At 58.4% G+C, this 51686-nt stretch overlaps 4 protein-coding genes across 5 annotated transcripts; 2 read left to right on the top strand and 2 right to left on the bottom strand.

Moving 5' to 3' along the window:
* The first annotated feature begins 392 nt into the window (after positions 1-392).
* On the top strand, positions 393-2978 carry CTSK (cathepsin K). 2 transcript variants are annotated; one of them, XM_082298480.1, is made up of 8 exons: positions 393-496; positions 1097-1241; positions 1372-1494; positions 1574-1729; positions 1801-2019; positions 2102-2267; positions 2363-2468; positions 2551-2978. In XM_082298480.1, the coding sequence occupies exons 2-8, from the start codon at positions 1116-1118 to the stop codon at positions 2648-2650; spliced, it is 996 nt and encodes a 331-aa protein (XP_082154606.1). In that variant the 5' UTR covers positions 393-496; positions 1097-1115; the 3' UTR covers positions 2651-2978. The 2 variants fall into 2 exon arrangements, with proteins under 2 accessions (XP_082154606.1, XP_082154605.1); XM_082298479.1 differs by lacking the exon at positions 393-496 and having other exon boundaries at positions 1056-1241.
* Positions 2979-3601: 623 nt separating this feature from the next.
* On the bottom strand, positions 3602-9622 carry ECM1 (extracellular matrix protein 1). The gene is made up of 7 exons (XM_082298529.1): positions 9556-9622; positions 7439-7501; positions 6760-7052; positions 5771-6136; positions 4183-4403; positions 3871-3958; positions 3602-3784 (listed from the first exon to the last, which is right to left on the bottom strand). Exons 1-7 carry the CDS (start codon positions 9593-9595, stop codon positions 3611-3613), a joined length of 1245 nt encoding a protein of 414 aa, XP_082154655.1. The 5' UTR covers positions 9596-9622; the 3' UTR covers positions 3602-3610.
* A 3279-nt stretch (positions 9623-12901) lies between these two features.
* PSMB4 (proteasome 20S subunit beta 4) lies at positions 12902-28658 on the top strand. The gene is made up of 7 exons (XM_082298926.1): positions 12902-13028; positions 14939-15145; positions 17300-17446; positions 21186-21267; positions 26440-26556; positions 28330-28418; positions 28524-28658. Exons 1-7 carry the CDS (start codon positions 12913-12915, stop codon positions 28534-28536), a joined length of 771 nt encoding a protein of 256 aa, XP_082155052.1. The 5' UTR covers positions 12902-12912; the 3' UTR covers positions 28537-28658.
* A 6266-nt stretch (positions 28659-34924) lies between these two features.
* CELF3 (CUGBP Elav-like family member 3) lies at positions 34925-51321 on the bottom strand (the record flags this gene model as incomplete). The annotated part of the gene is made up of 10 exons (XM_082298617.1): positions 34925-35160; positions 35950-36082; positions 38397-38540; positions 42668-42766; positions 44281-44346; positions 44423-44572; positions 46149-46287; positions 48258-48401; positions 50358-50437; positions 50577-51321. 9 exons carry the CDS (start codon positions 51319-51321, stop codon positions 35955-35957), a joined length of 1695 nt encoding a protein of 564 aa, XP_082154743.1. The 3' UTR covers positions 34925-35160; positions 35950-35954.
* Positions 51322-51686: the final 365 nt, after the last annotated feature.

Genomic DNA, 51686 nt, shown 5'->3' with positions numbered 1-51686 from the left:
CCGGGACCAGGAGAACGACCCGGGGCCAGGAGAATGTCCCGGGGCCAGGAGAACCTTCCAGGGACAGGAGAAAGTCCTGGGGCCAGGAGAACGACCCAAGGACAGGAGAACCTTCCAGGGCCAGGAGAAAGTCCTGGGGCCAGGAGAACCTTCCTGGGACAGGAGAACCTTCCTGGGACAGGAGAACGTCCCGGGGCCAGGAGAACCTTCCAGGGCCAGGAGAACGTCCCGGGGCCAGGAGGATGTCCCGGGCAGGACCCGCCGCCAGCCCCGCGCCGGGGCTGACTCAGCTCGTCCCACAGCACCACGTGAAGCCGGGGGCAGCCCCCGCGTCCCCCCTCCCCGTCCCCTCCTTCCCTCCAGCCCATCCAAACCCGATGCCTGCCAAAATTTTCCGGCTGCCTCCAAACTTCCTCAATCCAGCAGCATAAAAGCGCAGCGGCCGCGGCTCCCGCAGGCCCCGTCCCGGCGCTCCCACCGACGGCTCCGTGCTGGGGTAAGCGGCGGGGAGGGGTCCCCGGGAGAGCCAGGGGGGCGGCGGGCGGCTGAAACCCCAGGGAAATCGATCCCAGTGGGAATGAGAGGGAATCGGGTCCCGTGGAGGCGGGGGGGGACCCTCGGAGGCACAAAAAAGGGAAACTGAGGCACTCGACGTCCAGTGGACCTGGGGGTCCCCGGCTGGGGGAAGTGTCCGAGTTCCGCCACGGGGAGCTGGGGGCCGCTGGGTGAAGCCAGCGAGGGGCAGGATGGCTCGGACTCCCCCCGCTGCCTGCACCCTCTGCATCCCAAAAATCCCCCCCTGGCTTCGGGCTGCCGGAAAGACGCCGCAGCGGTAACGGGAACCAGCTGTCCCGGCTCATGTGATGCCGGCACCCGGCCAGCGCTGCCCGCGGGGGTGTCCTGGCCCCAAATCGGGGCAGGGAGGGGTCCCAAACCCCAGCCACGGTTGGCAGGGGGTGCTGGCCCCAAGGCAGGGTGGGTAGGGGGGGTCCTAACCCCGTAGGAGGGTCCCAGTCTCCCCCAGCCTGCTGTGGTGGTGGGCACAGGGTCCTGCCCCCACCCAGGCCCCCCGGCTCAGTGTCTGCCCGGTCCCCAGTGTTCAGCTGGTCCCCAGGATGTGGTGGCCCGTGCTGCTGGCCCTGCTGGTCCCTGCGGCGCTGGCCCAGTTGCAGCCGGAGCGGGAACTGGACACGCAGTGGGAGCTGTGGAAGAAAACCCACCGCAAGCAGTACAACGGGCAGGTACGGGGGGGGTCTGGTGCTTGGGACCCCCGGTGACGTCCCCAGGGTTGGATGCCAGGGCACAAGGCTGTCCCCAGGGTGGGGCACAGGCAGGACCCCTGTCCCAGCAGCGTCTCGTCCCACGGTGCAGGCGGACGAGGTGAGGCGGAGGCTGATTTGGGAGAAGAACCTCAAATACATCAACACCCACAACCTGGAGCACGCCCTGGGCGTGCACACCTTCGAGCTGGCCATGAACCACCTGGGTGACATGGTGGGTATCCCTGGAAGGGGAGAGAGTTGGGGGTTGACCACCCGTGGGTGCTCCCACCCACCCAGGGCTCCTTTCCCAGACCAGCGAGGAGGTGGTGAGGACAATGACAGGGCTGAAGGTGCCCCGCGGTCACCAACGCCACAACGAGACGCTCTTTGTCCCCGACTGGACCGAGAGAGCCCCGGCTACCATGGACTGGCGCAAGAAAGGCTACGTGACCCCTGTGAAGAACCAGGTAAGACGGGTGTGCCTGGAGCAGGGCGTCACCCCGGCGTCACCCCGGTGTCACCCGGTGTGTCCCCGCAGGGCCAGTGTGGCTCGTGCTGGGCTTTCAGCTCGGTGGGTGCCCTGGAGGGACAACTGAAGAGGAAAACGGGCAAACTGCTGCCGCTCAGCCCCCAAAACCTGGTGGACTGCGTGGCCAACAACGACGGCTGCGGGGGCGGGTACATGACCAACGCCTTCGAGTACGTCCGGCAGAACCGCGGCATCGACTCCGAGGCCTCCTATCCCTACATCGGCCAGGTGTGAGGGGGGACAGCCCCAAATCCCCCTCCCTCCCTGCCACCCCCATCTCACCAGGACCTTCCCGGCCCCACTGCTGCAGGACGAGAGCTGCATGTACAGCCCCACCGGGAAAGCGGCCAAGTGCCGCGGCTACCGTGAGATTCCCGAGGGGAATGAGAAGGCTTTGAAGAGGGCGGTGGCCCGGATTGGTCCCATCTCCGTGGGTATCGACGCCAGCCTGCCCTCCTTCCAGTTCTACAGCCGGGGTGAGGGGCTGGGGGCAGATTGGGGGTCGTGGGGGCAGATTGGGGGGGTCGTGAGGACCTGGGGCGCGCCAGGTGACACCGGCTGTGTCCCCAAGGTGTGTACTACGACGAGAGCTGCAACGCCGAGAACATCAACCACGCCGTGCTGGCCGTGGGCTACGGGGCACAGAAGGGCACCAAGCACTGGATCATCAAGAACAGGTACGGTGGGATGGGGATTGGGAATTGCAGGTGGCTGGGGGGGCTCTTCCAGAGGCTCAGGCTCTGCTTTTCCACCCTCCAGCTGGGGCGAGGAATGGGGCAACAAGGGCTACGTCCTCCTCGCCCGCAACATGAACAACGCCTGCGGTGTGGCCAACCTGGCCAGCTTCCCCAAGATGTGACGAGCCTGCCCGGCCCTTCCCTTCCCTACCCACTTCCCTGCCCTCCAGCTCAGCCTCTTCCCTCCCAGCCTCAGAGGTGACGGTGCTCCCGGGGGGAATTCTTCGTGGCCCTGGGAAAGGGAGAGACGCCCCCCGTTCCACCTGAGGGAATGGGGGATGAGCTCCCCTCAGCTCTGCTTTCCTCACTTTGCCCTCCCATGGACTGTGCTTGGCCGGATCCATGACAGCCAATCCGTTCCACACCAACCTCTGCCTCCAGGAATCCCGGGGTGGAGGGGGAATATTCCCAACGGAGAGCGTGGATCCCTCTCCGTCCACCCTGGAGCCCAGTGGAGGCTGCTGAGAAGGATATGACTTTATTTTTCAACTAAAATTGGGACTGAAGGCTGGGACTGGTTTGCTTTGTGCTGGGAAAAGGGCCACGGGGATGGGAAAAATTCTTCCTTTTCCCAAAGGAGCCCCGTGTGGGGCAGGACAGGGAGAGAAGGAGCTGCTGGGGAGTTTTGGGATGGACGGAGTATCTGGGGAAGGGCGGCTCCTAGGGAAGATAAAAGGACTCGGGGACCCCCTGGGATCACAGCAATGGGGGGGAGGGGTGACAGTGACACTGTGGGGCCACAAGAATCCCAGCCAAGAGGGACACAAGAGACCCCTGGGGGGCACGAGGCCACCACGGGGGTGAGCGCGGCGAGCACAGCACACCCCAAAACCAAACACAGCAATCACAGCAGGCCTGACACACCCCGACTGTGCAAACACCCCAACATCCACACCCCGGCACACCCCGGAACGAGGCCCCGTGGGGACACTGAGGCCCGGGGGGGGCCCCCCCTGAAACAATGGAGACACTGAGGCATAAGGGCCCCCCCCCCCCCTCCAAACCAAACAACGGGGACACTCAGAGGTGACACTGCAGCATCTTTATTGTTCCCCTCATGCTGTCACGGGGGGGGGCGGGGGTCACTCCTCGTGGCCGGGGGGTGGAGGGGCCACGGCGGCCCCCAGGGTCACCTGGCTCAGGTAGGCGTTGTCGAAGCAGCGGCGCCGCTCGGGTTCCTCCCACGAGCAGCAGCCCTGGGGGTCCCTCCAGGCATCCCCGGGGGTGGCACAGAGCGTGGCGATGCCCTGGGACAGCTGTGGGCAAACGGGGTCAGGGCGGCTGGTTGGGGAGGGGGGGGGAGGTGTCCCCCAGCACCCCTCGTCCCCCATGGGTCACTCACCTGCTCCCGGGCACAGGCGCTGCGTTCCTGGGGGGGCAGTGGGCAGCATGCGGCCGTCATGGCCCCCAGCAGCTCCGGCACCGGCCGCCTGCGGACACGGACACGGGTGTGAGCGTGGGGGTCACCTCAGGGAGGGTTAAAGTGGGGGGGAATGGATTGCTGGACCCCCCCCCGGGAAAGGGGTTCTTGAGCAATGGAGAGTCGCCAGATGGGTGGGATGGGGATGAGGAGTCCCGGAAAGCTGCGTGCCCTCCAACAGGAGAGGGGGACCGTGGTGTCCCCCGGGGGTGTCCTGGGGTGTCCCCCACCCACCTCTGCGTGAAGAGCCGCGTGGGGCCGCAGAGGGAGCGCAGCAGAGCGGGGCCGGGCCGGGCCAGGCTCACGTTGTGCAGCTCCCGGTCGTATTCGGGGTGGGGGGCGGCGTCAGCGAAGCAGCGGCCCCTGGCCCGGGGACCCCCCCGCTGGCAGCACCGGTGCTGCCCCGTCTTCACCGCTGATTCCTCCCGGCAGAACCGAGTCAGCCCCTTCAGCCACTGCGGAGGGGAAATCGGGCTCAGGGACACTGTGTCCCCCCCTCCTCCAGCAACCCCCGAACACCTGCGTCATCCCCGGGACACTTCCGTCCCCTCCCTGGATACCGGGGTCCCTCCCTGACACCTTTGTCACCTTCCCGGAGCCCTGGGTGCTTTCCCAGCCTCCGAGCGTCTGGGTCACGCTCCGGGCACAGGGGTCATTCCCGGGACATGCCCGAGGCGCTCCCAAACACACGGCTCCTCTCCCCGGGTACCTGGGTGCCAGCCCAGACACCTCGGTCCTTTTCCCGGTGCCTCCCCAGTCCTTCGACACCTGAGAGCCTCCCAAACGCCGGGGCTAAGCCGGGTCCTTCCACACCGCGACCCTCCCTCCCAGCCGTGTCCCCCTCCCAGCCCCGTGTCCCCTTCCCAGCCCCGTGTCCCCCCTCCCAGCCCCGTGTCCCCCCTCCCAGCCCCGTGTCCCCCTTCCCAGCCCCGTGTCCCCACTCCCAGCCCCGTGTCCCCGCTCTCCAGCCCCGTGTCCCCCTTCCCAGCCCCGTGTCCCCACTCCCAGCCCCGTGTCCCCTCTCCCAGCCCCGTGTCCCCCTCTCCCAGCCCCGTGTCCCCACTCCCAGCCCCGTGTCCCCTTCCCAGCCCCGTGTCCCCTTCCCAGCCCCGTGTCCCCTTCCCAGCCCCGTGTCCCCACTCCCAGCCCCGTGTCCCCTCTCCCAGCCCCGTGTCCCCTTCCCAGCCCCGTGTCCCCGCTCTCCAGCCCCGTGTCCCTTCCCAGCCCCGTGTCCCCCTTCCCAGCCCCGTGTCCCCTTCCCAGCCCCGTGTCCCCCTTCCCAGCCCCGTGTCCCCGCTCTCCAGCCCCGTGTCCCTCTCCCAGCCCCGTGTCCCTCTCCCAGCCCCGTGTCCCCTCTCCCAGCCCCGTGTCCCCACTCCCAGCCCCGTGTCCCCCTTCCCAGCCCCGTGTCCCCGCTCTCCAGCCCCGTGTCCCCTCTCCCAGCCCCCTGTCCCCTTCCCAGCCCCGTGTCCCCACTCCCAGCCCCGTGTCCCCCTTCCCAGCCCCGTGTCCCCGCTCTCCAGCCCCGTGTCCCCGCTCTCCAGCCCCGTGTCCCTCTCCCAGCCCCGTGTCCCCACTCCCAGCCCCGTGTCCCCCTTCCCAGCCCCGTGTCCCCACTCCCAGCCCCGTGTCCCCGCTCTCCAGCCCCGTGTCCCCTTCCCAGCCCCGTGTCCCCCTTCCCAGCCCCGTGTCCCCGCTCTCCAGCCCCGTGTCCCCTTCCCAGCCCCGTGTCCCCCTTCCCAGCCCCGTGTCCCCGCTCCCAGCCCCGTGTCCCCGCTCTCCAGCCCCGTGTCCCCCCTCCCAGCCCCGTGTCCCCACTCACGGCGCTGTGGGCGCAGCTCAGGCTCTCGTTGCGGCAGCACCGGCCGTACTCTCGCTCCAGCCGGACGCGCAGCCGGACGCGGGGCCCGGAGCGGGCACCGGGCCCGGGAGGACCGGGGCGCAGCTCCCGTAGCCCGCAGATGTTGCCCAGGTTGGCGGCCGTGGGCTCGCCGGGGGGAAAGGGGGGCTCGGTGACCAGGTCCCAGGCGACGTTGGTGTCCCAGGTGGGGACGGGCTCCCAGGTGGAGGCCGGGGTCTCCTGGGAGAAGCAGCGGCGCCGAGCGGCCCCGTGCCGGCGGCAGCAGTGGAACTGCCGCGTCTTCACCCCGAACTCATCCGTGCAGAACCCGTCCAGCACGTCCGTCCACTGCGGGGCAGCGGGGGCAGAGCCCCCTCGGTGTCACCCCGTGTCCTTCCCCCCACAGTGTCCTCTCCTTCTCCGCCCCCCCGCCGACCGCGCTGTCCCCACTTCACCCCTGCCCCAGCGCTCTCCCCAGTGCCTCCCCTTCCAGCGGTGTCCCCGTGTCCCTCCTCCTCCTCCTCCTCCTCCTCACAGCGTCTCCTTGCTCCACAGTGTCGCCACATCCCCTTCCCCGTGATGTTCCTGCTCCCCGCGGTGTCCCCCTGTACTGCTCCCCGCAGTGTCACCGCGGTGTCCCCCTGTCCCCGCTTCCCGTGGTGTCCCCGCGGTGTCCCTCTGTCCCCTCTCCCCATGGTGTCCCCATATCCCCCTCCCCACGGTGTCCCCCTGTCTCTGCTCCCCGCGGTGTCCCCACATCCCTCTTCCCGTGGTGTCCCCCCTGTCCCCGCGGTGTCCCCCTGTCCCCGCTCCTCGTGGTGTCCCCCCTATCCCCGTGGTGTCCCCCCCTATCTCTGCGATGTCCCCCCCTATCCCCGCGGTGTCCCCCCGTCCTCGTGGTGTCCCCCCTATCCCGGCGGTGTCCCCCCCGTCCCCGCGGTGTCCCCCCCGTCCCCCTGTCCCCGGCTCACGGCGCGGCGGGCGCAGGGCAGCGGGCTGTGGTGCCGGCAGCAGTCGTTCAGCCGCGGTCGCAGCGCGTCCAGCGCAGCCGCCTGCCGGCGCAGGTGAGCGAAGGCGGTCGGGGGCAGCAGCGGCGGCGGCGGCACCGTGGGGGGGTCGCGGCAGTGCCGGGTGACGGCGTCGGCCACGGGCCAGGCGGGGGGGAACCCGTCCAGGGCGCTGCCCCAGAGCGGGGGGCTGCGCGGCGGGGCCAGGGCTCCCCCCACCAGGATGTCGGGGGGCACCTCGAGCTCCTGCTGCAGCACTGAAAAAGGGCACGGGGGTGTCCCTATGTGCCCCCCCCTCTCCCCATCTGCTCCCTGCGTCCATGGCCCGCCCCTCGTGGCGTCCCAGCCCTCGCTGTCCCCATGTCACTCCCGCCCCGTGTCCCCACCGTCCGTGTCCCCGTTCTCCTGCATCACCGCGTCCCTCCACCCCCAAGCCTGACCCGCCGTGTCCCCCCCCCACCCACGAGCATCCCCCTGTCCCCAATCCTGGGTGTCCCCCTTTGTGTCCCCCACCCACCCACGAGCATCCCCCAATCCTGGGTGTCCCCCTTTGTGTCCCACACCCACCCACGAGCATCCCCCAATCCTGGGTGTCCCCCTTTGTGTCCCCCCCACCCCTGGGTGTCCCCATCTCTCTCCTCACCTCGTTCGATGTTGGGGGGTGGCAGGTCCACCCTCTCCTGCTGCAGCTGCCCCGAGGCCGCCGCTGTCACCGATGGGGGACACGGGGGGAGGGGTCAGCAGGGTCCCTCCCCTTCCATCCCCCACCCGTGGGCCAACAAGCAGGGACCCTCCCAAAGCTGTGGGCTTGGAGCCGCGTAACGGGGAGGGGGCCCAGGTGTTTGGGAAGGGGAGCCAGATGTTCAGGAGGGGGCCCAGGTGTTTGGGAAGGGGAGCCAGATGTTCAGGAGGGGACCCAGGTGTTTGGGAAGGGGACGCAGACACCTAGGAGGGGACTCAGGTGTTTGGGACAGGGACCTGCAGGTATCTGGGAGGGATCCAGGTGTGTGGGCAGCAGCCCCGACATCCGGGGTGGGGACCCAGGTGTCCGTGGAGGTGTCCCAAATACCTGGGCAGGAGCCCAGGTGGGACCCAGGAGTTTGGAAAGTGGATCCAGGTGTCCAGGAAAGGGACTCTGGAGTTCGGGAAGGGGTCCCAAATCTTTTTGGGGGATCTCAGGTGTTTAGGAAGGGGATCCAGGTGTCCGGGGAAGGGATGCAGGAGTTTGGGATGGCTGGGGAAGGGATGCAGGAGTTTGGGAAAGGGATCCAGGAGTTCAGGAGGGGATCCCAAATCTCATCAGGGAATCTCAGGTGTTTAGGAAGGGGATCCAGGTGTCCAGGAAAGGTACTCAGGAGTTCAGGAAGGGACCCAAATCCCTTTGGGGGATCTCAGGTGTTTAGGAAGGGGATCCAGGTGTCCAGGGAAGGGACCCAGGAGCTCGGGAAGGGGTCCCAAATCTCTTTGGGGGGGATTCAGGTGTCCGGGAAAGGGACTCAGGAGTTCGGGAGGGGATCCCAAATCTCTTTGGGGGGATTCAGGTGTCCGGGAAAGGGACTCAGGAGTTCGGGAGGGGATCCCAAATCTCTTTGGGGGGATTCAGGTGTCCGGGAAAGGGACTCAGGAGTTCGGGAAGGGGTCCCAAATCTCTTTGGGGGGATTCAGGTGTCCGGGAAAGGGACTCAGGAGTTTGGGAAGGGACCCAAATCTCTTTGGGGGATCTCAGGTGTTTAGGAAGGGGTCCCAGGTGTCCGGGGAAGGGATGCAGGAGTTCGGGAAGGGGTCCCAAATCTCTTTGGGGGATCTCAGGTGTTTAGGAAGGGGATCCAGGTGTCCGGGGAAGGGACCCAGGAGTTCGGGATGGCTGGGGAAGGGATGCAGGAGTTTGGGAAAGGGATCCGGGAGTTCGGGAGGGGATCCCAAATCTCATCAGGGAATCTCAGGTGTTTAGGAAGGGGATCCAGGTGTCCAGGAAAGGTACTCAGGAGTTCAGGAAGGGACCCAAATCCCTTTGGGGGATCTCAGGTGTTTAGGAAGGGGATCCAGGTGTCCAGGGAAGGGACCCAGGAGCTCGGGAAGGGGTCCCAAATCTCTTTGGGGGGATTCAGGTGTCCGGGAAAGGGACTCAGGAGTTTGGGAAGGGGTCCCAAATCTCTTTGGGGGGATTCAGGTGTCCGGGAAAGGGACTCAGGAGTTCGGGAGGGGATCCCAAATCTCTTTGGGGGGATTCAGGTGTCTGGGAAAGGGACTCAGGAGTTTGGGAAGGGGTCCCAAATCTCTTTGGGGGGATTCAGGTGTCCGGGAAAGGGACTCAGGAGTTCGGGAAGGGACCCAAATCTCTTTGGGGGATCTCAGGTGTTTAGGAAGGGGTCCCAGGTGTCCAGGGAAGGGATGCAGGAGTTCGGGAAGGGGCCCCAGGTGTCCGGGGAAGGGATGCAGGAGTTTGGGATGGCCGGGGAAGGGATGCAGGAGTTTGGGAAAGGGATCCGGGAGTTCGGGAGGGGATCCCAAATCTCATCAGGGGATCTCAGGTGTTTAGGAAGGGGATCCAGGTGTCCAAGGAAGGGACCCAGGAGTTCGGGAAAGGGACCCGGGAGTTTGGGAAAGGGACCCAAATCTCTTTGGGGGATCTCAGGTGTTTAGGGAGGGGTCCCAGGTGTCCGGGGAAGGGATGCAGGAGTTCGGGAAGGGGTCCCAGGTGTCCGGGGGGGGGGGGCTCAGCCGTGCAGGGGCCGTGGCTCGGGGGCCGCGGGGACTCACCGGCGGCGCTGAGGAGGAGGAAGAGGCCGAAGGCCGCCATGGCGTCGGGAGCTGTAGGGTCACCGCCGGCTCCGCCGCCTTATGAAGGGCCGGGTCGGGCGTGGGGCCACATCCTGCGGGGCTGAGTCACGGCCTGACGTCGCGGTGGAACCGGGAGGGGGACCCCGGGCGGACCCCGGGGGGCTGCGCTGGATCCCGCAGCCCCGAACAGCGGCAGAACCCCGAGCCCCGCCAGGCTGGGGACGCTGCGCCGGCCCTGTCCCCCCACCCTTGGTGGTCCGGTCGTCAACCTGGTAGCCACAGACCCCCCCTCTGGTGGCCCCCGCTCTCCCCCCTTCCCGCTCTCTCCCCCCCCCCCCCCCCCCCCGCCCCGCTCCGACCCTTACGTCACAGCAGGGGGAAGCGGTCTGACCACATTTTTGCGGGTTTTGCCCCGTTTTGGGGCCCCCGCCCTCTGAGTCACCCCCGGGGCCACCCATGGAGGGACCCCCGGAGAGAGCGGGGGGCACTCAGCTCGTGTCCCCAGGTGTCACAGCCTCGGTCACCTGCTCCCAACAAAAGGGGGCAGAAAGGGACAAAACCCCTTGGATTTGGGATCCTCTGGATTCGGGATCCTTTGGATCCTTCCTCCCCCCGGCTCGGGAAGAGGCTCCAAAAAATCCACCTGGATTTTTTCCCAAATTGTTGGAAGGATAGAACACGGAAGTTGCGCAGCCCTAAAAGGTCAGGAGGGGTTTTCCAAGGGGATCCCGTGGGATGGGGCCCCGTTAAGGGACAGCAGGACCCCCTCCCATGGGGCAGGACCCTCCCAAGGGACAGCAGGACCCCCTCCCATGGGGCAGGACCCCCACCCAAGTGGGCAGAACCCTCTCAAGGGACAGCAGGACCCCCTTCTGTGGGGACAAAACCCCTGCCCATGGGGGACAGGACCCTCTCAAGGGTGGGCAGGACCCCCTCCCATGGGGCAGGACCCCCACCCAAGTGGGCAGGACCCTCCCAAGCGACAGCTGAACCCTCCCAGGGGACAGCAGGACCCCCTCCCATGGGGACAGGACCCTCTCCAGGGTGGTCAGGACCCTCTCCCATGGGGCAGGACCCCCTCAAGGGACAGCAGGACCCTCTCAAGGGACACTGGGACCCCCTCCCGTGGGACAGGACCCCCTCAAGGGACAACAGGACCCCCTTCCCTGGGGACAGGACCCCTTCTGGGTCAGCAGGGCCCTCTCCAGGGTGGGCAGGACCCCCTCCCATGGGGACAGGACCCTCCCAAGGGACAGCAGGACCCCATTAAGGGACAGCAGGACCCCATTAAGGGACAGCAGGACCCCCACCCAAGTGGGCAGGACCCTTCCAAGGGACAGCAGGACCCTCCCAAGGGACAGCAGGACCCCCTCCTGTGGGGACAAAACCCCTGCCCATGGGGGACAGGACCCCCTCAAGGGTGGGCAGGACCCTCTCAGGGGTCAGCAGGACCCCCTTAAGGGACAGCAGGACCCTCCCAGGGGACAGGACCCCCTCAAAGGACACCAGGACCCCCTCCCATGGGGACAGGACCCTCCCAAGGGACAGCAGGACCCCATTAAGGGACAGCAGGACCCCATTAAGGGACAGCAGGACCCCCTCCCATGGGGCAGGACCCCCTCAAGGGACACCACGACCCCCTCAAGGGACACCGGGACCCCATTCCTGTGGGACAGGACCCCTTTTGGGACAGCAGGGCCCTCTCAAGGGTGGGCAGGACCCCCGCCCATGGGGCAGGACCCCCTCGAGGGACAGTAGAACCCCCTCCCATGGGGACCAGACCCTCTCCCATAGGACAAGACCCCCTCCCATGGGGCAGGACCCTCTCCAGGGTGGGCAGGACCCTGTTAAGGGACAGCAAGACCCCATTGTGTGTCACCAGAACCCCGTCTTGTGTCACCAGGAGCCCTTCCCGTGCCACCAGCACCTTCTCCTGTGGGACAGGACCCTCTGTGTGCCACCAGGACCCTGTGTGTGCCACCAGGACCCTCTGCCGTGCCACCAGGACCCTGTGTGTGCCACCAGGACCCTGTGTGTGCCACCAGGACCCTGTGTGTGCCACCAGGACCTTCTCCAGTATCACCAGCACCCTGTCTGGTGTCACCAGCACCCTCTCCCATGGGACAGGACCCTCTCCTGTGCCACAAGGATCTTCTCCAGTGTCACCAAGCCCCTCTTCCGTGTCCCCAGAACCCTCTCCGGTGCCACCAGGACCCGATGCCTTGGGACAGGACCCTCTCCCATGTCACCTGGACCCCCTCCGGTGCCACCAGGACCCTCTCCGGTGCCACCAGGATACCCTGCCATGCCACCTGGACTCTGTCTGGTGTCACCAGGACCCTGTGCCATGGGACATGTCCCCATCCCATGTCACCAGGACCCCGTCCCGTGTCCCCAGGACCCTGTCTGGTGCCACCAGGACCCTCTCCCGTGGGACAAGCCCCTCTCCAGTGCCACCAGCACCCTGCCCGGTGTCACCAGCACCCTCTCCCGAGGGGCAGAACCCTCTCCAGTGCCACCAGCACCCTGTCTGGTGCCACCAGCACCCTCTCCAGTGCCACCAGCACCCTCTCCAGTGCCACCAGCACCCTGTCTGGTGTCACCAGCACCCTCTCCGGTGCCACCAGCACCCTCTCCCGTGGGACAGCACCCCATCTGGTGTCACCAGGACCCCCTCCCATGTCACCAGGACCCCGTCCCGTGTCCCCAGGTCCCTGTCCGGTGCCACCAGGACGCTCTTCCGAGGGACAGGACCCTGTCCGGTGTCCCCAGGACGCTCTCCCGAGGGGCAGGACCCTCTCCAGTGCCACCAGCACCCTGTCTGGTGCCACCAGCACCCTCTCCCGTGGGACAGCACCCCGTCTGGTGTCACCAGGACCCCCTCCCATGTCACCAGGACCCCGTCCCGTGTCCCCAGGTCCCTCTCCGGTGCCACCAGGACGCTCTCCCGAGGGACAGGACCCTGTCCGGTGTCCCCAGGCCGCTGCCGGGGGTGGCACAGCACCCATTTCCCGGTGCCCCCCCACCCACTGACCGCCCGCTCCTCTCCTCTCCCACCGTAACCCGTTACCTGCGCCCAGGCCCCGCCCCCCGCCGCTGATTGGTCGATCCCCGCTTCTGGGCGTGGCCAAACGCATCAAGCCCCGCCCACATCCCCCCACCTGGGCGCGGTCACGTGGTGGTGCCGCCATCTTGAGAAGGGAACCGCGCTCTTGGCGAGCGCAGGGGAGGAACTTCCGCCACGCTCAAGATGGCGGCCAAAACCACGCCCACACGCTACGGCGGCCGGGAGCGGCCGCGTTTCCTCCGCACATGCGCTGTCGCAGCGTGACTAAGATGGAGGCCGGGGCAGCACCGCCGCCGTTCTGGGCCGGGGGTCCGGCCCCGGGGCAAATCTACATCCCCCGAGCCCCCGACACCGGCCCCGCCGCGCTGCCCTTCAGCCGCACCCTGTGAGGGCACGGGGAGGGCGCGGGGGAGGGACCGCGGGCCGGGGGAGGGGGGGGCGGGAGAGCTGAGGGGAGGGGGGGGGATGGGGAGGGTCCGTGAGGGCTGAGGGGGGGGAAACTGGGAGGGAAGCTGAGGGGTAAACTGGGGAGACTGGGAGGGGTTGGGAGAGTCCGTGAGGGCGATAGGGGGGAAACTGGGGAGGAACTGGGGGGGAAACTGGGGAGACTGGGAGGGGTTGGGAGGGTCTGTGAGGGCGATAGGGGGGAAACTGGGGAGGAACTGGGGGGGAAACTGGGGAGACTGGGAGGGGTTGGGAGGGTCTGTGAGGGGTGAGGGGGGGGAAACTGGGAGGGAAGCTGGGGGGGAAACTGGGGAGACTGGGAGGGTCCCTGAGGGCCAAGGGGGGAAACTGGGGGGGAAACTGGGGAGACTGGGAGGGGTTGGGAGGGTCTGTGAGGGATGAGGGGGGGGAAACTGGGAGGGAAGCTGGGGGGGAAACTGGGGAGACTGGGAGGGGTTGGGAGAGTCCGTGAGGGCGATAGGGGGGAAACTGGGGAGGAACTGGGGGGGAAACTGGGGAGACTGGGAGGGGTTGGGAGGGTCTGTGAGGGGTGAGGGGGGGGAACTGGGAGGGAAGCTGGGGGGGAAACTGGGGAGACTGGGAGGGGTTGGGGGTGTCCCTGAGGGCAGTAGGGGGGAACTGGGGGGGAAACTGGGGAGACTGGGGGGATTTGGGGAGGGTCCCTGAGGGTTGAGAGGGGGGGGAAACTGGGGAGACTGGGAGGGGTTGGGAGGGTCTGTGAGGGCGATAGGGGGGAAACTGGGGAGGAACTGGGGGGGAAACTGGGGAGACTGGGAGGGGTTGGGAGGGTCTGTGAGGGGTGAGGGGGGGGAAACTGGGAGGGAAGCTGGGGGGGAAACTGGGGAGCCTGGGAGGGTCCCTGAGGGCCAAGGGGGGAAACTGGGGGGGAAACTGGGGAGACTGGGAGGGGTTGGGAGAGTCCGTGAGGGCGATAGGGGGGAAACTGGGGAGGAACTGGGGGGGAAACTGGGGAGACTGGGAGGGGTTGGGAGGGTCTGTGAGGGGTGAGGGGGGGGAACTGGGAGGGAAGCTGGGGGGGAAACTGGGGAGACTGGGAGGGGTTGGGAGGGTCTGTGAGGGCGATAGGGGGGAAACTGGGGAGACTGGGAGGGTCTGTGAGGGGTGAGGGGGGGGAAACTGGGAGGGAAGCTGAGGGGTAAACTGGGGAGACTGGGAGGGTCCGTGAGGGCGATGGGGGGGGGAAACTGGGGAGAAAACTGGGGAGACTGGGGGAGAGGAAACTGGGGAGACTGGGAGGGGTTGGGAGGGTCTGTGAGGGGTGAGGGGGGGGAACTGGGAGGGAAGCTGGGGGGGAAACTGGGGAGACTGGGAGGGGTTGGGGGTGTCCCTGAGGGCAATAGGGGGGAACTGGGGGGGAAACTGGGGAGACTGGGAGGGGTTGGGAGGGTCCCTGAGGGTTGAGGGGGGGGAAACTGGGGAGACTGGGGGAGGGGAAACTGGGGAGACTGGGGGGATTTGGGGAGGGTCCCTGAGGGCTGGGGGGAGGGAGGGAACTGGGGAGATTGGGCAAACTGGGAGCAGAACTGGGGGGAACTGTGGGGAGATGGGGAGAGGGTTTAGGGGTCTGGGAAGGGAGGAAATGGAAGGAGGAGAAAATCTGGGAATGCTGGGGAGACTCCAGGGGTGCAGAAGGACCAAACTGGGGGGAACTGGGGAGACGGGGAGGGGGTTTAGGGGTCTGGGAAGGGAGGAAACGGAAGGAGGAGAAAATCCGGGAATGCCGGGGACACTCCAGGGGCGTGGAATGTTCGAACTGGGAGCCGAACTGGGCTCCGACTGGGGTTAAACTGGGAACGTCCCCCGTGGCAGGAGCCCGATGGTGACGGGGACGTCGGTGCTGGGGCTGAAATTCTCCGGGGGGGTGATCCTGGCCGCGGACACGGTGGGATCCTACGGATCCCTGGCGCGTTTCCGGGGCATCTCCCGCCTCCTCAAGGTCAACGATTCCACGGTTTTGGGAGCTTCCGGGGATCTGGCCGACTTCCAGCACCTGCGGCAGCTCCTGGAGCAGATGGTGTAAGATTGCCGGGAATTCTCCATCCCAAAATCCCCGATGGATTCCCGGCGTTGAGGGCGAACCCCCGAATTTCAGCGGGTTCTGTCCCTGAGTTCCTTGGTGTTTCTTGAGCCCCAAATCCCTGAATTCCTCGAGCTCCAATCCCTGAATTCCTTCAGCCCCAATCCCTGAATTCCTTGAGCTCCAAATCCCTGAATTCCTTCAGCCCCAATCCCTGAATTCCTCGAGCTCCAGTCCCTGAATTCCTTCAGCCCCAATCCCTGAATTCCTTGAGCTCCAAATCCCTGAATTTTTGAGCCCCAATCCCTGAATTCCTCGAGCTCCAATCCCTGAATTCCTCGAGCTCCAATCCCTGAATTCCTTGAGTCCCAATCCCCGAATTCCTCGAGCTCCAATCCCCGAATTCCTCGAGCTCCAATCCCCGAATTCCTCGAGCTCCAATCCCTGAATTCCTTCAGCCCCAATCCCTGAATTCCTTCAGCCCCAATCCCTGAATTCCTTCAACCCAAATCCCTGAATTTTTGAGCCCCAATCCCTGAATTTTTGAGCCCCAATCCCTGAATTCCTTGAGCTCCAAATCCCTGAATTCCTGAGCTCCAAATCCCTGAATTCCTTCAGCCCCAATCCCTGAATTCCTCGAGCTCCAAATCCCTGAATTCCTTCAGCCCCAATCCCTGAATTCCTCGAGCTCCAATCCCTGAATTCCTTCAGCCTCAATCCCTGAATTCCTCGAGCTCCAATCCCTGAATTCCTTCAGCCCCAATCCCTGAATTCCTTCAACCCAAATCCCTGAATTTTTGAGCCCCAATCCCTGAATTCCTTGAGCTCCAAATCCCTGAATTCCTTCAGCCCCAATCCCTGAATTCCTTGAGCTCCAAATCCCTGAATTTTTGAGCCCCAATCCCTGAATTTTTGAGCCCCAATCCCTGAATTCCTCGAGCTCCAAATCCCTGAATTCCTCGAGCTCCAATCCCTGAATTCCTTCAGCCCCAATCCCCGAATTCCTTGAGCTCCAGTCCCTGAATTCCTTCAGCCCCAACCCCTGAATTCCTTCAACCCAAATCCCTGAATTTTTGAGCCCCAATCCCTGAATTCCTCGAGCTCCAAATCCCTGAATTCCTTCAGCCCCAATCCCTGAATTCCTTGAGCTCCAAATCCCTGAATTTTTGAGCTCCAATCCCTGAATTTTTGAGCTCCAATCCCTGAATTCCTTGAGCTCCAATCCCCGAATTCCTCGAGCTCCAATCCCCGAATTCCTCGAGCTCCAATCCCCGAATTCCTCGAGCTCCAATCCCCGAATTCCTCGAGCTCCAATCCCCGAATTCCTCGAGCTCCAATCCCCGAATTCCTTGAGCCCCAATCCCTGAATTCCTTCAGCCCCAATCCCTGAATTCCTTCAGCCCCAATCCCTGAATTCCTTCAACCCAAATCCCTGAATTTTTGAGCCCCAATCCCTGAATTTTTGAGCCCCAATCCCTGAATTTTTGAGCCCCAATCCCTGAATTCCTTGAGCTCCAAATCCCTGAATTCCTGAGCTCCAAATCCCTGAATTCCTTCAGCCCCAATCCCTGAATTCCTCGAGCTCCAAATCCCTGAATTCCTTCAGCCCCAATCCCTGAATTCCTCGAGCTCCAAATCCCTGAATTCCTTCAGCCCCAATCCCTGAATTCCTTGAGCTCCAAATCCCTGAATTCCTTCAGCCCCAATCCCTGAATTCCTTCAGCCCCAATCCCTGAATTCCTTGAGCTCCAAATCCCTGAATTCCTTGAGCTCCAATCCCTGGATTCCTTCAGCTCCAATCCCTGAATTCCTTGAGCTCCAAATCCCTGAATTCCTTGAGCCCCAGTCCCTGAATTCCTTCAGCCCCAATCCCTGAATTCCTTCAGCCCCAATCCCTAAATTCCATCAGCCCCAAATCCCCAAATTCCTTGCAATTCCTTAACCTCCAATCCCTGAATTCCCAGCATTTCCCAACCTTCCATCCCCAGGAATTCCTCCATTTCCCACCCCCGATTTGAGCCCAAATCCCCGCTTTTTTTTTTTGTTGTTGTTGTTGTTGTTAATTTTTTTATGCACCGCTCCAACTCCGGCCAAGCCCTGGCTCCAAGGCTGGAATTCCATAACTCCAAGGCGGGAATTCCATGGAATTTCAGGATCGACGAGGAGCTGCTGGGGGATGGGCACAGCTACAGCCCGCGGGCTCTGCACTCGTGGCTCACGCGGGTCCTGTACAACCGGCGCTCCAAGATCAATCCCCTCTGGAATACCGTGCTCATCGCCGGCGTCTACGGCGGGGAGAGGTCAGCATTCCCGGCTCCGGGAATTCCTGCTCCTTCCCAGGGCATTCCTGCGCCTTCCCAGGGGATTCTGCTCCTTCCTAGAGGATTCCTGCTCCTTCCCAGGGCATTCCTGCTCCTTCCCAGGGCATTCCTGCTCCTTCCCGGGGCATTCCTGCTCCTTCCCAGGGATTCCTGCTCCTTCCCAGGGCATTCCTGCTCCTTCCCGGGGCATTCCTGCTCCTTCCCAGGGCATTCCTGCTCCTTCCCGGGGCATTCCTGCTCCTTCCCAGGGATTCCTGCTCCTTCCCAGGGCATTCCTGCTCCTTCCCAGGGCAATTCCTGCTCCTTCCTAGAGGATTCCTGCTCCTTCCCAGGGCATTCCTGCTCCTTCCCAGGGGATTCTGCTCCTTCCCAGGGAATTCCTGCTCCTTCCCGGGGCATTCCTGCTCCTTCCCAGGGATTCCTGCTCCTTCCCAGGGCATTCCTGCTCCTTCCCGGGGCATTCCTGCTCCTTCCCAGGGCAATTCCTGCTCCTTCCCAGGGCATTCTGCTCCTTCCCAGGGATTCCTGCTCCTTCCCAGGGCATTCTGCTCCTTCCTAGAGGATTCCTGCTCCTTCCCAGGGATTCCTGCTCCTTCCCAGGGCATTCTGCTCCTTCCCAGGGGATTCTGCTCCTTCCCAGGGCATTCCTGCTCCTTCCCAGGGCATTCTGCTCCTTCCTAGAGGATTCCTGCTCCTTCCCAGGGCATTCCTGCTCCTTCCCAGGGGATTCTGCTCCTTCCCAGGGATTCCTGCTCCTTCCCAGGGGATTCTGCTCCTTCCCAGGGCATTCCTGCTCCTTCCCAGGGCATTCCTGCTCCTTCCCAGGGGATTCTGCTCCTTCCTAGAGGATTCCTGCTCCTTCCCAGGGAATTCCTCCTCCTTCCCAGGGGATTCTGCTCCTTCCCAGGGGATTCCTGCTCCTTCCCAGGGGATTCTGCTCCTTCCCAGGACATTCCTGCTCCTTCCCAGGGGATTCTGCTCCTTCCCAGAGGATTCCTGCTCCTTCCCAGGGCATTCTGCTCCTTCCCAGGGCATTCTGCTCCTTCCCAGGGCATTCCTGCTCCTTCCCAGGGCATTCTGCTCCTTCCCAGGGATTCCTGCTCCTTCCCAGGGGATTCCTGCTCCTTCCCAGGGATTCCTGCTCCTTCCCAGGGGATTCTGCTCCTTCCCAGGGCATTCCTGCTCCTTCCCAGGGGATTCTGCTCCTTCCCAGGGCATTCCTGCTCCTTCCCAGGGCAATTCCTGCTCCTTCCCAGGGCGATTCCTCCTCCTTCCCAGGGGATTCTGCTCCTTCCCAGGGATTCCTGCTCCTTCCCAGGGATTCCTGCTCCTTCCCAGGGCAATTCCTGCTCCTTCCCAGGGGATTCTGCTCCTTCCTAGAGGATTCCTGCTCCTTCCCAGGGATTCCTGCTCCTTCCCAGGGGATTCCTGCTCCTTCCCAGGGATTCTGCTCCTTCCCAGAGGATTCCTGCTCCTTCCCAGGGGATTCTGCTCCTTCCCAGGACATTCCTGCTCCTTCCCAGGGGATTCTGCTCCTTCCCAGGGCATTCCTGCTCCTTCCCAGGACATTCCTGCTCCTTCCCAGGGCAATTCCTGCTCTTTTTTCCCTGGGTGGTTCCTGCTCCTTCCCTGGGAAATTCCTTCTTCCCTGGGGTGGTTCCTGCTTTTTCCCGGGGGTGGTTCCTGCTTTTTCCTAGGAAATTCCTCCTCCTTTCCCTGGGAAATTCCTTCTCCTTCCCGGGGGTGGTTCCTGCTTTTTCCCAGAGAAATTCCTCTTCCCTTTTCCCAGGGTGGTTCCTCCTCCATCCCGGGCGATTCCCAGTCCATCCCAGTGATTCCCAGTCCATCCCAGTGATACCCGGGGTGAATCCCAGTCCATCCCCAGTGATTCCCAGTCCATCCCAGTGATTCCCAGTCCATCCCAGTTATTCCCGGGGTGATTCCCAGTCCCTCCCAGCTCACTCCCGGTCCATCCCAGGTGATTCCCAGTCCGTCCCAGGCTCATTCCCAGTCCCTCCCGGGCTCATTCCCAGTCCATCCCAGTTATTCCCGGGGTGATTCCCAGTCCATCCCCAGTGATTCCCAGTCCATCCCTGTGATTCCTGGGGTGGTTCCCAGTCCATCCCGACTCATTCCCAGTCCATCCCAGCTCACTCCCGCTCCCTCCTGGCTCACTCCCAGTCCATCTCCAGTGATTCCCAGTCCATCCCAGTGATTCCCAGTCCCTCCTGGCTCACTCCTGGTCCATCCCAGTGATTCCCGGGGTGATTCCCAGGGTGGTTCCCAGTCCATCCCAGTGATACCCGGGCTGGTTCCCAGTCCCTCCTGGCTCACTCCCGGTCCATCCCGGCTCATTCCCAGTCCATCCCAGTGATTCCCGGGGTGATTCCCAGTCCATCCCAGTGATTCCCAGTCCATCCCAGTGGTTCCCGGGCTGGTTCCCAGTCCCTTCCAGTGATTCCTGGGGTGATTCCCAGTCCATCCCAGTGATTCCCAGTCCATCCCAGTGACTCCCGGGCTGGTTCCCAATCCCTCCCGGTTCACTCCCAGTGACTCCCGGGTGATTCCCAGTCCATCCCGGGTGATTCCCAGTCCATCCCAGTGGTTCCCAGTCCATCCCAGTGATTCCCAGTCCCTCCCAGTGACTCCCGGGCTGGTTCCCAGTCCATCCCAGTGATTCCCAGTCCCTCCTGGCTCACTCCTGGTCCATCCCAGTGATTCCCGGGGTGATTCCCAGGGTGGTTCCCAGTCCATCCCAGTGATTCCCGGGCTGGTTCCCAGTCCCTCCCGGCTCACTCCCGGTCCATCCCGGCTCATTCCCAGTCCATCCCAGTGATTCCTGGGGTGATTCCCAGTCCATCCCGGTGATTCCCAGTCCATCCCAGTGATTCCCGGGGTGATTCCCAGTCCCTCCCAGTGATTCCTGGGGTGATTCCCAGTCCATCTCCGGTGATTCCCAGTCCATCCCAGTGACTCCCGGGCTGGTTCCCAATCCCTCCCGGTTCACTCCCAGTCCATCCCGGGTGATTCCCAGTCCATCCCAGTGGTTCCCAGTCCATCCCGGGTGATTCCCAGTCCCTCCCAGTGACTCCCGGGCTGGTTCCCAGTCCATCCCAGTGATTCCCAGTCCCTCCTGGCTCACTCCTGGTCCATCCCAGTGATTCCCGGGGTGATTCCCAGGGTGGTTCCCAGTCCATCCCAGTGATTCCCGGGCTGGTTCCCAGTCCCTCCCGGCTCACTCCCGGTCCATCCCGGCTCATTCCCAGTCCATCCCAGTGATTCCTGGGGTGATTCCCAGTCCATCCCGGTGATTCCCAGTCCATCCCAGTGATTCCCGGGGTGATTCCCAGTCCCTCCCAGTGATTCCTGGGGTGATTCCCAGTCCATCCCGGTGATTCCCAGTCCATCCCAGTGACTCCCGGGCTGGTTCCCAATCCCTTCCGGTTCACTCCCAGTCCATCCCGGGTGATTCCCAGTCCATCCCAGTGGTTCCCAGTCCATCCCAGTGATTCCCAGTCCCTCCCAGTGACTCCCGGGCTGGTTCCCAGTCCATCCCAGTGATTCCCGGGCTGGTTCCCAGTGATTCCCAGTGATTCCCAGTCCATCCCAGTGATTCCCGGGCTGGTTCCCAGTGATTCCCAGTGATTCCCAGTCCCTCCCAGTGACTCCCGGGCTGGTTCCCAGTCCCTCCCAGCTCACTGCCCTCTCTGCCCCTCAGTTTCCTGGGATACGTGGACATGCTGGGAGTCGCCTTCGAGGCGCCGTCGCTCGCCACCGGATTCGGGGCCTACCTGGCGCAGGTACAGCGCCCCCTTGCGGCCCTCGGGCCTTTGGCTTCATTCCTTTGCTTTGGCTTCAGCCACTCTCATTTTGGCTCATTTCAGCTCATTTTGGCTCATTTCAGCTCATTTTGGCTCATTTCAGCTCATTTTGGCTCATTTCAGCTCATTTTGGCTCATTTCATTTCATTTTGGCTCATTTCATCTCATTTCATCTCATTTCATCTCATCTCATCTCATTTCATTTCATTCTGTTTTATTTTATTTTATTTTTTTAAATTTAATTTTATTTTATTTTGTTTTCTTTCCTTTTTTTTAAATTTAATTTTATTTTATTTTGGTTTTTTAATTTTTTTTAAAATTTAATTTAATTTAATTTTGGTTTATTTTATTTTATTTTGTTTAATTCTTTAATTTTATTTTGGTTTATTTTATTTTTTAAAATTTTATTTTATTTTATTTTATTTTGTTTTATTTTTTAAATTTTGTTTTATTTTATTTTATTTTGTTTAATTCTTTAATTTTATTTTGTTTTATTTTATTTTGTTTCATTTTATTGTATTTTATTTTGGGGTTTTTTTGTTTTATTTTTTTAAATTTAATTTAATTTTGGTTTATTTTATTTTATATTATTTTGTTTAATTCTTTAATTTTATTTTGTTTTATTTTATTTTGTTTCATTTATTGTATTTTATTTTGTTTTATTTTATTTTTTGTTTTATTTTATTTTTTTAAATTTTATTTTATTTTATTTTGGTTTATTTTATTTTATTTTTTAAATTTTGTTTTATTTTATTTTATTTAATTCTTTTATTTTGTTTTATTTTATTTAGTTTCATTTTATTGTATTTTATTTTGGTTTATTTTATTTTTTTGTTTTATTTTATTTTTTTAAATTTAATTTAATTTTGGTTTATTTTCTTTTATTTTGTTTTATTTTATATTTTTAATTTTGGTTTATTTTATTTTGTTTAATTCTTTAATTTTATTTTGTTTCATTTTATTTTGTTTCATTTTATTGTATTTTATTTTGTTTTATTTTTTTTTAATTTAATTTAATTTAATTTTGGTTTATTTTCTTTTATTTTGTTTAATTCTTTAATTTTATTTTGTTTTATTTCATTGTGGTTTATTTTATTTTATTTTGCTTCATTTTATTTTTTTGTTTTGTTTTGTTTTATTTAATTTTTTAAAATTTAATTTAATTTTGGTTTATTTTATTTTGTTTAATTCTTTAATTTTATTTTGTTTTATTTTATTTCATTTTGTTTCATTTTATTTTGTTTCATTTTATTTTATTTTTTGCTTTGTTTTATTTAATTTTTTAAAAATTTAATTTAATTTAATTTTTCTTTATTTTATTTTGTTTAATTCTTTATTTTGTTTTATTTTATTTTATTTATTTTATTTTGTTTTGGTTTATTTTATTTTATTTTTTTGTTTTATTTAATTTTTTAAAATTTAATTTTATTTTGTTTTGTTTTATTTTATTTTGTTTTGTTTAATTCTTTAATTTTATTTGGGTTTATTTTATTTCGTTTTGTTTTATTTTATTTTATTTTGTTTTATTTAATTTTTTAAGGTTTTTTTCATTTAATTTAATTTTTGGGGTTTTTTTATTTCTTTTATTTAATTTTTAAATTTAATTTAATTTTGCTTTATTTTATTTAGATTTATTTTAATTTCTCTTATTTAATTTTGCTTTATTTTGTTTTGTTTCATTTAATTTCTTTTATTTAATTCTAAAATTTAATTTAATTTTAATTTTGCTTTATATTATTTTATTTTATTTAAAGTCTTAATTTCATTTTGGTTTTTTTTATTTAATTATTTTATTTTGTTTAATTTAATTTAATTTCATGTTATTTTATTTTATTTTTTTATTTTGTTTACCTTACTTTTATTTATTTTGTTTCATTTTATTTCATTTTATTTTGGTTTATTACATTTCATTTTATTTCTTTTTATTTTATTTTATTTCACATTATTTCACTTCATTTCATTTCAATTTCATTTCATTTCATTTCATTTCCATTTCATTTCATTTCATTTCAATTTCATTTCATTTCATTTCAATTTCATTTCATTTCCATTCCATTTTATTTCATTTCATTTCATTTTATTTCATTTCATTTCATTTCATTTCCATTTCATTTCAATTTAATTTTATTTTATTTCATTTCAATTTAATTTCATTTCATTTCAATTTCATTTCATTTTATTTCAATTTCATTTCATTTCCATTTCATTTCAATTTAATTTCATTTCCATTTCATTTCAATTTCATTTCATTTCAATTTCATTTCCATTTCATTTCCATTTCAATTTCATTTCCATTTCATTTCAATTTCATTTCAATTTCATTTCAATTTCATTTCATTTCCATTCCATTTTATTCCATTTCATTTCATTTCATTTCCATTTCATTTCATTTCAATTTCATTTCAATTTCATTTCATTTCCATTCCATTTTATTCCATTTTATTCCATTTTATTCCATTTTATTCCATTTTATTCCATTTTATTTCATTTTATTTCATTTCATTTCATTTCATTTCCATTTCATTTCAATTTAATTTAATTTTATTTCATTTCAATTTAATTTTATTTTATTTCATTTCAATTTAATTTCATTTCATTTCAATTTCATTTCATTTTATTTCAATTTCATTTCATTTCCATTTCATTTCAATTTAATTTCATTTCCATTTCATTTCAATTTCATTTCATTTCAATTTCATTTCCATTTCATTTCCATTTCAATTTCATTTCCATTTCATTTCAATTTCATTTCAATTTCATTTCAATTTCATTTCATTTCCATTCCATTTTATTCCATTTTATTTCATTTCATTTCATTTCCATTTCATTTCATTTCAATTTCATTTCAATTTCATTTCATTTCCATTCCATTTTATTCCATTTTATTCCATTTTATTTCATTTTATTTCATTTTATTTCATTTTATTTCATTTCCATTTCATTTCAATTTAATTTAATTTTATTTCATTTCAATTTAATTTTATTTTATTTCATTTCAATTTAATTTCATTTCATTTCAATTTCATTTCATTTTATTTCAATTTCATTTCATTTCCATTTCATTTCAATTTAATTTCATTTCATTTCATTTCCATTTCATTTCATTTCCATTTCATTTCATTTCAATTTCATTTCAATTTCATTTCAATTTCATTTCATTTCCATTCCATTTTATTCCATTTTATTTCATTTCATTTCATTTCATTTCATTTCCATTTCATTTCCATTTCATTTCAATTTAATTTAATTTCAATTTCATTTAATTTTATTTAATTTAATTTCAATTTAATTTAATTTCATTTCAATTTAATTTCATTTCAATTTAATTTCATTTCAATTTAATTTCATTTCAATTTAATTTCATTTCATTTCAATTTCATTTAATTTTATTTTATTTCATTTCAATTTAATTTAATTTTATTTCATTTCAATTTAATTTCATTTCATTTCCATTTCATTTCATTTCCATTTCATTTCATTTCCATTTCATTTCATTTCCATTTCATTTCCATTTCATTTCATTTCAATTTCATTTCAATTTAATTTCATTTCAATTTAATTTCATTTCAATTTCATTTCATTTCATTTCCATTCCATTTTATTCCATTTTATTCCATTTTATTCCATTTCATTTCTTTCATTCCAAGCTCTGTTCCTCCCCGCTGGTTCTCCCTTCACTTTCCATCCCTTTCTCCTCCGTTCAATTTTGCTGCTTCGTTCCAATGGAATTCGTTAATTCGTTAATTCATGACTCAATTCACTCCTTCCTTCGTTCCCATTCCCGTTCCCCATCCCGATCCTGATCCTGTTCCTGATCCTGTTCCTGTTCCTGATCTCGATCCCATTCCCGCTCCCATTCCCAATCCCAAACTCATTCCCGTTCCCATCCCAATCCCATTCCCGATCCCATTCCCGTTCCTGATCCCAATCCCGTTCCTGATCCCATTCCTGTTCCTGATCTCGATCCCAATCCCATTCCCTTTCCCAATCCCATTCCCTTTCCCAATCCCATTCCCGTTCCTGTTCCCAATCCCATCCCCATTCCCAATCCCATTCCCAATCCCATTCCCATTCCCAATCCCATTCCCATCCCCAATCCCATTCCCAATCCCAATCCCATTCCTGTTCCCAATCCCATTCCCAATCCCGTTCCCAATCCCATTCCCATTCCCGATCCCATTCCCGATCCCATTCCCGATCCCATTCCCATCCCCAATCCCATTCCCATTCCCAATCCCATTCCCAATCCCGTTCCCAATCCCATTCCCGATCCCATTCCCATCCCCAATCCCATTCCCAATCCCATTCCCATCCCCAATCCCAATCCCGTTCCTGTTCCCATTCCCATTCCCGTTCCCATTCCCATTCCCAATCCCATTCCCAATCCCATTCCCAATCCCATTCCCAATCCCATTCCCAATCCCAATCCCATTCCCATTCCCAATCCCATTCCCTTTCCCAATCCCATTCCCGTTCCCATTCCTGTTCCCATTCCCAATCCCATTCCCATTCCCAATCCCATTCCCATTCCCAATCCCATTCCCTTTCCCAATCCCATTCCCTTTCCCAATCCCAATCCCATTCCCTTTCCCAATCCCATTCCCAATCCCAATCCCATTCCCAATCCCAATCCCTTTCCCATTCCCAATCCCAATCCCATTCCCATTCCCAATCCCATTCCCAATCCCAATCCCATTCCCAATCCCATTCCCAATCCCATTCCCGTTCCCATTCCCATTCCCAATCCCATTCCCATTCCCATTCCCAATCCCATTCCCGTTCCCATTCCCATTCCCAATCCCAATCCCATTCCCAATCCCAATCCCGTTCCCATTCCCATTCCCAATCCCATTCCCAATCCCAATCCCATTCCCAATCCCATTCCCGTTCCCAATCCCATTCCCGTTCCCATTCCCATTCCCAATCCCATTCCCATTCCCAATCCCATTCCCATTCCCGTTCCCAATCCCATTCCCAATCCCATTCCTATTCCCGTTCCCAATCCCATTCCCTTTCCCAATCCCATTCCCAATCCCATTCCCATCCCCAATCCCATTCCCATTCCCATCCCCAATCCCATTCCCATTCCCATTCCCAATCCCAATCCCATTCCCATTCCCAATCCCATTCCCGATCCCGTTCCCGGTGCAGCCGTTGCTGCGGGCGGCTCTGGAGCGTGACCGGATCCCGACGCGGGAGGAGGCCCGGGAGCTGCTGGAGCGCTGCCTCAGGGTGCTCTACTACCGGGATGCGCGTTCCTTCAACAGGGTCAGTGTCCCAAACCCATCCCAATCCATCCCAAACCCATCCCAAACCCATCCCAATCCATCCCAAACCCATCCCAAATCCATCCCAAATCCATCCCAATCCATGGGATCCATCCCAAACCCATCCCAATCCATCCCAAACCCATCCCAAACCCATCCCAATCCATCCAAACCCATCCCAAACCCATCCCAAATCCATGGGATCCATCCCAAACCCATCCCAATCCATCCAAACCCATCCCAATCCATGGGATCCATCCCAAACCCATCCCAAACCCATCCCAAACCCATCCCAATCCATCCCAAACCCATCCCAAATCCATGGGATCCATCCCAATCCATCCCAAACCCATCCCAAATCCATGGGATCCATCCCAAACCCATCCCAATCCATGGGGTCCATCCCAAACCCATCCCAAACCCATCCCAAATCCTGGGAATCCATCCCAAACCCATCCCAATCCATGGGATCCATCCCAAACCCATCCCAATCCATCCCAATCCATGGGATCCATCCCAAACCCATCCCAAACCCATCCCAAATCCATGGGATCCATCCCAAATCCATCCCAATCCATCCCAATCCATGGGATCCATCCCAAACCCATCCCAATCCATGGGATCCATCCCAAACCCATCCCAAACCCATCCCAATCCATGGGATCCATCCCAAATCCACCCCAAACCCATCCCAATCCATGGGATCCATCCCAAACCCATCCCAAATCCTGGGAATCCATCCCAAATCCATCCCCAGTCCATGGACCCATCCCAAATCCATCCCTAATCCATGGGACCCATCCCAAACCCATCCCAATCCATGGGATCCATCCCAAACCCATCCCAACCCCATCCCAAATCCTGGGAATCCATCCCAAATCCATCCCCAGTCCATGGACCCATCCCAAATCCATCCCTAATCCATGGGATCCATCCCAAACCCATCCCAATCCATGGGATCCATCCCAAACCCATCCCAAATCCACCCCAAATCCACAGGATCCATCCCAAACCCATCCCAAACCCATCCCAAATCCATGGGATCCATCCCAAATCCATCCCAAACCCATCCCAATCCATGGGATCCATCCCAAACCCATCCCAAATCCACCCCAAATCCACAGGATCCATCCCAAACCCATCCCAAACCCATCCCAAATCCTGGGAATCCATCCCAAATCCATCCCAATCCATGGGATCCATCCCAAACCCATCCCAAATCCATCCCAATCCATGGATCCATCCCAAATCCTTCCCAATCCATGGGAACCCATCCCAAATCCATCCCAATCCTGGGAATCCACCCCAAAACCCACGGGATCCACCCCAAAATCCCGCTTTTCTTTGAATCCCAGCGACCCCAATTCCCGAGGTTTTCCCAGGAAAATCCTCCCATCCCTGCAGCCACAACTTCCAACCTTTTCCCCTCCGGAATTCCTGGGATTTTTTCACTCCCAGTGACCCCAGTTTGGGGGATTTTTGTCCCATCCCTACATCTGGAGAATCTCTGGAATTCCAGAGGTTTTTTGAGTCCAAACGATCCAATTTTAGGGAACTTCCAACCTTTTTCCCCCCTTGGAATTCCTGGGATTTTTTTTTTTTTTTTTTCCTTTTTTTTTTTTTGGCGCTCCCCGACGTTTTCCCAGGAATTTTCCCCTTCCCAATCCCATTCAACCCCACACCCCCTTACAAGCCCATCCCCCACAGAATTCCAGAGGGATTCCAGGGAATCCCAGCCACCGGAATTGAGGGAATTCCGGGATTTTTCCCGCAGTACGAGGTTGCCGTGGTGACGGAGAAGGGCGTGGAGCTCGAGGGACCCCTGACCCTGGAGGCCAACTGGGACATCGCCCACCTGGTCAGGTAATTCCCACCTGGAAAAACCCAGGATTGGGAATTCCAGGTTGGATCCAGCTGATTTTCCTGCCTAATTCCCGTTTTTCCCATTTTTTCCCCCCCTTTTTCCAGCGGTTTCGAGTGATCTCCTGGAGCTGCTCCCACCTTGTCCCATCCCTGCTTTTTTTTAATCCCATCCCTTCTTTTCCCCCCCTCTGGAATGGCGAATCCGACGGATTTTTGGGAATAAAGATCAACCCTTTCAGAGCCACTCTCTGTGTGTGTTTCTTTGGGAATTCTCCCAAATTTGGGGAATTCCGGGCGGATGCTGCGGTTTCTGAATCCTGATTTTTTGTTGTTTTGTTGTTTTGTTTTTTTTTTTTTTACCGAAATCTGGGAATTTTTGAGGTGGGAAAAGCCCCTTTGGGATAGAGCTCGGGAATTCCAAGGTCACCCCTTAACCCTGCGCTTCGGGGATCCTCCAAAACCTCGGGAATGCTCCCAAAAAAACAGCGATTTCAGGGAATTCCGGAGTTCCGGGCAGAGGCTGCGGCTCCAAATCCTGGTTTTTACCAAAATCTGGGAATTTTTGAGGTGGGAAAACGGACCCTGGGACTTCCAAAACCACCCCTAATTCATCCCTAATTTTGGGGCATTCCAGGGATGGCAATTCCAGCCCTTTCCCATGGAATTTTTCCTGGAAAATCCCAAACCCGAGAGGGATTTTGAGGCCATTCCCAACCCTGGGAATTCCAGGAATCCCAAAGAGGTTGGGAATGGAATTCCAGAGGGGGAAAAAAAAACCTGGGAAAAGCCACCTGAGGAGGCTCCTTTTTCCTGCTGGGATCCAGCTCCAGGTTGGGAATTTTGGGATTTGATTTTTGGGGTTTGTTTTTTTTTTTTTACAGTTGGAATTTTTTAAAAATTTGGATTTTTCTGCCGACTTGGAAATGGGGGAAAAATGGGGCAAAAAAGCCAGGAAAAAACCCCAAATCTGGGAATGTTTCATTCCTGCCTGGGGATCCATGGGAATAATTCCATTAAAATTCCACTTTTTCAAGGGAATCTGGCTTTTTTTTTTTTTTTTTTTTTTTTTTTTTTTTTTTTTTGGAGAGGAAAACCAAAGAAAAGGGGAAAAAAAATCCCAAAGGAGTAAAATTCCAAGGAAATCCCTCCCCTGGCACAAAGATCCCACTCTTGGATTTGTATTCCTACTTTTTTGGGGGGAGTTTTGGGTGTTTTCCCAAGGATTTGGGGGTGTCTGGATCCTTGGGATGGGATCTGGGCGATTCCAGGATCGTGGATCCCGAGGCAGGAGCAGCTCCTGGGAGGAAAAATCCCCTGGAAAAGCCGATTTTCCCTGATTTTAGGGGGATTTTTCCAGGATTTCCCCATGGATTTGGTGTCCAAGCAGCTCCCAGACGGGAAAAATCCCCTGGAAAAGCCGATTTTCCCCAATTTTGAGGTCTTTTCCATGGCTTGGGAAGAAAAATAAGGTGGAAAAGCCGATTTTCCCTGATTTTAGGGGGATTTTTCCATGGATCCAGAGGCTGAGGAACTTCCAGAGGGAAAAATCCCCTGGAAAAGCCGATTTTCCCCAATTTTGAGGTCTTTTCCATGGCTTGGGAAGAAAAATAAGGTGGAAAAGCCGATTTTCCCTGGTTTTAGGGGGATTTTTCCATGGATCCAGAGGCTGAGGAACTTCCAGAGGGAAAAATCCCCTGGAAAAGCCGATTTTCCCTGATTTTGGAGCAGATTTTGCCGTGGTTTTCCTCAAAAGCAACCTGGAAAAGCCGTTTTTCCTTGGTTTCCAGCAGGATTTTTCCAGGATCCAGTGGCTGGCAAGTTCCCAGAAGGAAAAATCCCCTGGAAAAGCCGATTTTCCCTGATTTTAGGGGGATTTTTCCAGGATTTCCCCATGGATTTGGTGTCCAGGCAGTTCCCAGAAGGAAAAATCCCCTGGAAAAGCCGATTTTCCCCAATTTTGAGGTCTTTTCCATGGCTTGGGAAGAAAAATAAGGTGGAAAAGCCGATTTTCCTTGGTTTTAGGGGGATTTTTCCATGGATCCAGAGGCTGAGGAACTTCCAGAGGGAAAAATCCCCTGGAAAAGCCGATTTTCCCCAATTTTGAGGTCTTTTCCATGGCTTGGGAAGAAAACTAAGGTGGAAAAGCCGATTTTCCCTGATTTTAGTGGGATTTTTCCATGGATCCAGAGGCTGAGGAACTTCCAGAGGGGAAAAAAACCCTGAAAAAACCGATTTCCCCTATTTTTGGGCTGGCCGGGAGCCGCTTCCTCCGGGATTTGGGGTGGATTTGGGAAGATTTGGAAGCAAAAATTAACCCGGGAGGGGCATCCTGGCCCCATTCCCGACCTCTGGAATGAGTGGGAATTGCTCCAAAGTGGGATTTTCCCCCCAAAAATCCCCATTTAGGGCCGGGATTTTCCCCAATCCTCCCCTTTGGAGCCGGGAAATTCCCAAATTGGGAGCCGGGAATGAATCCCGTTAATTGGATGCTGCGAATTAATTGGATTTCCGTTGTCCCCGGGAGCCTCGAGCCGTGGAAAAAAAAGCCGGGAATGAGAAAAAACTGGGAAAGGTTTGGAATCTTCCCCCAAAACCCCGCCCTAAAACCCCCTCAAATTGAGGAAAATCCCGGGGAAATCCGAGAAAAATCCCGGGAAAATCCCGGGGAAATCCCGGGAAAATCCCGGGAAAATCCCGATTTTCATCCCGGAATTAAACCCCACATTCCAAAGAATCGGAGAGAGCCGAAGTCTCTCCGTGGATTTTTTTTTTTGCCCCAAAATCCCTGGAAAAAGGAAAAAAAAAATCGGTCCGAAAGAAAGAAAGAAAGAAAGAAAATCCCCATTCCGCCCCTCCTTTTCCCGGTTTCCCACTTCCGGCTGCTCCCGGATTTCCCAAAAATCCGGAAATTCGAAACCAGCTTTGGATTTCTCCCAAGTTTTGTTTTTTTGGGTTTTTTTTTAAAGGATTTTTGGGGTGGTTTTTGGGGTTTTTTAAAAGGATTTTTGGGATGGTTTTGGTTTTTTTTAAGGATTTTTGGGGTGGTTTCGGGTTGTTTTTTTTTTTTTAAAGGATTTTTGGGTGGCTTTGGTTTGGTTTTTTTTTTTTTTTTTTAATTTATTGATTTCGACAGAAAAAAAACCCAGAAATAAAATAAAAGAGGAAAAAAAAAAAAAAAAGAATTAAAGAAATTGGGAAAGGAACCGCAATAAATAGCAAATAAATAAAGCCTCGAGCCCGGGGGGCCCCAGCGCCCCTCCCCCACCCCTCAGACACCCCCCCCCCACCCCACCCCCCCCAAAATCAACCCAGCAGGTCCCGAACCCCCCCAAAATGGGGGGGACACCGAGGGGGCCCCTCCCCCCCCCTTATGTACAGCGGGGGCGGCGGGGGGAGGTTGGGGGGGGCTGAACCAGTTTGGGGGGGGGGCTGGGGGCACTGGTTTGGAGGGCAGCAGCCCAGTTTGGGGGGGGCTGGAGGGGGCACTGACCCGGTTTGGGGGGGATCTGAACCAGTTTGGGGGGGCCCTGACCCAGTTTGGGGGGACCCTGACCCGGTTTGGGGGGGTTGGAGCGGGCACTGACCCAGTTTGGGGGGGGTTGGAGCGGGCCCTGACCCAGTTTGGGGGGACCCTGAACCAGTTTGGGGGGACCCTGACCCAGTTTGGGGGGGCTGGAGGGGGCACTGAACCAGTTTGGGGGGGATCTGAACCAGTTTGGGGGGCCCTGACCCAGTTTGGGGGGACCCTGAACCAGTTTGGGGGGACCCTGACCCAGTCTGGGGGCGCTGAGGGCACCAGTTTGGGGGTGCTGGGGTGGAACTGGCCCAGTTTGGGGGTCTGGAGTGGCACTGACCTCACTGGGGGGGGAGGGGGACCCAGTTTGGGGGTGTTGGGGGCACTGGGGGCACCAATTTGGGGGGCTGGGGGGGCACTGGCCCAGTTTGGAGTCACTGGGGGCACCGGTTTGGAGTCACTGGGGGCACCAGTTTGGGGGTGTCTGGGGGCACCGGTTTGGGGGCACTGGCCCAGTTTGGAGTCACTGGGGGCACTGGTTTGGGGGTGTCTGGGGGCACCAGTTTGGGGGCACTGGGGGCACTGGTTTGGGGGCACTGGGGGCACTGGGGGCACCAGTTTGGGGGTGTCTGGGGGCACCAGTTTGGAGTCACTGGGGGCACCGGTTTGGGGGCACTGGGGGCACCAGTTTGGGGGCACTGGGGGCACTGGTTTGGGGGCACTGGGGGCACCAGTTTGGGGGCACTGGGGGCACTGGTTTGGGGGCTCCGCGCTGGCCCCCGTTTGGCTGCTGGGGGCCGGTGCCCCCCCGGATTTGGGATTTGGGATTATTTGGGATTATTTGGGATTTGGGGCCCGGCAGAGCCGTGTCCGTGTCCGTGTCCGTGTTTCTGTCCCGTGTCCGTGTCCGTGTCCGTGTCTCTGTCCCGTGTCCGTGTTTCTGTCCCGTGTCCGTGTCCGTGTCCGTGTCTCTGTCCCGTGTCCGTGTCTCTGTCCGTGTCCGTGTCTCTGTCCCGTGTCCGTGTCCGTGTTTCTGTCCGTGTCCGTGTCTCTGTCCCGTGTCCGTGTCCGTGTCCGTGTCCGTGTCCGTGTCCGTGTCCGTGTCCGTGTCTCTGTCCCGTGTCCGTGTCCGTGTCCGTGTCCGTGTCCGTGTTTCTGTCCCGTGTCCGTGTCCGTGTCCGTGTCTCTGTCCCGTGTCCGTGTTTCTGTCCCGTGTCCGTGTCCGTGTCCGTGTCTCTGTCCCGTGTCCGTGTCTCTGTCCGTGTCCGTGTCTCTGTCCCGTGTCCGTGTCCGTGTCCGTGTCCGTGTCTCTGTCCCGTGTCCGTGTCCGTGTTTCTGTCCGTGTCCGTGTCTCTGTCCCGTGTCCGTGTCCGTGTCCGTGTCCGTGTCTCTGTCCCGTGTCCGTGTCCGTGTCCGTGTCCGTGTCCGTGTCCGTGTCCGTGTCTCTGTCCCGTGTCCGTGTCCGTGTCCGTGTCCGTGTCCGTGTCCGTGTCTCTGTCCCGTGTCCGTGTCCCCGCTGTCCCCCGGCTTTGGCTGGTTGGGAATTCCCGGGAATTCCCGGCATCGGCCGCTCCGTGTCCATCCGGCTCCTGAGGGGACATCCCGGGGTTGGGACATCCCGGTACTGAAGGGTCCCGGTGTGGGATCGTTCCCGGTGTGGGATCGTCCCGGTGTGGGATCATCCCGGAGTGGGATCATTCCAGTCCTGGAGCATTCCCAGTGTCGGATCGTTCCCGTATCAGATCGTTCCCAGTGTGGGATCATTCCCGGTGTGGGATCATTCCCGTATCGGAGCATTCCCGGTGTGGGATCATTCCCGTATCAGATCATTCCCGGTGTCAGAGCATCTCCAGGGTGGAACATTCCGGTATCGGAGCATTCCCGGTGTGGGATCATCCCATTCCCAGAACTTCCCAGTCCCAGAACTTCCCAGTCCCGGAGCATCCTGGTGTGGGATCATCCCGGTCCTGGAGCATCCCAGTCTCGGAGCACCCCAGTCCCAGAACATCCCAGTCTCGGAGCATCCCGGTGTGGGATCATCCCAGTCCCAGAGCATCCCAGTAATGGAGCATCCCAGTCCCAGAGCATCCCAGTATCCAAAAGTCCCAGTACTGGAGCATCTCCATGGTGGAACATCCCGGTATTGGAGCATCCCAGTGCCAGTTCATCCCAGTGCCAGTCCATCCCAGTAACAGAGCATCCCAGTAACGAGCATCCCAGTACCAGCCCATCCCAGTACCAGTTCGTCCCAGTAATGGAGCATCCCAGTACCAGTTTATCCCAGTAACGAGCATCCCAGTAACGAGCATCCCAGTAACAAGCATCCCAGTATCAGTTCATCCCAGTAACGAGCATCCCAGTACCAGCCCATCCCAGTACCAGTTCATCCCAGTAACGAGCATCCCAGTAATGAGCATCCTAGTATCAGTTCATCCCAGTAACGAGCATCCCAGTTCCAGTTCATCCCAGTACCAGCCCATCCCAGTACCAGTTTATCCCAGTAATGGAGCACCCCAGTACCAGTTCATCCCAGTAACGAGCACCCCAGTACCAGTTCATCCCAGTAATGGAGCATCCCAGTCCCAATCCATCCCAGTCCCAGTTTAGCCCAGTCCCAGCCCATCCCAGTCCCAGTTTAGCCCAGTTCCAGCCCCTCCCAGTGCCGGCCCATCCCGAGGGGAAACTGAGGCAGCTCTGGGGGTGCAGTGGGTGGCAGTGGCAGTGTTGGGGTCCCGCTGCACCCCCGGGGGGGGGGGGGGCGTGTCCCCCCTCTTTGGGACCCCCAGAGACCCCCCCAGGACCCCCCAGGGACCCCCCCTCCCCTCCCCCAGTTTGGAGCTGGTTTTGGTCCTGTTTGGTGAGAAAAGCCCCAGGAAGGGTCCCCGGGGGGGGGGGGTTGGGGGGTGGGGAGGGGGGCTCGTTTTGGGGACCCCCAGGGTGGGAATGACCCCCCCCCCCAAAAAAAAAACGGAGCGGGGGGGGGGAGGGGGCGATGGCACCCTGGACTGGGCTGGACTGGGCTGGACTGGGATGGACTGGGATGGACTGGGGGGGGAGGGGGGGGTCCATCCTTCCTGAGCGTGGGGGGGTCTGGGCCCCCCCTCAGCAGGACCGAGCCCCCCCCCCCCCCCTCGGGCACCGCTGGAGTTTTGGGGGGGCTGCGATGGGGGGGGGGGGGGGGGAGGGGCACCCAAAGGTGCTGCTGCTGCTGCTCCGGAGCCTCCGGACCTGGGGGGGGGCAAAATTTGGGGATGGGGAGGGGTCAAACAGAGTCCCCCAAAATCCTGAGACACCCCAAACCCGGGGGAGGGGGGGGGGGGGGGGACGGGACACCCCAAATCCCAATGGGGGGGACATCCAAGCCTGGGGGGGTTCCCGGGGAATCCCAGGGGGTCCCAAGGGGTCCCCAGGGGTGTCCCAAGGGTGCCCCAGGATGTCCCAAGATGTCCCAAGGGTGTCCCAGGGTCTCCCAAGGGATCCCAGCGTGTCCCCAGGATGTCCCAAGATGTCCTCAGGGTGTCCCAGGGGGTCCCAGCGTGTCCCAGGATGTCCCAGGATGTCCCCAGGATGTCCCCAGGGTGCCCCCAGGGTGCCCCAGGATGTTCCCAGAGTGTCCCCAGGATGTCCCAGGATGCCCCCAGGACGTCCCAGGATGCCCCCAGGATGTCCCAAGATGTCCCCAGGGTGTCCCCAGGGTGTCCCCAGGGTGTCCCCAGGATGTCCCAGGGTGGCCCCAGGATGTCCCAGGGTGTCCCAGGATGTTCCCAGAGTGTCCCCAGGATGTCCCCAAGGTGTCCTGGGTGTCTCCAGGATGTCCCCAGGATGTCCCAAGATGTCCCCAGGGGTGCCCCAGGATGTTCCCAGGATGTCCCCACGATGTCCCAGGGTCTCCCAAGGAATCCCAGGATGTCCCAGGGTGTCCCAAGGGATCTCAGAGTGTCCCCAGGATGTCCCAGGATGTCCCAGGCTGTCCCCAGGGTGTCCCCAGGCTGTCCCCGGCGGTCCCGGGGCTCTCACCGGGCTCAGTAGGGCCGGTTGGCGTCTTTGGGCCTCTTGAGCTGCACCTTGAGCCGCTTCATCCCGATCTGGAAGCCGTTCATGGCCTGGATGGCGGCCTGGGCGCTCGCGGGGTTGTCAAAGCTCACGAAGCCTGCGGGGACAGCGGGGGGACAGGGGGACATCAGGGACATTGGGGACATCGAGGACATTGGGGACATCGAGGACATTGGGGGACAGGGGGACATCAGGGGGACATGGGGACATCAGGGGGACATGAGAATATGGGATCCAGGGATATGGGGACGGGGGGATCAGAGGGGACAGAGCACCAAAGGGGACAAAGAGGATGAGGGGATGGAGGGACAAAGGGGGCAGAGGGACATTGGGGACATCGGGGACAGTGGGGACAGTGAGAACATTGGGGTGGGGGGACATTGGGGACATCGGGGACATCAGCTAACGGTGTCCCTGGCCCTGACGCCCCCAAATCCTGGCCATGGCACTTCCCAGCCCTGTCCTTGCTGTCCCCTCCATGTCCCCACATCCCCTATCCCATATCCCCTATCCCATATCCCACATCCCCTATCCCATATCCCTATACCCCCATATCCCATACCCCCACATCCCGTATCCCATATCCCACATCCCATTTCCCCGTATCCCTATACCCCAATTTCCCATATCCCATATCCCGTATCCCCATATCCTTATACCCCCATATCCCATATCCCATATCCCACATCCCATATCCCCGTATCCCACATCCCCCTATACCTATATCCCTGTATCCCTATACCCCCCTATCCCATGTCCCCATATCCCATATCCCCGTATCCCATATCCCAATATCCCCGCTGTCCCCGTGTCCCCATGTCCCAATATCCCATATCCCGCTGTCCCCATGTCCTGCTGTCCCAATATCCCATATCCCATATCCCGCTGTCCCCATGTCACTGTGTCCCACTGTCCCCGTGTCCCTATATCCCAATATCCCGTATCCCGCTGTCCCCGTATCCCATATCACATATCCCACATCCCATACCCCATACCCCACACCCCATATCCCATACCCCATACCCCATATCCCATATCCCTGTGTCTCCATATCCCATACCCCATACCCCCTATCCCATACCCCACACCCCATACCCCACACCCCATATCCCACATCCCATATCCCATACCCCATATCCCACATCCCATATCCCATACCCCATATTCCATACCCCACACCCCATATTCCATATCCCATATCCCCTATCCCATATCCCATACCCCATATCCCACATCCTATATCCCACACCCCATATCCCACACCCCACACCCCATATCCCATATCCCGCTGTCCCCACACCCCCGGCCCTACCAAAGCACTTGCTCTGGTTGGTGCCCATATCCCATATCCCATATCCCACATCCCATATCCCCTATCCCATATCCCATATCCCATATCCCATATCCCATATCCCATATCCCACATCCCATATCCCATATCCCATATCCCACATCCCATATCCCATACTCCATATCCCATATCCCCTATCCCATATCCCATATCTCCTATCCCATATCCCATACTCCATATCCCATATCCCATATCCCCTATCCCATATCCCATACCTCATATCCAATACCCCATATCCCATATCCCACACCCCATACCCCATACCCCATATCCCATATCCCATATCCCATACCCCATATCCCATACCCCATATCCCATATCCCACACCCCATACCCCATACCCCATATCCCATATCCCATATCCCATACCCCATATCCCATACCCCATATCCCATATCCCATATCCCATACCCCATACCCCATATCCCATATCCCATATCCCATATCCCATACCCCATATCCCATACCCCATATCCCATATCCCATATCCCATACCCCATACCCCATACCCCATATCCCACACCCCATATCCCATATCCCATATCCCATATCCCATATCTCCTATCCAATACCCCATATCCCATATCTCCTATCCCATATCCCATATCCCATATCCCATACCCCATACCCCATACCCCATACCCCATATCCCATACCCCATATCCCATATCCCATACCCCATATCCCATACCCCATATCCCATATCCCATATCCCATACCCCATATCCCATACCCCATATCCCATACCCCATATCCCATATCCCATACCCCATACCCCATATCCCATACCCCATATCCCATACCCCATATCCCATATCCCATACCCCATACCCCACACCCCACACCCCATACCCCACATCCCACACCCCACACCCCACACCCCCGGCCCTACCGAAGCACTTGCTCTGGTTGGTGCCCATATCCCATATCCCCTATCCCATATCCCATATCTCCTATCCCATATCCCATATCTCCTATCCCATACCCCATACCCCATATCCCATACCCCATATCCCACACCCCACACCCCACACCCCACACCCCACACCCCCGGCCCTACCGAAGCACTTGCTCTGGTTGGTGGCCCTGTCCACGAAGACCTTGGCGGAGATGACGTTGCCGAAGGGGAGGAACATCTGTAGGATCTCGGTGTCGGCGAACTCCTGGGGCAGGTGGTAGATGAAGATGTTACAGCCCTCGGGGCCTGCGGAGGGAGCGGGGTCACACCTGGGACTGCGTCCCCAAAACCGCACCCGGCACCCCAAAACGGCACCCGGGACTCCAAAACCGCACCCGGGACTCCAAAACGGCACCCGGGACCCCAAAACGGCACCCGGGACTCCAAAACCGCACCCGGGACCCCAAAACGGCACCCGGGACTCCAAAACGGCACCCGGGACTCCAAAACGGCACCCGGGACCCCAAAACGGCACCCGGGACTCCAAAACGGCACCCGGGACCCCAACATTGCATGCAGGAGACTAAAACTGAACCCGGGACCCTAAAACTGAACCCGGGACCCTAAAACTGCACCTGGAACCCTAAAATTGCACATGGGACCCTAAAACTGTCCACGGGACCCCAAAATTGCAGCCGGGACCCTAAAATTGCACATGGGAGCCTAAAACTGTCCACGGGACCCCAAAATTGCAGCCGGGACCCTAAAATTGCACATGGGAGCCTAAAACCACACCTGGGACCCCAACATTGCACCCGGGACCCTAAAACTGCACATGGGACCCTAAAATTGCACATGGGAGCCTAAAACCACACCTGGGACCCCAAAACCGCACACGGGACACCAAAACTGCACCCGGAACCCTAAAACTGCAGCCGGGACCCTAAAATTGCACGTGGGACCCCAAAACTGCACACGGGACACCAAAACCGCACCCGGGACCCCAACATTGCATGCGGGAGCCTAAAACTGCACCTGGGACCCTAAAACTGTCCACGGGACCCCAAAACTGCACCTGGGACCCTAAAATTGCACATGGGGCCCTAAAACCGCACCCGGGACCCTAAAATTGCACCCGGGACCCTAAAACTGCACCCGGGACCCCAACATTGCATGCGGGAGACTAAAACTGCACCCGGGACCCTAAAACTGCACCTGGGACCCTAAAATTGCACCTGGAAGCCTAAAACCGCACCTGGGACCCCAAAACCGCACACGGGACACCAAAACTGCACCCGGAACCCTAAAACTGCACCCGGGACCCTAAAATTGCACGTGGCACCCCAAAACTGCAACAGGACACCAAAACCGCACCTGGGACCCTAAAACTGCACATGGGACCCTAAAACCGCACCCGGGACCCCAACATTGCATGCGGGAGCCTAAAACTGCACCTGGGACCCTAAAACTGTCCACGGGACCCCAAAACTGCACCTGGGACCTTAAAACTGCACCTGGGACCCTAAAATTGCACCTGGGACCCTAAAATTGCACGTGGGACCCTAAAATTGCACCTGGAAGCCTAAAACCGCACCTGGGACCCCAAAACCGCACACGGGACACCAAAACTGCACCCGGAACCCTAAAACTGCAGCCGGGACTCCAAAACCGCACCCGGGACCCCAACATTGCATGCGGGAGCCTAAAACTGCACCTGGGACCCTAAAACTGTCCACGGGACCCCAAAACTGCACCTGGGACCTTAAAACTGCACCTGGGACCCTAAAATTGCACCTGGAAGCCTAAAACCGCACCTGGGACCCCAAAACCGCACACGGGACACCAAAACTGCAGCCGGAACCCTAAAACCGCATCCGGGACTCCAAAACTGCACCCGGGACCCCAACATTGCATGCGGGAGACTAAAACTGAACCCGGGACCCTAAAACTGCACATGGGACCCTAAAATTGCACCTGGGACCCTAAAACCACACCTGGGACCCTAAAATTGCACCTGGGACCCCAAAACCGCACACGGGACACCAAAACTGCACCTGGAACCCTAAAACTGCAGCCGGGACCCTAAAATTGCACATGGGACCCCAAAACCGCACCCGGGACCCCAACATTGCATGCGGGAGCCTAAAACTGAACCCGGGACCCCAAAACCGCACCTGGGACCCTAAAACCGCACCTGGGACCCCAAAACCGCACCCGGAACCCTAAAACTGCACCCGGAACCCTAAAACTGCACCCGGGACCCTAAAACTGCAACAGGACCCCAAAACTGGAGCTGTGAACCCAAAACGGGACCCAGGAGCCCGGGACCCGGGGGGGAACCGGGGGGTCTTGGGGTGTTTTGGGGTTCCTGGGGGGGTCTGAGGGGTCCCGGGGGGTCTCGGGGGGGTCTCGGGGGGGTCTCGGGGGGGTTCCGGGGGGTTTTGGGGGTCTCGGGGGGGTCTCGGGGGGGTTTCGGGGGGGTTCCGGGGGGTTTCGGGGGTCGCGGGGGGGGTCTCGGGGGTCTCAGGGGGGGTCCCGGGGGGTTTCGGGGGTCCCAGGGGGGCCCGGGGGGGTCCCGGGGGGTTTCGGGGGTCCCGGGGGAATTCGGGGGGTCCCAGGGGGGTCCCGGGGGGGTCCCGGGGGGGCTCAGGGGGTCCCGGGGGGTTTCGGGGGTCCCGGGGGGTTTTGGGGGGGTCCCGGGGGGGTCTCAGAGGGGGTTTTGGGGGTCCCGGGGGGGTTTCAGGGGGGGTTTGGGGGTCCCGGGGGGGTCTCAGGGGGGTTTTGGGGGTCCCGGGGGGGTCTCAGGGGGGTCTCAGGGGGGGTCCCGGGGGGGTCTCAGGGGGGTTTGGGGGTCCCGGGGGGGTCTCAGGGGGGTTTTGGGGGTCCCGGGGGGGTCTCAGGGGGGTTTGGGGGTCCCGGGGGGGTCTCAGGGGGGGTTTTGGGGGTCCCGGGGGGGTCTCAGGGGGGGTTTCGGGGGTCCCGGGGGGGTCTCAGGGGGGTCCCGGGGGTCCCGGGGGGGTCTCAGGGGGGTTTTGGGGGTCCCGGGGGGGTTTCAGGGGGGTTTTGGGGGTCTCGGGGGGGTCCCAGGGGGGTCCCGGGGGGGTCCCGGGGGGTCTCAGGGGGGTTTTGGGGGTCTCGGGGGGGTCTCAGGGGGGGTTTTGGGGGTCCCGGGGGGGTCTCAGGGGGGGTTTTGGGGGTCCCGGGGGGGTCTCAGGGGGGTTTGGGGTTCCCGGGGGGGTCTCAGGGGGGGTTTGGGGGTCCCGGGGGGGTCTCAGGGGGGTTTCGGGGATCCCGGGGGGGTCTCAGGGGGGGTTTTGGGGGTCCCGGGGGGGTCTCAGGGGGGTTTGGGGTTCCCGGGGGGGTCTCAGGGGGGGTTTTGGGGTCCCGGGGGGGTCTCAGGGGGGTTTCGGGGATCCCGGGGGGGTCTCAGAGGGGGTTTTGGGGGTCCCGGGGGGGTCTCAGGGGGGTTTCGGGGGTCCCGGGGGGGTCTCAGGGGGGGTTTCGGGGGTCCCGGGGGGGTCTCAGGGGGGGTTCGGGGGTCCCGGGGGGGTCTCAGGGGGGGTTTTGGGGGTCTCGGGGGGGTTTCAGGGGGGGTTTGGGGGTCCCGGGGGGGTCTCAGGGGGGTTTTGGGGGTCCCGGGGGGGTCTCAGGGGGGGTTTTGGGGGTCCCGGGGGGGTCTCAGGGGGGGTTTGGGGGTCCCGGGGGGGTCTCAGGGGGGTCTCAGGGGGGGTCCCGGGGGGGTCTCAGGGGGGTTTGGGGGTCCCGGGGGGGTCTCAGGGGGGTTTCGGGGATCCCGGGGGGGTCTCAGGGGGGGTTTTGGGGGTCCCGGGGGGGTCTCAGGGGGGTTTTGGGGGTCCCGGGGGGGTCTCAGGGGGGTTTGGGGGTCCCGGGGGGGTCTCAGGGGGGGTTTTGGGGGTCCCGGGGGGGTCTCAGGGGGGGTTTGGGGGTCCCGGGGGGGTCTCAGGGGGGTTTTGGGGGTCCCGGGGGGGTCTCAGGGGGGTTTTGGGGGTCCCGGGGGGGTTTCAGGGGGGGTTTTGGGGGTCCCGGGTGGGTCTCAGGGGGGGTTTTGGGGGTCCCGGGGGGGTTTCAGGGGGGGGTTGGGGGTCCCGGGGGGGTCTCAGGGGGGTTTTGGGGGTCCCGGGGGGGTCTCAGGGGGGGTTTTGGGGGTCCCGGGGGGGTTTCAGGGGGGGGTTGGGGGTCCCGGGGGGGTCTCAGGGGGGTTTTGGGGGTCCCGGGGGGGTCTCAGGGGGGGTTTCGGGGGTCCCGGGGGGGTCTCAGGGGGGGTTTTGGGGGTCCCGGGGGGTCTCAGGGGGGTTTTGGGGGTCTCGGGGGGGTCTCAGGGGGGGTTTGGGGGTCCCGGGGGGGTCTCAGGGGGGTTTTGGGGGTCCCGGGGGGTCTCAGGGGGGTTTTTGGGGGTCCCGGGGGGGTCTCACCTTCCCGCTGCTGCTGCTGCGGGGGGGGCGGGGGGGCGAGCAGGGGTCCCGGGGGGGCGAAGGCCGGGCTGACCAAACCGTAGGCGGCCGGGTACGCGGCTGGGGGGGCACGGGGGTCACCGGGGCCGGCCCAGGGCCACCAGTGCCACCAGTGCCACCCAACACCATCCCAGTGCCACCCCAGTGCCACCAGTGTCACCCCAGGGACAGCCAACACCATCCCAGTGCCACCCCAGTGCCACCAGTGCCAGCCCAGGGACAGCCAACACCATCCCAGTGCCACCAGTGCCACACCACTGCCACCCCAGTGCCACCAGTGTCACCCCAGGGACAGCCAACACCATCCCAGTGCCACCAGTGCCACCAGTGCCAGCCCAGGGACAGCCAACACCATCCCAGTGCCACCCCAGTGCCACCAGTGCCAGCCCAGGGACACCAGTGCCCCACAGTGTCCCCTCCCAGTGCCCCCCAGTGCCACACAACCCCCTGCCACGCCCTCCCAGTGCCCCCCCTGTGCCCCCCAGTGCCATAGAACACCCCTCAAGTGCCCTCCCAGTACCCCCCAATGCCCTCCCAGTGCTCCGCAGTACCACCCAACCCCCTCCCAATGCCCTCCCAGTGCCCTCCCAGTGCCCCCCAGTGCCATAGAACACCCCTCAAGTGCCCTCCCAGTACCCCCCAGTGCCCTCCCAGTGCTCCCCAGCACCACACAACCCCCTCCCACCCCTTCCCAGTGCCCTCCCAGTGCCCCCCAGTGCCATAGAACACCCCTCAAGTGCCCTCCCAGTACCCCCCAGTACCCCCCAGCACCACACAACCCCCTCCCACTCCCTCCCAATGCCCTCCCAGTACCACACAACCCCCTCCCAGTGGCCTCCCAGTGCTCCCCAGTACCATAGAACATCCCTCAAGTGCCCTCCCAGTACCCCCCAGCACCACCCAACCTCCTCCCAGTGCCCTCCCAGTGCCCCCCAGCACCACACAACCCCCTCCCAGTGCCCTCCCAGTGCCCCCCAGCACCACACAACCCCCTCCCACCCCCTCCCAGTGCCCTCCCAGTGCCCCCCAGTGCCATAGAACACCCCTCAAGTGCCCTCCCAGTACCCCCCCAGCACCACCCAACCCCCTCCCAATGCCCTCCCAGTGCCCTCCCAGTGCCCTCCCAGTGCCCCCCAGTACCACCCAACCTCCTCCCAGTGCCCTCCCAGTGCCCCCCAGTACCATAGAACACCCCTCAAGTGCCCTCCCAGTGCCCCCCAGCACCACACAACCCCCTCCCAGTGCCCTCCCAGTGCCCCCCAGTACCATAGAACACCCCTCAAGTGCCCTCCCAGTACCCCCCCAGCACCACACAACCCCCTCCCAGTGCCCTCCCAGTGCCCCCCAGCACCACACAACCCCCTCCCAATGCCCTCCCAGTGCCCCCCAGTACCATAGAACACCCCTCAAGTGCCCTCCCAGTGCTCCCCAGCACCACACAACCCCCTCCCAGTGCCCTCCCAGTACCCCCCAGTACCCCCCAGCACCACCCAACCCCCTCCCACTCCCCTCCCAATGCCCTCCCAGTACCCCCCAACCCCCTCCCACCCCCTCCCAGTGCTCCCAGTACGCACCAGTGTAGTGCTGCATGCCAGCGTACGCCTGCTGCAGGGGGTCCCCGGGGGCCGCGGGGCTCTGGGCTGGGGGCACAGGGGGGGTTACGGGGGGGGGTCCGGTGGGGTTGGGGGGGGGGGCTGGGGAGGGCACGGGGGGCACCTGGGAAGGGGGGGACCCCCCCGGCGTAGACGGCGTCGGGGGCCGGGGGTCCGGCGGGCTGGGCGGGCACGGGGCTGTAGCCATTGACGCTCAGCGGGGCCGCGATGGCCGGGACGGGGGTGGCCGCCATGGCCGGGGGGGTGCTGGTTCCTGGGGACACAGCAGGGCAACCACCGGGAGGACATGGCCACCACCGGGAGGACGCGGCAACCACCGGGAGAACATGGCCACCACCGGGAGGACACATGGCCACCACCGGGAGGACATGGCCACCACCGGGAGGACATGGCCACCACCGGGAGGACGCGGCAACCACCGGGAGAACATGGCCACCACCGGGAGGACATGGCCACCACCGGGAGGATACATGGCCACCACCGGGAGGACGCGGCAACCACTGGGAGAACACATGGCAACCACCAGGAGAACACATGGCAACCACCGGGAGGACACATGGCCACCACCGGGAGGACATGGCCACCACCGGGAGGACACATGGCAACCACCGGGAGGATATGGCCACCACCGGGAGGATATGGCCACCACCGGGAGGACACATGGCAACCACCGGGAGAACATGGCAATCACCGGGAGGACATGGCCACCACCGGGAGGACACATGGCAACCACCGGGAGGACATGGCCACCACCGGGAGGACACATGGCAACCACCGGGAGGACACATGGCAACCACCGGGAGAACATGGCAATCACCGGGAGGACATGGCCACCACCGGGAGGACACATGGCAACCACCGGGAGGACACATGGCCACCACCGGGAGGACACATGGCAACCACCGGGAGAACATGGCCACCACCGGGAGGACACATGGCAACCACCGGGAGGACACATGGCAACCACCGGGAGAACATGGTCACCACCGGGGATCCGTGGGCGGTTGGGTGGGTGGGTGTGATGTCCTCATCCCATCCGTGGTGTCCCCATCCCATCCATGGTGTCCCATCCATGGTGTCCCCCCATATCCCATGTCCCATGTCCATGGTGTCCCCACATGTCCCATGTCCCATCCATGGTGCCCCCACGTGTCCCCATCCCATCCATGGTGTCCCCATCCATGGTGTCCCCATCCATGGTGTCCCCGTCCGTGGTGTCCCCCCATGTCCCATGTCCCATCCATGGTGTCCTCATCCCATCCATGGTGTCCCCATCCATGGTGTCCCCATCCATGGTGTCCCCACCCCATCCATGGTGTCCCCACTCCATCCATGGTGTCCTCATCCCATCCATGGTGTCCCTTCCTTGGTGTCCCCCCATATCCCATATCCCATGTCCCATCCATGGTGTCCCCACCCCATCCATGGTGTCCCCATCCCATCCATGGTGTCCCATCCATGGTGTCCCATCCATGGTGTCCCCATCCCATCCATGGTGTCTCATCCATGGTGTCCCCACCCCATCCATGGTGTCCCCATCCCATCCATGGTGTCCCCATCCTTGGTGTCCCATCCCATCCTTGGTGTCCCCCCATATCCCATGTCCCATCCATGGTGTCCCCATCCCATCCATGGTGTCCCCATCCCATCCATGGTGTCCCATCCATGGTGTCCCCATCCCACCCATGGTGTCCCCATCCATGGTGGCTCATCCATGGTGTCCCCTCCCATCCCATGTCCCCTCCCTGGTGTCCCCCACCCCCAGTGTCCCCATCCTTGGTGTCCCCCACCCCCACGTCCCCTCCCCGCTGTCCCCTTGTCCCCATTACCTGAGGAGGGTGGCAGGGGGGTGGCGATGAGCCCGTTGGGGTTGACCGTGCCCATGTGCTGCATCTGGACGGCCATGGTGGCCATGGGGCTGAGGTAGGCCGAGTGCGCGGCCACCAGGGCCGCCTGCTGCTGCATCAGCTGCGGGGACACGCCTGGCACCACGTGGCCACCACGGCCACCGCCACCACCACGGGGAGCCCACCCCAGTGCCACCAACACCCCGGGGTACGGGACCATCATCTCTCCATGGGTGCCACCCCAGTGTCCCATCAGGGTCCATCATCTCCCCATGGGTGTCACCCCAGTGTCCCATCAGGGTCCATCATCTCCCCATGGATGTCACCCCAGTGTCCCATCAGGGTCCATCTCCCCATGGATGTCACCCCAGTGTCCCATCAGGGTCCATCTCCCCATGGATGTTACCCCAGTGTCCCATCAGGGTCCATCATCTCCCCATGGATGTCACCCCAGTGTCCCATCAGGGTCCATCTCCCCACGGATGTCACCCCAGTGTCCCATCAGGGTCCATCATCTCCCCATGGATGTCACCCCAGTGTCCCATCAGGGTCCATCTCCCCATGGATGTCACCCCAGTGTCCCATCAGGGTCCATCTCCCCATGGATGTTACCCCAGTGTCCCATCAGGGTCCATCATCTCATGGGTGCCACCCCAGTGTCCCATCGGGGCCCATCAGATGTCACCCCAGTGTCCCATCAGGGTCCATCATCTCATGGGTGCCACCCCAGTGTCCCATCAGGGTCCATCAGATGTCACCCCAGTGTCCCATCAGGGCCCATCATCTCCCCATGGATGTCACCCCAGTGTCCCATCAGGGTCCATCATCTCATGGATGTTACCCCACTGTCCCATCAGGGTCCATCATCTCCCCATGGGTGCCACCCCAGTGTCCCATCAGGGTCCATCTCCCCACGGATGTCACCCCAGTGTCCCATCAGGATCCATCTCCCCACGGATGTCACCCCAGTGTCCCATCAGGGTCCATCTCCCCATGGATGTCACCCCAGTGTCCCATCAGGGTCCATCATCTCATGGGTGCCACCCCAGTGTCCCATCAGGGTCCATCAGATGTCACCCCAGTGTCCCATCAGGGCCCATCATCTCCCCATGGGTGCCACCCCAGTGTCCCATCAGGGTCCATCATCTCCCCATGGGTGCCACCCCAGTGTCCCATCAGGGTCCATCATCTCATGGATGTTACCCCAGTGTCCCATCAGGATCCATCATCTCTCCATGGGTGTCACCCCAGTGTCCCATCAGGGTCCATCATCTCCCCATGGGTGCCACCCCAGTGTCCCATCAGGGTCCATCAGATGTCACCCCAGTGTCCCATCAGGGCCCATCATCTCCCCATGGATGTCACCCCAGTGTCCCATCAGAGTCCATCATCTCATGGGTGCCACCCCAGTGTCCCATCGGGGTCCATCAGATGTCACCCCAGTGTCCCATGAGGGCCCATCATCTCATGGATGTTACCCCAGTGTCCCACCAGGGTCCATCATCTCCCCATGGGTGCCACCCCAGTGTCCCATCAGGGTCCATCTCCCCATGGGTGCCACCCCAGTGTCCCATCAGGGTCCATCAGATGCCACCCCAGTGTCCCATGAGGGCCCATCATCTCATGGATGTTACCCCAGTGTCCCACCAGGGTCCATCATCTCCCCATGGGTGCCACCCCAGTGTCCCATCAGGGTCCATCTCCCCACGGATGTCACCCCAGTGTCCCATCAGGGTCCATCTCCCCATGGATGTCACCCCAGTGTCCCATCAGGGCCCATCATCTCCCCATGGGTGCCACCCCAGTGTCCCATCGGGGTCCATCAGATGTCACCCCAGTGTCCCATCTGAGTCCATCATCTCATGGGTGCCACCCCAGTGTCCCATCGGGGCCCATCATCTCATGGGTGCCACCCCCATGTCCATCTCCTCCCAGTGTCCACCACCCAACTCCATCCCATCCCCCATCAGGCCACCCATCACCCATCACCCAACCCCATCACCCCAACCTTCTCATGCTGGATTTTGAGGGGTCCCTCCCAGTGTCCCCAGTGTCCCTCCCAGTGCTCCCAGTGCTCCCAGTGCCCCGTACCGCCTGCGTGTAGGCGCTGTAGGCGCCGAACTGGAGGGCGATGGGGCTGAACATGCCCAGCTGACTGGCCACCTGCTGCATCCGCCGCAGCCCCCGCTCCTTCTCCGTGTCCGCAAACTTCACCACCAGGCTGGACGAGGCGCCCTGGAGGGGGACATGGTGGTCACTTGTGGTCACTCGTGGTCACTCGTGGTCAGTTGTGGTCAGTTGTGGTCACTTGTGGTCAGTCATGGTCAAACGGGGTGGGAGCGGTCGTGGGGGTGATGGTTGGGTTGTAATGGGGTGAGGATGATGGTGGAGGTGATGAGGTGGTGAAGAGGATGGTGATGGAGATGAGGATGATGATGATGATGGGGACAGCGGTGGGGGTGATGATGATGAAGGTGATGAAGAGGATGGTGAAGGCAGTGGTGAATGGGAGGATGGTGGGGACTGGTGGGGATGATGAAGGTGATGAAGAGGATGATGGTGGAGATGAGGATGATGATGATGAGGACAGTGGTGGGGATGATGAAGGTGATGAAGAGGATGATGGTGGAGATGATTATGATGATGACAGTGGTGGGGATGATGAAGGTGATGAAGAGGATGATGGTGGAGATGATTATGATGATGACAGTGGTGGGGATGATGAAGGTGATGAAGAAGATGATGGTGGAGATGATTATGATGATGACAGTGGTGGGGATGATGAAGGTGATGAAGAAGATGATGGTGGAGATGAGGATGATGATGATGAGGACAGTGGTGAGGATGATGAAGGTCAAGGTGATGAAGAGGATGATGGAGATGAGGATGGGGATGATGGGGACAGTGGTGAGGATGATGATGGGATGGTGGCAGAGAAGATGAAGGAGGTGATGAATGGGAGGATGGTGGGGACAGTGGTGGGGATGATGAAGGTGATGAAAAGGATGATGATGGAGATGAGGATGATGATGATGATGATGATGGGGACAGTGGTGAGGATGATGATGGGATGGCAGCGATGATGGAGGTGATGAATGGGAGGATGGTGGGGACTGCTGGGGATGATGAAACTGATGAAGAGGATGATGATGGAGATGAGGATGATGATGATGGGGACAGTGGTGAGGATGATGAAGGTCAAGGTGATGAAGAGGATGATGGAAATGAGGATGATGATGATGATGATGATGATGGGGACAGTGGTGAGGATGATGATGGGGTGGCAGAGAAGATGAAGGAGGTAATGAATGGGAGGATGGTGGGGACAGTGATGGGGATGATGAAGGTGATGAAAAGGATGATGATGGAGATGAGGATGATGATGAGGACAGTGGTGGGGATGATGAAGGTGATGAAGAGGATGATGATGGAGATGAGGATGATGATGATGATGGGGACAGTGGTGAGGATGACGAGGGTAACGATGGGGACAATGAAGGGGGTGATGAAGACGACGATGAAGAGGACGATGGTGTGGATGACGGTGGGGCTGATGGCGGGGACAGCGTTGAGGATGATGATGATGGGGATGAAGGACAGTGGTGGGCACAGTGGTCGGGACGATGAAGGGGATGAAGAGGATGATGATGGAGATGAGGATGATGATGATGGGGACTGGTGGGGATGATCAAGGTGATGAAGAGGATGATGATGGAGGATGATGATGATGAGGACAGTGGTGGGGATGATGATGGGATGGTGGCAGAGAAGATGAAGGCGGTGATGAATGGGAGGATGGTGGGGACTGGTGGGGATGATGAAGGTGATGAAGAGGATGACGATGGAGATGAGGATGGGGATGATGACGGGGACAGTGGTCGGGACGATGAAGAGGATGAAGAGGACGATGATGAGGATGATGATGGGCACAGTGGTCGGGACGATGAAGAGCATGAAGAGGACGATGATGAAGAGCATGAAGAGGATGACGACGAGAGGGACAACGCTGAGGATGACGACAGGGATGACGCAGGGGACGACGACAACAACGACGGGGACGGTTATGGGAACGACGAAGGGGCGACGATGACGAGGATGATGACGAGGATGATGACGCGGCCGACTCTGAGAACGGTGACGAGGATGCCGACGGTGACACCGAAGGCGACAACGCCGAGGACGGTCCCTCACCGGCAGCGTGCGGCTCCCGTGCAGGGCGGCGATGGCGGCCTGGGCCTCCGCGTGGCTCTGGAACTTGACGAAGGCGCAGCCTGGGGACGTCGGGCTCGGGTCAGCTCCAGGGAGCACCCCATGGACCCCCTCCCAACCCCCGCCAACGCCCTGAACGCCATCCTTGGCCACCCCAGGGACCCCTGCGGGCATCTCGGGGCGTCGCCCGCGGGTGCCCACCTTTGCTGGTGCCGTCGGGGCCGCGCAGCACCGTGCACTCGTCGATGGTGCCGAAGGGCTCGAACATCTTGCGCACGTCCTCGTCCGCCTGCTGCTTGCTCAGCATCCCCACAAAGAGCTTCCGGTCCTCTGCGGGGACAGCGCGGGTGGTACCGGGACACCGGCACCGGGACACGGGCACGGGGACAGCGCGGGTGGTACCGGGACACCAGCACCGGGACACGGGCACGGGGACAGCGCGGGTGGTACCGGGACACCGGCACCGGGACACGGGCACGGGGACAGCGCGGGTGGTACCGGGACATGGGCACCGGGACACGGGCACCGGGACACGGGCACGGGGACAGCGCGGGTGGCACCGGGACACGGGCACCGGGACACGGGCACGGGGACAGCGCGGGTGGTACCGGGACACCGGCACCGGGACACGGGCACGGGGACAGCGCGGGTGGTACCGGGACACCAGCACCGGGACACGGGCACGGGGACAGCGCGGGTGGTACCGGGACATGGGCACCGGGACACGGGCACGGGGACAGGGCGGGTGGTACCAGGACACGGGCACCGGGACACGGGCACGGGGACAGCGGCACGGGGACACCGGCTCTGGGATACTGGCACAGGGACAGCACTGGTGGCACCGGGACACTGGCACAGGGACAGTGGCACTGGGACAGCGCAGGTGGCACCGGGACATTGGCACCGGGACACCGGCTCTGGGACACCGGCACGGGGACACCGGCATAGGGACGCCACGGGTGGCACCGGGACATTGGCACTGGGACACGGGCATGGGGACATCACAGGTGGCACTGGGACACCAGCATGGGGACACCGCGGGTGGCACCGGGACACCGGCACTGGGACACCGGCATGGGGACACCGCAGGTGGCACTGGGACACTGGCACTGGGACACCGGCATGGAGACACTGGCATGGGGACACCGCGGGTGGCACTGGGACACTGGCATGGGGACAGCACTGCTGGCACTGGGACACTGGCACTGGGACACTGGCATGGGGACACCGGCATGGGAACACCGCGGGTGGCACCGGGACACTGGCATGGGGACAGCACTGCTGGCACTGGGACACTGGCACTGGGACACT

The sequence above is a fragment of the Coloeus monedula genome (genome assembly GCF_965178545.1).
Source record: "Coloeus monedula genome assembly, chromosome: 29".
Lineage (NCBI taxonomy): Eukaryota > Metazoa > Chordata > Aves > Passeriformes > Corvidae > Coloeus > Coloeus monedula.
This window is presented reverse-complemented; position numbering and strand designations above follow the sequence as displayed.

Excerpts from the sequence above, each read along its gene's own strand:
- CTSK (XM_082298480.1), top strand. The coding sequence starts at position 1,116 with ATGTGGTGGCCCGTGCTGCTGGCCCTGCTGGTCCCTGCGGCGCTGGCC. Across the intron at positions 1,242-1,371 it reads GCAAGCAGTACAACGGGCAG|GCGGACGAGGTGAGGCGGAG; the intron begins GTACGGGGGGGG and ends CCCACGGTGCAG. Across the intron at positions 1,495-1,573 it reads TGAACCACCTGGGTGACATG|ACCAGCGAGGAGGTGGTGAG; the intron begins GTGGGTATCCCT and ends CTCCTTTCCCAG.
- ECM1 (XM_082298529.1), bottom strand. The coding sequence starts at position 9,595 with ATGGCGGCCTTCGGCCTCTTCCTCCTCCTCAGCGCCGCCG. Across the intron at positions 7,053-7,438 it reads ACCCCCCAACATCGAACGAG|TGCTGCAGCAGGAGCTCGAG; the intron begins GTGAGGAGAGAG and ends GCCCTTTTTCAG. Across the intron at positions 6,137-6,759 it reads TGCCCTGCGCCCGCCGCGCC|TGGACGGACGTGCTGGACGG; the intron begins GTGAGCCGGGGA and ends GCTGCCCCGCAG.
- PSMB4 (XM_082298926.1), top strand. The coding sequence starts at position 12,913 with ATGGAGGCCGGGGCAGCACCGCCGCCGTTCTGGGCCGGGGGTCCGGCC. Across the intron at positions 15,146-17,299 it reads CAGCTCCTGGAGCAGATGGT|GATCGACGAGGAGCTGCTGG; the intron begins GTAAGATTGCCG and ends ATGGAATTTCAG. Across the intron at positions 17,447-21,185 it reads GGCGTCTACGGCGGGGAGAG|TTTCCTGGGATACGTGGACA; the intron begins GTCAGCATTCCC and ends TCTGCCCCTCAG.